The following is a 66,583-nucleotide window of genomic DNA, read 5'->3' as shown; positions in this document are numbered from 1 at the left end:
ATATGTCATATTGATTTGGATTACTAGTATAGCATTAGAACATAACCGTTTCAATGATTTGCTTTATTATTAGACTTGAGTCTAAGTATTTGTTAGTTAATACAAACCCGTGATAATTATTAGTCGAAAACAGTTTTAATGAAAATAGTTTTTGGGTCACAGTTTCGACTTTTCATTAGCCATGCAACAGGTTACAAAAAATTTAACCGGTTAAATTGTTATTGTAACCGGTTATTAACGGGTTAACTGAACAACCTAGAAATGTTTAAGTATTTTAAAAATGTCATATTGGTCTTACAATAACTCTCTTTAAAAATGCAAGTAATTTAAGATCGTTTTCGTTGATTACAGAAGCGGCCATATAAGTGTTTGTTAAAAAAACGTTTTCTAAAAAATATATATCGCAATAGATCTGTGTATGTATGTTTGATTTTGTATTTATTTATCCTGCGTAAAAGCTTGTAGGTGAGAAGTTTTAAAGAACTAAACAAATTAAATTACAATGTATTTTATGAAATAAAGTATTCAAGCCTTGACAAAAAGAGCGCTCTACCTTGCAGGGATGACGGCGTAGCAGCACGAACCCTTTCACGCGCAGGGTCGTCGCCTTGACTGGATACGTCAAAGAGGCCCCGGAATCGGTGACGTCATCATCATTCTCAGATGGCGTCATGCGTGCCTTAACAGGACATCAATATATAAACACAACACCAGACTTTACCCATGGGCCTTTAAACACGGTGGCACCAATTGATCTGATTATCAAAATCAGGGGTTGCGCATTGCCTGAATTTTCAAATAAGGAACACCCCTGTACCTAAATTAATTTCCAATTATTATATATTTGTGCATGTTCAGCACAGAGTGGGAGGGGTATGTAGACATTAAAATAATGTAGACATTAAAGTAAAGAACCCATCAAATTTAGAACAATAATCGAACAAATTGCCATGTGTGGGTATATGCCCCTGTACCTTAACGAAATTCCAGAGAAAGGCCTGCAGTACTTGTATATTATAATATAGACTTTCTTCATACATGTACTTTTAAAATAGGGAACACATAATGCATGGAAATAAATTATGAATGAATTTTTACGGTAATGACAAAAATAAAATTTACATGTATAAAAAACAGCTTCCAATTCTTTTTATTGAAATCTTAAAAAAACACAATATTTTAAGTGTTTTTTTTTTCGATGAAATATTTCATACACTATTTAAGATATATTTCGAAAATAATGTTACTTTCTATGTCAAATACATTTCCGTTCTTCTACTTGCAACTTACTAGTCTATTGGTGAAGTTCTTTGCAGCGCGTAGATCCTTTGCCATTCTGCTAACATAAAACTAACAAATATGCCAAAAATAGTTCACGTTTATATTCACACAGGACGTTAATATGTTGTGCAATGCTATCGTACATTCGTTCAATTTATACGCGCTTGGGTTTTTAAAAATACCCGTACATAACATTGTTACAGCGTTGTTGTGCAATACTTGTAGTACTATATCGTTTTGTTCAGGGGAGACTATCGCGTCCGTTTAACAGAAGTTCTTAACACGAGTTATCTTTCTTAAATACACAACGTTTTACATTGCATAGTTGATGATCGGCGGTAAACTTGCTTACGAGTGTATGCCACGTCTGAATAGCTTTCGTTTTGAAAACCACCAATACATACCGATAGATAAAAGGCCATGGGGGTTATATCTCAATTCTAACATGATACGCGCATATCTTTATAATGAAACGAACACGAATTTCGTTGTAAAACTACCCAAATACGGACGAATTCCTTCTCTAATGAAGCATAGTAAAAGATAGTTAAGACTTTCTTTGAAGAAACATTGTTCATATATGCGAGTACAATTTAAGCAATGTTCACGATATCGTTCCTTATCGGTTTATGAACAAGACGTGAGCCTCTTTCTGTGAAAACTGGGCTTAATGCGTGTGCATATGACCGCACTTACTAATCAGTGACGACACGTTCTGCTTATATGGAATTTTTCGTTATATGGACGTATCTTCTAAACGGACTGCCCAGGCTAATAATCCATGTTGACACTGAACACATTAAGCCAAGCGATCCCAGAACGGAGCTCAACTCTTTGCCTTTGTGATGAGTGGCCACTTAAATCTCCTGCGCTCGTCCTTGTGATGAATTTCGTATGCCTTTGGGCATGTCTTATAAAACATCGTACGACCAATTTAAGTTACGATAAATTTTGTATTAGGGTATTTCAATCGTTTTCAAGAGACGATACATTTTTGGATTTTACAGGAAGGGAAATTAAATATACATATAAAATACAAGTATAACAAGCAAAGTAGTTGAATCATATCCCCCGCCAAATTAATATTGCTTCAGGATTAGTGTAAATCCCTTGATATACGGTGTACTCATAAAACATGAATAAGAGTACGGTTATTGTGTTTAATATGCATTGCAATTCTCCTTACTGATATCTATACACGCATGAAGTTTCATGTTGAATCTTGTAACGTATCTGAGTTATAGCTTTGAAAAGTAGCATCATACACAAACAACAAAGAGAAATAACTCATAGTACAGAAAATGAAGGGGTATGGTTCTTAAACATGGCTCTTCTTCCTACACATGAAGCCTTTTGCGGGAGATAATAATGCATGAAACACGCTTATCACGGACGAATATTACCGCATTTATGATATTTTTCATTTTAAAGTATCTTTTTAGCAAGAAACCTGGGGACGATTGAACTTTACGGGTAAGCAACACTTAACATCAAACAGCGTACCCTAACCCTTAACACCTTACACATAACAACTAACGCAACACCTTATATTCTTTTTTATTCTATATATTTCCTAAGTATCGGGGGCTACCGCCCCCAAACCCCCGCTTTGTCGATAGTGGTAAACAACTGCGTACCGGTAAAGTTCAATCTAGCTGAAACCTGTTTAAGCGGGAAATGTCCTCCCTGAATAGCTTGTGCGGACTGCACACGCTAATCAGGGACGACAGTTTACGCACATGCATTACCACCTGACTGCGCGCGGCTGATATGGTTTATTATTAAGAACTTGTTCAGAAAAAACAACCCTCCCCGACCAGATTGAGGTTAAATGAGTTATTTTTATCCTTGACAAGTTTTAGTGATGCGTTGACGCATGGCCTGTACCGGTAAATGAAAATAAACAATGATATGCGAATATTACCGCGTTTTCTTGTCTACCTTCGTCATCATGGAAAGCGAGTACCGGAAGTATAGTGGTCAAATGTTCGCAGCACTAGTTAACTTAGCATTTCACGTAACAGCTGGTGTAGTCACGTAAAGATGGCGACGTCCATGCCGAGACAGGTGTTTTTCGCCCATCAGCAAGAAAGTAATTAGCGTACTCACGGAGTGTATATTGACAGGAGATGAATCGAATATTTGACCCTTACTGTAGTAAATTCAATCTTATGCAAAAACTATTCATCCGATTTTATTGGTTTATACGTTATCTTGTTGCTTAGTAATTCCTCTTTCAAAAAAATATAACTTTTAGTATATTCCCGTTGTTATTAATAGATTTATAGCGAGTTAAACACAAGAAATACACATTTTATGTTTTACCACCGCGCGTTTTAACGTGTTGTGGCTATCGATCTTTTACGATTAGCGTACAGCGAAGTGCCGAGATTATACATTTTGATGTACCCACTCACGTCTTTTGTTAAATTATAGTTTCATTTCTCGGCCGATTTTGACAAATTATATATCATTAGAAAGCTTACGTTACGTGGTAAACAGATATATCAATATACATTAAGTTTTTCTTCTGATTTCGACAGCCCGGCGAGTTATAACTTAAACTTTTGCAAATATCATACCGTTTTGGAGTTTTAGAATCTAGATTTACGGTTGACATGTTCGTACTTAATACCAATTTGTAGCGTTTATATTTGGAGTTCAGTTTTAAAAATTACATCTTGCTTAGGAGAATAGAATTCTGTATACGATAGAAAAAAAAATTGTTTAAAAACGAAAGTAATTAAGGAATGAAGGCGGGAAAATGTAGCGCGCGTTCCTAACGCACTGAACTGATGCTACGGTCTTGGCGATAATGCTTTTGTTTAGAAACCGGCCATTTAATTTCTTTTGCCATCTTTTTATATTTTTTTAAGGAATATATTGTAGTATTTTGTTCACGAAAGATATCAATAAAGCTTATTATAAATGAATCTTAATAAATTAACGATTTCAGCTCTTGTTTATAACACAGAAAGGGTGTAAAATTTATGATGAAACAGCGTATATAGCGGACCCTCTCGATATTATTCGGCTTTGCATGCATACTTGAAATAAAATGGGTGTCAAAAACATTCATCGTTTGCTGTTTATTATCAACAAGGTAATTATGTATAATTATTTGAAATGTTATTTACCTTAAATTATCAATTTATTAAAGATTCTTGAAAATCACGGTCCGTGTTACGCGGGTCATTTCGTATTTTGACATGTCCGACTATTGAAAATCAGATTTTTTTCACCGGGACGATGACGGCTTGGATTTAGACAGGCAGACAGATAGTTTATTCAGACTTAAACAACAGTACATCGTCTTCAACTCAAATATATAAATTATTTTAAGACGAATTGTTAGGTGATTACACATATAGCAGTGATGATTCTGAGAATGTTGCCATGTTTTTTATCCGTGTAATCTAGAGTCCATGGTTTGAGCATTTTTATCGCGGTGTTCAATAAAAGATATCTCAATAATCTTGTTTATTGATAGATCTGTGGTTTTATTGCCCCTGTGTTCAGCACAAGCCAATTATCTCGTTATGATCAGATACTGTGCTGACCAATACTAAATAACACTATGGTGTCATACGCCACAGCAGGGACCTATACTTGTATATTGGTCCCTAACCACAGGTGGCAATGTCTGGTCAGTTTACACTTTTTATGATACCTCCATGTCTTCTCGTGGTATTAGTGGTCATTTCTTGGAGTAATGTAACGCCAAATACTCAATTTTGCGTTTATAAGATATGTAGCGTATTGAAAACATTTATAGTCATCTGCCCATACAGATTGCCATAAACTAAATACTGTATAGATGTCAGCCAGCTAAATCACAATAATTATAAGTGCTTCATACCTATACATGTACATTTTAAACATTTAAAAAATCTAATACTTATCATTTAACGTATTTAGCGGGTACCGGTAAAAAAACTCCGTCATTTCGTAGTCCGTTAAAGAGTGTATGGTAGTGTACGGAACAACATAATTAAAAACAGCATTCTCATTTGACCACAACGGGGTTAAATAATCTTTCCGAAAAATACAAATAATACAGAGTTTTAATTTAGAATTCTATATATTTATAACTCTGTTAACTTATAGATATTTCAATATACATGCATAGACAGTTGACCGTGATTTTCAAGAATTTTTAAATAATTTTAATTAATTGATAATTTATGGTTAATAACCTTTCATATAATTTTACATAATTACCGTTTTGATAATAAACAACAAACGATGAATGTTTTGACACCCATTATATTTGAAGTATGCAAAGCCGAAAAATATCAAGAGGGTCCGCTATACATTTGTATACGCTGTTTCATCATAAAATTAACACCCTTTCCGTGTTATAATCAAGAGATAAAATCGTAAATTTATTAAGCTTCATTAATACTTAGCTTTATGGATATGTCTCTAGAACAAAATATTTCAATATATTTCATAAAAAATATAATAATCATGGCAAAGGAAATTCAATGGCCGGTATCTAAACAAAAGCATAATCGCCAAGACCGTAGCATCAGTTCAGTGCGTTAGGAACGCGCGCTACATTTTCCCGCCTTCATTCCTTAATTACTTTCGTTTTTAAACAATTTTTTTTCTATCGTATACAGAATTCTATTCTCCTAAGCAAGATGTTATTTTTAAAACTGAACTCCAAATATAAACGCTACAATTATGTATAAAGTACGAACATGTCAACCGTAAATCTAGATTCTAAAACTCCAAAACGGTATGTTATTTGCAAAAGTTAAAGTTATAACTCGCCGGGCTGCCGAAATCAGAAGAAAAACTTAATATATATTTATATATCTGAAAACTACGTTACGTAAGCTTTGTAATGATATATAATTTGTCAAAATCGGCCTAGAAATGAAACTATAATTTAACAAAATACGTGAGTGGGTACATCAAATTTATAACCTCGGCGCTTCGATAGAAGATCGATAGTTACGACACGGTCACGTGACTTAGACACAACAAGATATTTGGCGTAACGGTCCCGTTTCATATCCGTGTAATCTAGAGTCCGTGGCGTACTTAATGTTTATATATGCTTTTTATTTTATGCTTTCCGGTGGTTTATAGAGAAATATCAGTGAAATAAAAGTGGTATTTCACTGTTTCAAACAGTGAAACATAACAGTGAAAAATATCGTTATTTTTCACTGTTTCAGTTAGATACTGGAACTACTTCCCCAATAACCCCATGGTGAGCCTCAATTGCAATTTTCATTCAAGGGAGACTAGTCTACTTGAACCTGAAACACACATTTACCTCCCTTAAACATAATTATTTCGTCTGCTGCTTAACTCTTTAACAACAATGGATGAATTGGAAAACAATGAAATAAATCTTCTTTTCTCAAATATCTTTGACTTTGATGACTTTTTTAATGAAATGAATGAACAAGATGATGACAGCGCTTCAAAATCACAAGAAATAACATCAGCAGCACCAACAGCAGGAGCAGCAACATCAGCCCCACATCCACTGGTAACAGCATCAACACAGGAAGAAAAAGAACAAAACCCAACATCAACACCAACATGGAATTTCAGATCTGTAAGTGTGGATAGCTTTCTGCTTGAAAACGAAAATTTAAATACAAAAAAGAAAACCGACAATGACATCAGACTTTTCAAAACTTTCCTAAAAAGTCACAAAAATGAGGCAAGAAATATTGAAAATATACCTCCTCATGAATTGAACCCTCTGGTCTGCGAGTTTTTGTTGGGTGTGACTAAAAAAGATGGATCAGAGTATGAACCCACATCTTTGAGGGCATTTTTAAGCTCAATCGACAGGCATTTAAGGCACATGAACTACAAGCACTCTTTGATAAATGACCCTGAATTTGCCAAAGTGAGGGAAGTATTAAAAAGTAAACAAAAAGCTCTGAAAAAAGAAGGTTATGGAAATAAACCGCATCAAGCCCAGGCATTAACAAATGAACATATTGAAGCTATGTACGCAGCTAAAACTCTGGGAGAAGCCCAAGAGCTCTATTACACTCACTGTGGCTTATATGTACAACCCATTTTGGGATGAGAACCGGCAAGGAAATTCACACCCTATGCTGGGGTGATGTCAGCCTTGGAATCGATTTTGAAACTGGTGAAGAATTCATCACCTTCGACACTGAGCGTCAGACAAAAACCCGTACTGGTGAAAATCCTAGGGATATAAGGTGATTTTCCTACTTTAATATATTTGTACACAAATCTGAATTGATAATTTTTTATTTATATAAAAACTGGTACTGTTTATAAAATATTTAAATGGAATTTTTCTTTAGTAAAAATAATACAAACATGGAGGATATGTGTTGGTTAAGGTAGAATATCGATTTTATTTCACGATTGATCATAGAAATTATTATTTTTACGAGTGGCGAAGCCACAATTGAAAATATATATTTTCTATTATCACAAGTGAATTTATAGACCTTTTTTTACAATATAATTCTTATTTGTATTATTAATATACAGTAGACTTCACTTTTGTTGGAATAGTATTTAATTTAAACAAAACATTTAATGCAACACACATTTTAACTATTCATAGGAAAGTCTAGTTCTGGCTTCCATAACTTTAAATGTCGCTTTTTATGATTTTTTACTGGCGCGACTTTCTGTCAATACTATATAAACTGTACGCTGAAGTTTCTTTAGCTAAGGAAAGTCAAGCCACGGGCATATGCAGTTCCCGAACAACCTGACAGAGATCCGGTGCATCTCTACAAGCTATATGCCGACAAACGCCCTGTTGACATGATGACAGAAGACAGCCCCTTCTTCTTAACTCCTGGCAACAAGACACAGCAATGCTGGTTCAGGAAGTCTGCCATGGGAATAAACAAGCTATACAGCATAATGACCGAGATGAAAACAGATGCTGGTATTCAAGAGCCAAGAATCACCCCATACAGGTCAAAACCCCATATTATATACACTACTTTCATAACAAGACTAAAATATATAATAAAAATCACTTACCTCCCATTTATTAAGTAGGTGTTGTTTGTCCAATTTACATGCTACAACACTCAAAATTTTAATTCATAAAATCTCCTGTACTCGACTAGTACTATTCCTCTACTTTCCGGTTCCATTACATCCAGTACTTGACAGACCACCATGTATTTATTGAAGTGTTTCAAGAGCACACAAAACAATTACAACTTATATCTTATGTAATATGTCATGTGTACCGTTGAATATCGATTTTATTTTTACCATAGAAATAAACTTTTTTCAGTGCAAGAAAGCACTTGATTCAGAAGCTGAATGACGAGAATGTTCCTGCTCATCAAATAATACAGATTTCAGGGCACAGAAATATTAACAGCTTAAATAATTACAGCAGTTTGAACAAGGAACAGTCAAAAAATATTTCAAAAATACTTTCTCATTCAAACCAGTCAGTTGAAAAGCACAACCGCACAGCCACTGCCACTGCGTCAGCCACACCTGCATCAAGTGATTTTCCGATGGCCCGAGGATTTTTTGTCAACTCACATTTCCAGGGCAATGTAACATTTAATTTTCACAACTCTGAATCTTACATGGGCCTTTCCCAGACACAGAACGTAGTCAATCACCAGAGGCAATCTCCATCCCGTACACCGGCGGTAACCGCAGATTCCCCTGTACAGCGACACTACAAGCGAATCCGTCTTATTGCAGAGAGTGACAGTGATTGGTATCGAAACCATTTAGCACAAAAACACTGTTGAAATATGTTTGCGTTCCTAGTTTAATCCAGTTATGTGTTATTAATCCAGCAAGTCGTAAAAGTGTTGTTCAACATGGCGAGCACTTTCGTAACTTTGAGATCAGTTGAATACACAAATTACTACGCCAGTATATGCAACACTATTAATTTCATAATAATTTAAATTAAACTATTGTTTGTAATAATATTGAATGTATAAAGTATGAAAAAGATATATGTTGAATAAAACATTGATTTTAATAGTAATACACTTTTTACAGATGTGAACTATTTTCTTGTGTAGTAAGTTCTTTGTGCGTTCTAAAAATTGAGGCACCCCACGGGGAAACTTAATGAGGCAAATTCGGAAAATTAACAAAACTACAAAAATAAGCATAAAATAAAAAAAAAATTTGTTGGTTTCGGTAGCATATCGAATTTAATTCACGAGTGATCATAGAAAAAAATATTTTCACTCGTGGCTACGCCACTCGTGAAAATATAAATTTCTATGATCACTCGTGAATTAAATTCGATATGCTACCGAAACCAACAAATATCCTCTATTTATTTTATGCTTTCCGGTGGTTTATAGAGAAATATCAGTGAAATAAAAGTGGTATTTCACTGTTTCAAACAGTGAAACATAACAGTGAAAAATATCGTTATTTTTCACTGTTTCAGTTAGATACTGGAACTACTTCCCCAATAACCCCATGGTGAGCCTCAATTGCAATTTTCATTCAAGGGAGACTAGTCTACTTGAACCTGAAACACACATTTACCTCCCTTAAACATAATTATTTCGTCTGCTGCTTAACTCTTTAACAACAATGGATGAATTGGAAAACAATGAAATAAATCTTCTTTTCTCAAATATCTTTGACTTTGATGACTTTTTTAATGAAATGAATGAACAAGATGATGACAGCGCTTCAAAATCACAAGAAATAACATCAGCAGCACCAACAGCAGGAGCAGCAACATCAGCCCCACATCCACTGGTAACAGCATCAACACAGGAAGAAAAAGAACAAAACCCAACATCAACACCAACATGGAATTTCAGATCTGTAAGTGTGGATAGCTTTCTGCTTGAAAACGAAAATTTAAATACAAAAAAGAAAACCGACAATGACATCAGACTTTTCAAAACTTTCCTAAAAAGTCACAAAAATGAGGCAAGAAATATTGAAAATATACCTCCTCATGAATTGAACCCTCTGGTCTGCGAGTTTTTGTTGGGTGTGACTAAAAAAGATGGATCAGAGTATGAACCCACATCTTTGAGGGCATTTTTAAGCTCAATCGACAGGCATTTAAGGCACATGAACTACAAGCACTCTTTGATAAATGACCCTGAATTTGCCAAAGTGAGGGAAGTATTAAAAAGTAAACAAAAAGCTCTGAAAAAAGAAGGTTATGGAAATAAACCGCATCAAGCCCAGGCATTAACAAATGAACATATTGAAGCTATGTACGCAGCTAAAACTCTGGGAGAAGCCCAAGAGCTCTATTACACTCACTGTGGCTTATATGTACAACCCATTTTGGGATGAGAACCGGCAAGGAAATTCACACCCTATGCTGGGGTGATGTCAGCCTTGGAATCGATTTTGAAACTGGTGAAGAATTCATCACCTTCGACACTGAGCGTCAGACAAAAACCCGTACTGGTGAAAATCCTAGGGATATAAGGTGATTTTCCTACTTTAATATATTTGTACACAAATCTGAATTGATAATTTTTTATTTATATAAAAACTGGTACTGTTTATAAAATATTTAAATGGAATTTTTCTTTAGTAAAAATAATACAAACATGGAGGATATGTGTTGGTTAAGGTAGAATATCGATTTTATTTCACGATTGATCATAGAAATTATTATTTTTACGAGTGGCGAAGCCACAATTGAAAATATATATTTTCTATTATCACAAGTGAATTTATAGACCTTTTTTTACAATATAATTCTTATTTGTATTATTAATATACAGTAGACTTCACTTTTGTTGGAATAGTATTTAATTTAAACAAAACATTTAATGCAACACACATTTTAACTATTCATAGGAAAGTCTAGTTCTGGCTTCCATAACTTTAAATGTCGCTTTTTATGATTTTTTACTGGCGCGACTTTCTGTCAATACTATATAAACTGTACGCTGAAGTTTCTTTAGCTAAGGAAAGTCAAGCCACGGGCATATGCAGTTCCCGAACAACCTGACAGAGATCCGGTGCATCTCTACAAGCTATATGCCGACAAACGCCCTGTTGACATGATGACAGAAGACAGCCCCTTCTTCTTAACTCCTGGCAACAAGACACAGCAATGCTGGTTCAGGAAGTCTGCCATGGGAATAAACAAGCTATACAGCATAATGACCGAGATGAAAACAGATGCTGGTATTCAAGAGCCAAGAATCACCCCATACAGGTCAAAACCCCATATTATATACACTACTTTCATAACAAGACTAAAATATATAATAAAAATCACTTACCTCCCATTTATTAAGTAGGTGTTGTTTGTCCAATTTACATGCTACAACACTCAAAATTTTAATTCATAAAATCTCCTGTACTCGACTAGTACTATTCCTCTACTTTCCGGTTCCATTACATCCAGTACTTGACAGACCACCATGTATTTATTGAAGTGTTTCAAGAGCACACAAAACAATTACAACTTATATCTTATGTAATATGTCATGTGTACCGTTGAATATCGATTTTATTTTTACCATAGAAATAAACTTTTTTCAGTGCAAGAAAGCACTTGATTCAGAAGCTGAATGACGAGAATGTTCCTGCTCATCAAATAATACAGATTTCAGGGCACAGAAATATTAACAGCTTAAATAATTACAGCAGTTTGAACAAGGAACAGTCAAAAAATATTTCAAAAATACTTTCTCATTCAAACCAGTCAGTTGAAAAGCACAACCGCACAGCCACTGCCACTGCGTCAGCCACACCTGCATCAAGTGATTTTCCGATGGCCCGAGGATTTTTTGTCAACTCACATTTCCAGGGCAATGTAACATTTAATTTTCACAACTCTGAATCTTACATGGGCCTTTCCCAGACACAGAACGTAGTCAATCACCAGAGGCAATCTCCATCCCGTACACCGGCGGTAACCGCAGATTCCCCTGTACAGCGACACTACAAGCGAATCCGTCTTATTGCAGAGAGTGACAGTGATTGGTATCGAAACCATTTAGCACAAAAACACTGTTGAAATATGTTTGCGTTCCTAGTTTAATCCAGTTATGTGTTATTAATCCAGCAAGTCGTAAAAGTGTTGTTCAACATGGCGAGCACTTTCGTAACTTTGAGATCAGTTGAATACACAAATTACTACGCCAGTATATGCAACACTATTAATTTCATAATAATTTAAATTAAACTATTGTTTGTAATAATATTGAATGTATAAAGTATGAAAAAGATATATGTTGAATAAAACATTGATTTTAATAGTAATACACTTTTTACAGATGTGAACTATTTTCTTGTGTAGTAAGTTCTTTGTGCGTTCTAAAAATTGAGGCACCCCACGGGGAAACTTAATGAGGCAAATTCGGAAAATTAACAAAACTACAAAAATAAGCATAAAATAAAAAAAAAATTTGTTGGTTTCGGTAGCATATCGAATTTAATTCACGAGTGATCATAGAAAAAAATATTTTCACTCGTGGCTACGCCACTCGTGAAAATATAAATTTCTATGATCACTCGTGAATTAAATTCGATATGCTACCGAAACCAACAAATATCCTCTATTTATTTTATGCTTTCCGGTGGTTTATAGAGAAATATCAGTGAAATAAAAGTGGTATTTCACTGTTTCAAACAGTGAAACATAACAGTGAAAAATATCGTTATTTTTCACTGTTTCAGTTAGATACTGGAACTACTTCCCCAATAACCCCATGGTGAGCCTCAATTGCAATTTTCATTCAAGGGAGACTAGTCTACTTGAACCTGAAACACACATTTACCTCCCTTAAACATAATTATTTCGTCTGCTGCTTAACTCTTTAACAACAATGGATGAATTGGAAAACAATGAAATAAATCTTCTTTTCTCAAATATCTTTGACTTTGATGACTTTTTTAATGAAATGAATGAACAAGATGATGACAGCGCTTCAAAATCACAAGAAATAACATCAGCAGCACCAACAGCAGGAGCAGCAACATCAGCCCCACATCCACTGGTAACAGCATCAACACAGGAAGAAAAAGAACAAAACCCAACATCAACACCAACATGGAATTTCAGATCTGTAAGTGTGGATAGCTTTCTGCTTGAAAACGAAAATTTAAATACAAAAAAGAAAACCGACAATGACATCAGACTTTTCAAAACTTTCCTAAAAAGTCACAAAAATGAGGCAAGAAATATTGAAAATATACCTCCTCATGAATTGAACCCTCTGGTCTGCGAGTTTTTGTTGGGTGTGACTAAAAAAGATGGATCAGAGTATGAACCCACATCTTTGAGGGCATTTTTAAGCTCAATCGACAGGCATTTAAGGCACATGAACTACAAGCACTCTTTGATAAATGACCCTGAATTTGCCAAAGTGAGGGAAGTATTAAAAAGTAAACAAAAAGCTCTGAAAAAAGAAGGTTATGGAAATAAACCGCATCAAGCCCAGGCATTAACAAATGAACATATTGAAGCTATGTACGCAGCTAAAACTCTGGGAGAAGCCCAAGAGCTCTATTACACTCACTGTGGCTTATATGTACAACCCATTTTGGGATGAGAACCGGCAAGGAAATTCACACCCTATGCTGGGGTGATGTCAGCCTTGGAATCGATTTTGAAACTGGTGAAGAATTCATCACCTTCGACACTGAGCGTCAGACAAAAACCCGTACTGGTGAAAATCCTAGGGATATAAGGTGATTTTCCTACTTTAATATATTTGTACACAAATCTGAATTGATAATTTTTTATTTATATAAAAACTGGTACTGTTTATAAAATATTTAAATGGAATTTTTCTTTAGTAAAAATAATACAAACATGGAGGATATGTGTTGGTTAAGGTAGAATATCGATTTTATTTCACGATTGATCATAGAAATTATTATTTTTACGAGTGGCGAAGCCACAATTGAAAATATATATTTTCTATTATCACAAGTGAATTTATAGACCTTTTTTTACAATATAATTCTTATTTGTATTATTAATATACAGTAGACTTCACTTTTGTTGGAATAGTATTTAATTTAAACAAAACATTTAATGCAACACACATTTTAACTATTCATAGGAAAGTCTAGTTCTGGCTTCCATAACTTTAAATGTCGCTTTTTATGATTTTTTACTGGCGCGACTTTCTGTCAATACTATATAAACTGTACGCTGAAGTTTCTTTAGCTAAGGAAAGTCAAGCCACGGGCATATGCAGTTCCCGAACAACCTGACAGAGATCCGGTGCATCTCTACAAGCTATATGCCGACAAACGCCCTGTTGACATGATGACAGAAGACAGCCCCTTCTTCTTAACTCCTGGCAACAAGACACAGCAATGCTGGTTCAGGAAGTCTGCCATGGGAATAAACAAGCTATACAGCATAATGACCGAGATGAAAACAGATGCTGGTATTCAAGAGCCAAGAATCACCCCATACAGGTCAAAACCCCATATTATATACACTACTTTCATAACAAGACTAAAATATATAATAAAAATCACTTACCTCCCATTTATTAAGTAGGTGTTGTTTGTCCAATTTACATGCTACAACACTCAAAATTTTAATTCATAAAATCTCCTGTACTCGACTAGTACTATTCCTCTACTTTCCGGTTCCATTACATCCAGTACTTGACAGACCACCATGTATTTATTGAAGTGTTTCAAGAGCACACAAAACAATTACAACTTATATCTTATGTAATATGTCATGTGTACCGTTGAATATCGATTTTATTTTTACCATAGAAATAAACTTTTTTCAGTGCAAGAAAGCACTTGATTCAGAAGCTGAATGACGAGAATGTTCCTGCTCATCAAATAATACAGATTTCAGGGCACAGAAATATTAACAGCTTAAATAATTACAGCAGTTTGAACAAGGAACAGTCAAAAAATATTTCAAAAATACTTTCTCATTCAAACCAGTCAGTTGAAAAGCACAACCGCACAGCCACTGCCACTGCGTCAGCCACACCTGCATCAAGTGATTTTCCGATGGCCCGAGGATTTTTTGTCAACTCACATTTCCAGGGCAATGTAACATTTAATTTTCACAACTCTGAATCTTACATGGGCCTTTCCCAGACACAGAACGTAGTCAATCACCAGAGGCAATCTCCATCCCGTACACCGGCGGTAACCGCAGATTCCCCTGTACAGCGACACTACAAGCGAATCCGTCTTATTGCAGAGAGTGACAGTGATTGGTATCGAAACCATTTAGCACAAAAACACTGTTGAAATATGTTTGCGTTCCTAGTTTAATCCAGTTATGTGTTATTAATCCAGCAAGTCGTAAAAGTGTTGTTCAACATGGCGAGCACTTTCGTAACTTTGAGATCAGTTGAATACACAAATTACTACGCCAGTATATGCAACACTATTAATTTCATAATAATTTAAATTAAACTATTGTTTGTAATAATATTGAATGTATAAAGTATGAAAAAGATATATGTTGAATAAAACATTGATTTTAATAGTAATACACTTTTTACAGATGTGAACTATTTTCTTGTGTAGTAAGTTCTTTGTGCGTTCTAAAAATTGAGGCACCCCACGGGGAAACTTAATGAGGCAAATTCGGAAAATTAACAAAACTACAAAAATAAGCATAAAATAAAAAGAAAATTTGTTGGTTTCGGTAGCATATCGAATTTAATTCACGAGTGATCATAGAAAAAAATATTTTCACTCGTGGCTACGCCACTCGTGAAAATATAAATTTCTATGATCACTCGTGAATTAAATTCGATATGCTACCGAAACCAACAAATATCCTCTATATATTTAGACTTTACTCAATACAATAAGTTTGTGACCCGCTAAAGAATTTCGTATCGAGGATGTTGTCCGATTATGTTTTTCAATAACAATTGTTTTTATCTTTAACTTTATGAACATTGTCTTCTTCGTAACTATGTACATTTACATATAACCATATTCAAAATCCGCAACAATGATCGATGCAAATCTGTTCATAGCCCGCAGTCGTATCCCTTGCTGTAGAGATGAGTTTCATATAATTAATCATGATATAGAACAAGCATTAATGTATAGTACAGGAGATATACAGTTAATAATGTAAACAAGGCCATTAGCATTAATATACGCCCGTCATGGACCCCGTGAGATGTCATATTTTGGCTGGTTATCAAACTTGACTGTTATAGGCACAAACATATTAGGAAAGTTATGTGAAGAATCGATAAGAAGTGAACGAGTTACGAGAGCAGAACTAGCATTTTTTCGTGTTTTAGTATTTAAACAAGAAACCGTCGGAAACGGGTGATGCTCACCAAAGGTTGTTTTGTCACAATATTGCACTAAATATTCAGATAAAAGGAAACTTCTTGAGGGGCATAACTTTGGACAAAATAATACGATGGATGGTTAAGAAACTTAAAAATTTCAAAGGGCCATAACTCTCTAAATAAATCATCTAACCAGAACCCACAAATAACATGCGCATCTCCTCAAGGTAGTTAAGATTCCCATAATGCTTCATTGATTTCCAGTCAGTAGTTGGGGGGACAAGAATTGCACTATATGTACAGTTAATGGAAAATTTCAATGAGCCATAACTCTGTGAAAAATCATCCGACCAGAACCCGCTGATAATTTGCACATCTCCTCTTGGTAGTGAAGCTTCCCATAAAGTTTTATTTAATTCCGTTCACTAGTTGCTGAGAAATAGCCCGGACAAAAAATGTGCACTGACGGACGCACAGACAGACGAAGTGGCGACTATATGCTCCCCCAAAAAATTTTGGGGGAGCATAAAAAGGTCAATAAATCTGAATTGCCAATTTGCAGTTTAACTGGGTCTCAATTTTCAAAAAGCCGTGCGAAGAATTTATGAAGGGTGTGGGTAAGAAAGCGCTTACAATATGTATTTAAAGGAAACAAAAAGCAATTACTTTACTATTAGTGCCCGGTGCATATTGGTTTGTTATCGTACTATAACATCAAATAACAACACAATGCCCCTAATGCGCCGCTTTGAAGCCATATATTTGACCTTGAAGGATGACCTTGACATTAACCTTTCACCACTCAAAACGTGCAGCTCCATGAGATACACATGCATGCCAAATATCAAGTTACTATTTTCAATAATGCATAAGTTATGACAAAGGTTAAAGTTTTGGAATACAATGACAGAGTGACGAATTACTGACAGACAGGCCAAAAACAATATACCCCAGATCATTTAATCCAGTGCATAACAAGAAACATATGTAAAGATTGGTGAAAATTCGATGAAAATGGATTGACATAAGCGAGCGAAAACCCGCCAGCTAATACTGCAAGGGTATTCCCCCAAGTTCCGTATAGAAACGGGCGTATTAAGACGTAGAAACATACAAGTAAGTATATCAGTTATGTTCCAGTATTTGAACCGGCGGTGTTTGCTTAAAAGCCGAAATGATTCGTAGTTAAACCACTTGGCATAGTTTACATGTCATAAATAGCTTATAAGTCACCATTGTCCAGTCAAGAATTCTTATAGTGATTAAAACGACAAAAATACTTCAATGGCCATTGAAATTATAACATTACACACTCAAAAACAGTTACGAAAACATAGCCTATACGAATGTGCAGTTGACTTTTCTTTCACGTTATTCACCCGCTAGTATTGTAATATGACAAAACAAAGGGCCAAAATTGTCACAAAACCAGATTTTCAATTTTAAAAAAGTCTGATAAAGGGAGACGATTCAAAATGTGCATTGTTACCCCCTTGTTTCGAATTAAATATATTTTTACTCGTGGCCACCTTGATTTCAATTTGAAATAAGTCTGATAAAGGGAGACAACTCAAAATGTGCATTGTTGCTGATTGTTCATCATAGTTACCCACCTTGTTTCAAAATCAATCTATTTTAAGTCGTGGCTACCTTGACCTTGGAGGTATTGACGTTATTATTTCGCGCAACACAGCTTTTAATGATGGTGAACAAATGTGCCAAATGATTTTAAAATCTGACAATGAATGACATAATAATGGCCTGGACAAGCTCATTTACAGCCATTTTTGACCTTTGAACTCAAAGTGTGACCTTGACCTTGGAGATATCGACTTAATTCTTGCGCGCGGCACACCAACCAATGATAGTGAACAAATGTGCCAAATATTAAAATCTGACAATGAACGACATAGTTAAGGCCCGGACAAGCTTTTATGCGACTGCTTGATGCGGCCTTTATACTGACACAAACATGTTCTCTTAATGATGCAGATGTGTTAGAATTTATAAGAAAGCATTTCAATGAAAACCTACATTAAAATAAGTGAACGCATGTGAGGACGCTTGCCATTTCCTTGACATTGCATGATCTATTTTAAGACGACAGTTACCATGATACAATAATACCATCATCATTAAAAGAAAGGCTCTTGGTCTAGGCGAAGTTTTAAATTTAAAACAATATCCTCAATTTGTATAACTTGATTTATTCCATAATAATTAATCATATATATTGTCTAGTCTTGTATGCAATTCCTATTAATTAAACAGTATTTATTCCGTAATCCTCTCATACTTTTAATTAAAATAAAATGTGAAATTCTATTATCAATTCAAATTAATTTATAGAATATAAAAAAAGAGGTCTACCTTTGAGGGAACGATTTACAAGAAACAAACAATAATTTTAAGCAATGTAACATCATACAACACTTCACTTCATAAACAACTTTTTCCAGTGTCTCCATCCTTCAAACAAATAATTTGAAAAAAAAATGGGCACAATCACAAAATGTTTGCATAAACCAATTTTTCCATCTTGCAACATATCCATTCGAAACAAAAGACTATACAATCAGCAAAATATGAACTGAGCAGATTAACAGGACGAGGGGACAATAATTGTAAACTGAGAATATTATACAGAAATGTTCTATACATTTATGGTCATATATGTATTTTACCAGATTATACAATTCATCTCCGATACATTTTAATAGCACATTTTAAGTAGTATCTTTCTTAAGGTTCCATGAATCTATTATGTACACTTTGAAGAAGAAGCACTTCAACAATAATCAATAATACCCTCGTCAGAACACATTGAATAGCAAAATATAACTAACCACACACCACCTATTTTTCCCTCAGTATGTCAATAATGAACAGACTAAAGAACAGGACCCTAACGAACTGCTATAATTATGATAATTGACCAACTCAGAAGGAACATTTCCATTTAGATGAAATGTCAACACATTAACAAATCTAATTATTATTGACGATACAAAAACTTTCAAGACACTATTTTAAATCAAATATTATGGTAAAAGGTTTGAAATTTTAACAGATTCATGATTGACTGTCATTCAAATTTATATTCACCTGCACTTTAAGACATCTTTAATTGATTTTATAACACCATCTTCAATAAAACATGCCTTGATTTTTAGGCAGTTCTCCCAAAATGTCATCAACACACACATACAATCAAGTTCACATGAAACAAGACAAAAATAGTTAAGAATGTAAAGCACTTTTAATCAACATTTGTCAAATATCAACACTTTCGACACCCAGTTTAAGGGATTGGGGCATCACAATAAATTACGCAATAATGTATTACATAGTTTATTCACATACAAAGAGTTGTTGATATTTCCACACTGTTCATACAATGTTCTCTTTTGCTTTCATCAGTTTCAAAGAAGACCAGGTCACCAAAAACCATTCATTCAATCCTAGAAGACTGTCTTCTAAATAATCATAGTAAATGCCCAACCATTAAAAAAAAAATAAAAAAATTACATAGCCTTTTAACAGCCATTATAAGTCATCAACATGGAGTTATCTTAAATGATACTAATCAACAGTCATAAAAAAATGTTTTCTTCGGTTAAAACGTTTCAAACTACTTTGAAACTTATTCAACATGTAAAATATATGTTCATAATATTGCATCTTGTCTCTGGGTTACACAGACCCCCGTCTTTCACAAGTTCGATGTTCGTGTCAGCAAAGAAGTGGTTCACTAAACTGTCGTGCCATTGAAATGGTAAATTGGTTTCTTAGTTGCATTGAAAACTGTCAGTTGGTAGCAGCCTTGTAAGCAATTATGGCCTCCTGGTCCATAGCCTTTAGTACGGTAATCTGAAACATAGAGCAGTGGTATTTCAAACACAGAGCAACGGTATATGACACACAGAGCAAAACAATTTTGGACTTAAAAGTTCAGTAATGTGAAACCAGTGTTTTTTTTCATTCAAATTAGGGGCATGTAGGGGGACCCATTCCCTGATTGAAAAAATCACATATTTTTTCTTAATGGGACCTAAATATTGAAGGTTTGAAAAACAAATAATAATATAAAAAAAATCTCAAAATTCAGTTCATCTCCAATTTAGCTCTATAAATTATACCTTAATTTATAACAAGGGCACTGCATAATGGGTGCCAACTCTCAGCTGCGGGTGCAGTTTTGAATAAATGAAAGCTTGTCAGACGATTTTTTTAAAGAGGTCACAGTGACAATAACCTTTGGCCTAGTGATCCAAAAATGGGTAATGCGAGTAGAACTCATCAAGGTGCAGCTACATAATGAAGTTTCAAAAGTGTAGGTGGAAGCACTTCAATTTTAGAGCACATGTTAAGGTTTAAGCACAACGCTGACAGCAGAAAGACAGGACATGCTAGCTATGACAATACCCCTGGCTTTCTCGGAAAACAGCCGAGCTAAAAATCATTTTTGTTCTCAATTTTATAAAGTATTTGTCACCAACACTAATTTCCCAATTTCAGCGAAAAAAATAAATAAATTCCCAATCAAAAGGGACCCAGCCACTTTTCCAAGACATTGAAAAAAAACACTGGCAACAACCGTGTCAGTTGGTGGCAGCCTTGTAAGAAATGATCATCTCCTGGTCCATAGCCTTTAGTACGGAAATCTGAAACAGGGAGCAGGAGTATACAGTCATGAAGCAGGGGTATATGAAACACACGGCAGGCAATAACAAACACGGAGCAGAAACTTTTTAAACACAACAGTGAAATACTGTGAAACCGAGCAGTGGTACATCAAACAGCAGGGTATAAACAAGAGGGCCTAGATGGCCCTAGTTCGCTCACCTGAGAGGAGTCGGTTCATTTAATCTTTACCAAATGTCAAACTTGACCTAGATATTGTCCAGACAAACATCCTGGTCAAGTTTCATCATTATTTCATCTGCGAGTCATGATCAATGTACCTATGAAGTTTCATGATCCTAGGTGTAAGCATTCTTGAGTTATCATCCGGAAACCATTTTTCTAAGCTGAGTCACCGTGACCTTGACAGCCATTGTGTGAATACGTTTTCTGGCACTGTTAACTTGACCTTTGACCTAGTGACCTGATAATCAATAGGGGTCATCTGTGAGTCATGATCAATATACCTATGAAGTTTCATGAACGCATTAGCGTTCTTAAGTAATCATCCAGAAACCATTTTACTATTTCAGGTCACCGTGACCTTGACCTTTGACCAAGTGACCTGAAAATCAATAGGGGTCATCTTCGAGTCATGATCAATGTACCTATGAAGTTTCATGATCCTAGGCATAAGCGTTCTTGAGTTATCATCTGGAAACCATTTTACTATTTCGGGTCACCGTGACCTTGACTTTTGACCTAGTGACCTGAAAATCAATGAGTCATCTACGAGTCATGAGCAATGTACCTATGAAGTTTCATGATCCTAGGCATAAGCGTTCTTGAGTTATCATCCGGAAACCATTTTACTATTTTGGGTTATCGTGACCTTGACCTTTGACCTAGTGACCTGAAAATCTATAGGGGTCATCTGCGAGTCATGATCAATGTATCTATGAAGTTTCATGATCCTTGGCATAAGCGCTCTTGAGTAATCATCAGGAAACCATCTGGTGGACAGACGGACCGACATGAGCAAAACAATATACCCCCTCTTCTTCGAAAGGGGGGGGGGGGGGGGGCATAATGAGACAAGAGCACCGCCTTGCAGGTGCTGACCGCTCATCTATTTTCTTTTTAAAGGTGTAGGGACTGTCATTTTCAATCACAAAGGAGGGAGGGGTGGAGTGAAGAGGGGTGCATTGTGTGGGGGTGTGGACATTTATTACATTATCTTCCAAAAATGCGAAAAAAAGGAAAAAAAAAATCAGGGGGGGGTGGGGGGGGGGTGGGGAGGGGTTGAGGTGGGGATTCTTGGGTTCGATGGTTGGACGGTATTTCAAACATAAAATAATAAAAATAAATATTTGTGTTTTTTAACCGTTTCAAAAAATAAATGGGGGGGGGGGTGAGGTGGGGGGGGTAAAGTGTGAGGGTGTGGTGGTAATTTGTCAAATGATCTTAAAAAAAAAAAAAAAAAAAAAATAGCGGGGGGGGGGGGGGGGGGGTTGCACGGGCGATGGTTTGGGTGGAGTCTGTTGTGGTATGTCAGGTAAGAGTAGTTTTGTCAAAGTATCAATCAAATCTAATCATAAATAAAGAAGTTATGGCAATTTTAGCAAAATTTAATAATTTGACCTTGAGAGTAAAGGTCATTCAAAGGTCAAGGTAAAATTCAACTTGTCAGGTACAGTAACCTCATGATAGCATGAAAGTATTTGAAGTTTGAAAGCAATAGCCTTGATACTTAAGAAGTAAAGTGGATCGAAACACAAAATTTAACCATATATTCAAAGTTACTAAGTTAAAAAAAGGGCCATAATTCCGTAAAAATGACATCCAGAGTTATGCAACTTGTCCTTTTACTGTAACCTTATGATAGTTTGCGAGTGTTCCAAGTATGAAAGCAATATCTATGATACTTTAGGGGTAAAGTGGACCAAAACACAAAACTTAACCAAACTTTCAATTTTCTAAGTATAAAAGGCCCATAATTCTGTCCAAATGCCAGTCAGAGTTACATAATTTTGCCTGCACAGTCCCCTTACCATAGTTAATAAGTGTTGCAAGTATGAAAGCAATAGCTTTGATACTGTAGGAATAAAGTGGACCTAAACACAAAACATAACCAAATTTTCAATTTTTTAAGTATAAAAAGGGCACATAATTCTGTAAAAATGCCAGTCAGAGTTACATTACTTTGCCTGCACAGTCCCCTTATGATAGTTAGTAAGTGTTGCAAGTATGAAAGCAATAGCTTTGATACTTAAGGAATAAAATGGACCTAAACACAAAACTTAACCAAAATTTTCAATTTTCTAAGTATAAAAAGGGCACATAATTCTGTCAAAATGCACACCAGAGTTAACTAACTTTGCCTGCCCAGTCCCCTCATGATAGTAAGTAAGTGTACCAAGTTTGAATGCAATAGCATTGATACTTTCTGAAAAAAGTGGACCTAAACGCAAAACTTAACCAAAATTTTCAATTTTCTAAGTATAAAAAGGGCACATAATTCAGTCAAAATGCATGCAAGAGTTATCTAACTTTGCCTGCCCAGTCCCCTCATGATAGTAAGTAAGTGTACCAAGTTTGAATGCAATAGCATTGATACTTTCTGAGAAAAGTGGACCTAAACGCAAAACTTAACCTGACGCCAACGCCAAGGTGATGACAATAGCTCATAATTTTTTTTCAAAAAATAGATGAGCTAAAAACTGCCCCACTCCCAGCAGCCATGTTATTCAACTGACCGGAACCATTTTTGAACTCAACTCTCGTATCAAGGAAACAAATGTTCTGAGCAAAATTCATGAAAATTGGGTCAAAAATGCGACTTCTACTGTGTTCACATGTTTTCACTATATACATATAGAGAAAAAAATGCCCCACCCACTGGCGGCCATGTTTTTTCACCGATCCCGACCATTTTCAAACTCTTCCGAGATATCAATAAAACCAATGTTTCGACCAACTTTCATGATGATTGGGCAAAAATTGTGACTTCTAGAGTCATGGTTCAAACAGAATTCTCAAACCTAAATTCAAGCACTTTTCAAGGACTTTTCAAGGCCAAATTTTCATTTTCAAGGCCGAGAACCGTAGGTTAGTTTCCTTAAAAAAGTGCATTTTCAAGCAAGTTTAACACAGTAAATATCATTTATTTGCTCAAACAAATTTAACTTATTCCACAATAACTCATACATGTTATTTCTAGTTATTACATACATGTTATCCATCCTTAACTCAATGAGTCTCACATACAGTTTGTCAACCAGTTCCCGATAATCAGCAGTTCCGATTAATTTGTATTTAATTTTCCATAATGCCCCAATAAAAACAAAATGATAAGTGTCTAAGGTATACATTAGGTAAAGGAATAAATTAACAAAGTTTTAGCAAGAAATCTTTTGTAAATAGCTTACAGGATGGAAAAATGCAGCAAAAAGTTAACCGGAACTGATTGAATGAGTTATGTTTTGAAATGTGCATATGGATATAGAAGGCTTTATTATTTTCAAATAAGTTTTTTGCTGATTGAAAACAAATGCTATGACAATGTTTTGAAATACTAATTCTGTAAGCTGAATGATTTTTAATTATTTTCCTAAGGTTGAACTTTAATTGGCTATTTATGACAAAAAACTGCATATGCCGTCTGACCTAACCTGTTATCATACAAAATAAATATTACCCTTAATTTTTACATCTTCTCACATTGACACTAAATCCCGAAAAAATTATTGTGGTAAAAAGAATAAACGTTTTTGCCGGGCGATTCTAAACTGGTGTACTGACTGTATGTATTTACTTTTTAAAGTTATTACAAACAAACACATTGCTTCTCAATTTCATGTTTTCTTTGTGGGTTTCCCCTTTCTCGTGGCTTTTCAAAGCGCTTTCCCCCATCCCCTGACATCAACGGTCTTCATACAGACCCGACAATGTGCTTTTTGAATGTCATTTGTTTTCTGTACCCAGGAATATTAAGTTAACCACCCTGGTTTGAAATGACACATCCCCATTGCTGCGTTTTCACTCGCGAAAATTGATCACAATGGAGAGCCTCTGACGTATACACATAATCTGTGACGTGTACACATAACGTTTCGTACTCAATAGTGTACGAAACTTATATATTTCGTACTCAACTTTTTGCGCGAAGGAATTTATGATAATTTTCGTAATATTTCCCTTAACCCATTTCATTCGGCATTCGAATCGATTTGTACGCACCCATTTCATTCGGGATACGAATTGACCAGTATGTATTACTGACAGTAGGGGAACCCTGTGTAAACGTTGGAAAAACATCGTAAAACGTCATCAAAACATGTGGAAAAATACCCAGAAACGACTTCCTTTGAGCATGCGCAGATGAATCAAAACACTGCGCCAATTTTGAATAACAAGGAAGTGAATTTTGCAGAGTATTTCTGAAGCGATTTTGACAGTTTTTTTTTCATTTTCGTCATGGCGGATAGCACGGACATTGAGAGCGATGGAAGCAATATTGAGGTGGAATTAAATAATGATTTGGACACGAATACGAGTGATTTGAATGAGCCTGGCTATATATGTGAACAAAGGAATGATGGCGAATGGTTTCGTGTTTTTTTTTAATCCGTTGGCGAAAGTGATGACGACTTTGAAGGATTCCATGCAGAATGGAAGACTGCAAACTTCGACGGCAGAAATGAACGAAATTATAGCGAAATTGGTGGTGCATAAGCTTTTAGATCAGTTCATTGCCTTTTAGAAAATGTATGCTTTGCTGTAGTTTACATGAAAAATGAACATAACATCAATAATTCTGTACCATACTTTGTTGGTATTTTTCATTATCAATGAGACCAAATTAAGTAAGTTTCCCCTTGTATAGTATAATAATCACAACTTCGGTGTTTGTAGGAATATTTTAATAATTTTTTCTTTCCTATAAAGTGTATAAAATTTGGAATAATTGGTACATTGACACCAACACATTTTATATATTAGATCATCTTGATTTATCTTGTTGAAAATGTTGCCACTATTGTTTTTTTTATAATTTTAGTTTTATTTACCGGGTTTACAGCCTATTATTTCGTTTAATTCTGAACATAATAAAATAAAAAATATATGACTGGATTCAGAATTTTGTCTTCTTTCTAAAAATGTATACATATATAAACTTCAATTACATGATAAATGTGGTACTAATCTTTATCTGACCAGACCCTCAAATGTCTGGCATGGCTTATCAGTTATTGCTCAGGTCTCAGATCTTGGGGTAATCTTATCTGGAAGGGGGGGGGGCAGAATGAAATGGGTTAAGAACGATTAAAGATTATAATTAAAGCGATGATACATGTAATTTTGAGCAGAAATAAACATTTTCAAGGCTTTTTTTTACATGGAATAAGCACTTTTTAAGCACTTTTTCAAGGCCAACCTTTGTTCAAGGGCTTTTCAAGCCTAGGACTCGTTTTCAAGCACTTTTCAAGCCTTGTGCGAACCCTGAGAGTGTTAACAAGGTTTCTCTATAGCCAAATAGGGAAAACTGCCACTATATACATATAGAGAAAAATGCCCCACCCACTGGCGGCCATGTTTTTTCACCGATCCCGACCATTTTCAAACTCGTCCGAGATATCAATAAAACCAATGTTTCGACCAACTTTCATGATGATTGGGCAAAAAAATTGTGACTTCTAGAGTGTTAACAAGGTTTCTCTATAGCCAAATAGGGAAAACTGCCACTATATACATATAGAGAAAAATGCCCCGCCCACTGGCGGTAGAGCTGCAACGATTCGATCCGATTCATCGAAAATCGATTCGAAATGCTTCGATTCGATTACGATACCAAACCTACCAAATTCGATTCGATTCTTTAACATATATACATATATATATATACATAGATACGTAAAGCACGCTGTATTCTGACTATTGATACGGGAAGGTGAAGGTTTTATGTTTACCTGTAATTACGACCCGCGCGATTGGTTGCTTATTACTTTAGTCATCCAACCAATAAGCGCGTTACGGTCTACTTTCGGAAAAAAGCGTCAAAATGGCTCAAAAAGTTGTTGCCGACAAATTGAAATTATCAGATGCGCCTTAGAAGCTAAAATCATAAGTGTGGCAGTATTTTGGGTTTCGGGATGGTAGCCCTACCGATAAAGCAAAGTGTAAACTGTGCTTCACGGATGTGGCGTACGCAAAGTCCGACTCAACCACTAACCTAATTCAACATGTCAAACGCAATCATAACGTTGATTTAGCAAGACTAGGAGGTTGCACAAGTGCAACTACTGAAGTCGCGAGCCAGAAAAGTAGTTCTATTTCTGTTGGAATTTTGTTAAGTTTATTAGAGAATGTGATTTGCCCTACAGGTAACAGGTGATGCTGTCATGTCACGATGGTAGACATGCGTATTGCGGTTTTGGGTAAAAGTATTATGTGATAGCACTACCATTCAACTGATTCCAGATACGTTCTTATGATTTTTTATTGATTTTTTATATAATTGTGTAATCAACACAATCTTCTAGTCAGAAGTTTTTATATGAAAATTCCAAATTTGCTTTTCTTTTTTATGTGTTTTATTGAAATCACATTTGAACAGAAATGTTAATTTTGAGGCATAAGAGTGAATATATGATAAAACTAGGTTTGAAGATGAATCGAATCGAAAAAATCGGTATCGGAGTGTCTGAAATCGAAATCGAATCGAATCGAGCTGTTGGTGAATCGTTGCAGCTCTAACTGGCGGCCATGTTTTTTCACCGATCTCAATCATTTTCGAACTCGTCCGAGACGTCAATTGAGCCAATGTTTTGACCAACTTTCATGATGATTGGGCAAATAATGTGACTTCTACAGTGTTTACAAGGTTTCTCTATAGCCAAAAAAGGAAAACTGCCCTGCCCACTGGCGGCCATGTTTTTCAACGGACCGGAACCACTTTTGAACTCAACCAAGATATCATTAAGACAAACATTTCGACAAAGTTACATGAAGATTGGGCATGAAATGTGACTCCTAGTCTACAGTGTTTACAAGGTTTTTTGTTTTTTTGACCTAGTGACCTAGTTTTTGACCCAGCACAACCCAGTTTCGAACTCGGCCGAGATTTTATTGGGACAAAGCTTCTGACCAAGTTTCATGAAGATGGGGCAAGAAATGTGGCCTCTAGAGTGTTTACGAGCAAATGCTTATGTACGGTCGGATGGACGGACATACGATGGACAATGACCGGTCACAAAAGCTCACCTGAACAATCAGGTGAGCTAAACAACAAAAGATGTGTTTGTCAGAAACACAATGCCCCCTAATGCGCCGCTTTTTGTTTTTGACCTTGAAGGATGACCTTGACCTTTCACCACTCAAAATGTGCAGCTCCATTAGATACACATGCATGCCAAATATCAAGTTGCTATGTTCAATACTTCAAAAGTTACGGCGAAACTTTAACCAAGGTTAAAGTTTTGGGACAGAATGACACAGAAAGACAGGCCAAAAACAATATGCCCCTGATCATTCGATCTGGGGGCATAGAAAGTTGCGCATGTTTAAATTAGGGAATTCCCCCCATGAGCACTACATCCGTCTTAAATTGTCTACTAGTATCACAAATTTATACAATTTAATGACTATATCTCATCTTTTTTCTTTAAAGTGTCCTTTGTTACCTGGACCTGGAAGCAACTGACCATGGTTGTTTCATGCAACACATTCATCAAATATAATTATTTCTGCCAATTTATTTTGACATCCAATCATGAAAATTGAAGCAAGCAACATGTGGTAGCAGCAGACACATTGTCTTACTTAATGAAGCAAAATCTCCATACAATCAACTTCACATTAAGGCCATTCAAGTGTTTACATTTGACAGAGGTCCACTCATCAATAAAGAGGACATGCAAACAAAATATTAGGACAATAAATTACATCAATTAACAAGGGACAAAATTGTCAAAAGACCAGGTTTTCAATAATACAAGAGGGCCATGATGGCCCTGAATCGCTCACCTGAATAACCAATTACAATCCCAACCAAGATTTCATCAAGATAAACATTCTGATCAAATTTTATAAAGATTGGATGAAAACTGTGACCTCTATTGTCTACACAAGGTTTTTCTATTATTTGACCTAGTGACCTAGTTGTTGACCCCAGATGACCCAAATACAATCCCAACCCGGATTTCATCAAGGAAAACATTCTGACCAAATTTCATAAAGATTGGATGAAAACTGACATCTACTGTCTACACAAGGTTTTTCTATTATTTGACCTAGTGACGTAGTTTTGACCCCAGATGACCCAAATACAATCCCAACCCAGATTTCATCAAGATAAACATTCTGACCAAATTTCATAAAGATTGGATGAAAACTGCGACCTCTATTGTTTACACAAGGTTTTTCTATTATTTGACCTATTATGTGACCTAGTTTTTGACCTAGTGACCTAGTTTTTGACCCCAGATGACCCAAATACAAACCCAACCCAGATTTCATCAAGATAAATATTCTGACCAAATTTCATAAAGATTGGATGAAAACTGTGATCTCTACTGTCTACACAAACCAATTGTTGACAGACGCACGCACACACGCACATACAGACGCCGGACATCACACGGTCACATAAGCTCACCATTTCACTTCGTGCATTGCTACTGATTGTTCATCACATTATCCCCCTTGTTACAAAATCAATATAATTATATTTAGTTTTGGCGACCTTGACCTTAGAGATATCTAAGTAATTCTTCCGCGCGACACACCGGCCAATGATGGTGAACAAATGTGCCAAATGATTTTAAAATCTGACAATGAACGACATAGTTGTTGCCCGGACAAGCATGTTCCACCCCCTCCCCCTTATGAAGGAGCACAAAAATGGCCTTGGAAATGCCCTTATATAAGGCAGTTATCACAAGCAGGTTCGCATCTTTTTCGAATTAATTGACAAAATATGCCTACTTCAGAGTGTTTGTAAGTTCAATAATGACTTTGGAAAGGCCCTGGGATGATGAGGTACTTACAAGCAGGCTCTCATCCTTTTCAAACTTGGCCTTTATCTCATTTCCGATGTCTCCGTCCGGCAGACTGAGGTCCTCACGTACGTCACCATCGTCCGTCATCAGGGAGCAGAAACCATCATGGGAAATGTCAGACAGCTGAAATCAGGAGCAGAAACCATCGTGGGAAATGACAAGACAGCTGACAGGCCTTTTCCGACCTATGCCACGGGTCCGAATATCGGCCCCATTCCCAATGCAAATCTGTTTTTTTTCCCCCAATTGAAAAAAACCTTTTTAAACCTTTAAATATATATGGTAACCTGATCCAGTGTAGAAAATAGAAAAATATTGCGCTATTAAATTATCTGTTGCATTAAAGTTGTTTTTCAAAACCGTAAAATATGTTTTATTGATTATTTAAGACTTTCCTTATTTTCCCCAAAATCTGACGTCTCGTGCGATTTTTTCTCCTAAAAAAAGGCCAGGCCCTTTCCCCAGAATCAGGTAAAACAAGAGGGCCAAGATGGCCCTAGTTCGCTCACCTGAGAGGAGTGTCCGAGTCGGTTCCTTTAAATCTTTACCAAACGTCAAACTTGACCTAGATATTGTCCAGACAAACATCCTGGTCAAGTTTCATCATTATTGAACCAAAACTCTGGCGTATGGAGTGTTTGTTTTTGTAAGATTTTACCTGGTGACTATATTTTGAGTTGACCCCCCTTACCAACCATCAAACTTTGCTTGCACAAATAAATATTTTGACCAAGATTCATAAAATCTGAAACAAAATTGTGACCTCTAGAGTGTTCACAAGGATTTTGTATAATATAATGAAAATTTGGACAATCTAAGGGCAATAATTATGGCATTAATTATGTGATTTCAGGGTTCGCCAAAACTTGAAAAATCTGTCAGTCATTCGGACTGACAGACTTGAAATTTTTGTCAGTCCGAATCAGTTTCTGTCAGTCCCACTGTCCGACTAAACTATAACAGCAAAACACAACAAAAGAGAGTACCTTTTTGATGTCTATTGGTTTTGATCACATTAAAATACAATAAAAACATGTCCAAAATCGAAATAATTAAACAATTATTATATTAATAATAAGCCACAGATAAACCAAAGGTATTCTTTTTAGACTTCTTTTTGTCAAACTGTTTTTGAGCCTGCACAGCTCTACAAATCCGTGTTCTTGAAATGTGAGGGTGACATCCAATCAAGTTTGACTTAATTGCACACACCCATTCACACTACTTTGGATGACTTCAATTTCTGTTTATTAGCCGATTTCACAAGTTCTAAAAGTAAAACAACACCTATTGTTAAAATATTTTCTCTTAGCTGAGGTGGTTGATTTCCAGGTTCAATTAAATGAATGTCTTTCACACCTATTTCTTGATAGAAAGGCCCATGATAATTACCACCATCCATTCCTGTTGTCTGAAATAACACAAAACATATTGCTACAAACTATCAACAACAAATCAAAACATAACAAGGGACAAAATTGTCACAAAACCAGGTTTTCATTGTGAAAAAAAATCTGATAAAGGGAGAAAACTCAAACTGAACTTTTGAAATGAACAAACAAAATTAACCCCCTTTGTAAGTTTGTTTAAAAAAAAAAATCTATTATTAGTCGTGGCGACCTTGACATTGGAGATATTGACGCGATTCTTTCGTGCGACACACCGTACCATGATGGTGAACAAATGTGCCAAATGATTTTAAAATCTCACAATGAATGACATAGTTATGGCCAGGACAAGCTCATTTATGGCCATTTTTGACCTTTGAACTCAAAGTGTGACCTTGACCTTGGAGATATCGACGTAATTATTTCGCGCGACACACCGTCCAATGATGGTGAACAAATGTGCCAAATGATTTTTAAATCTGACAATGAACGACATAGTTATGGCCCGGACAAGCTTGTTCCGCCAGCCCGCCAGCCAGCCAGCCAGCCCGCCCGCATTCGCCAATCTAATAACCAGTTTTTTCCTTCGGAAAACCTGGTTAAATATCCCTATGTCCGAATTTTAAAATATCCGAAATATAGTACATCGGTAGAAAAATCTAATTTTGATTTCAGAAATTGTTGGTGTGTAAATTAAAATATATCCTTCCCAAAGCAATATAATAATTTAACTATTTAACAGAAGTGCTCACAAATGCCTGTTGAAACAAGTTTTCATGCGGTTTTTGTTGTGGAGAAATTAAATGGAACAAATAAAATGGCGGACGCACTCGGTTGCTTTTTTAACAAAGACCGTTGATTTTCAACTCGCATGTGATAGTCAATTCTAATCCAACTTTAAACATCAAAATGAAGGTAAGAAAAAAAGGATTTTGACAGAAGTTGAACAAAAGCATTTACCTTCTATTAATCCAAAAGCATATTATACACTTTGAGTGATCTTTTTGAAACCATTTTTCATCCGATTGTGTCGGTCAGTCGGACCGATTATCTTATATCACTTGTCGGTCCTTAGAAAAATTTGCCGGTCAGGACCGGCGGACCGACGGTTTTGGCGAACCCTGTGATTTTGCTCATTATCAAACTTGACTTAGATCTTTCAGCAACTTTCATAAAGAATGTTTGAGAAGTGTGAATGCTAGAGTGTTTACAAACCAAATGTGGACGAACGGATGTTGGACAAAGACCAATTCGAAAACCTCACCTGAACAATCAGGTGAGCTAAAAAGTGTGTTTTACCGATCTGAGCCATTTTCCAACTTGTCCGAGAAATCAATAAAACCAATGTTTTGACCAAGTTTCATGATGATTATGCAAAAAATGAGACCTCTATAGTGTTTGATCACAAAGGTCTCTCTAGTCACATAAGGAAAACTGCCCCCACCCCCCCTGGCGGCCATGTTTTTTGACCGATCGGGACCATTTGCGAACTCGTCTGAGATATATATATAACCAATCATTTCACCAAGTTTCATGATGATTGGGCAAAAAAATGTTACTTTAGAGTGTTCACAAGCTTTTTTTACTAGATAAATATAAGAAAACTGCCCCCCCCCCCCCCGGCAGCCATGTTATTCAACTGACCGAAACCATTTTTTAACTCAACTCTCGTATTAAGGAAACAAATGTTCTGACTAAATTTCATGAAAATTGGGCCAAAAGTGACTTCAAGAGTGTTCACATGTTTTCACTATATAGATATAGAAAAAAATGCCCCACCCACTGGCGGCCATGTTTTTCACCGTCTGAACCATTTTCAAACTTGTCCGAGATATCAATAAAACCAATGTTTTGTCCAACTTTCATGATGATAGGGCAAAAATTGTGACTTCTAGTGTGTCAACAGGGCCCTCAATCTATTTAATCTGCCGCCAAATTCGGCGGCAGTCCCCCACCTGAAAAGTATACTTGTTGCCCCTTTTGGGGGGGGGGAAAATTCCCCCTAAAAAAAAAAAAAAAAAAAGTTTGTTTTTTTTGTTGTTTTTTTTAATAGAAAGATGTGTCTCATGATTAATATATCTCAATTCTATTTCAATTTAATCTTTGCAAACATACTTAATTATGAAATATGCAATGAATATAGTGCAAACATGTACAAATGTAATAATGAGAGAGTAAGTAACAAAATCCCCCAAAAAGGGACACGCCGCAAAAATTCCCCCTACTAAGGGCTACGGACCCCTTCCCCAAAAGAAGTGTGAGGGCGCTGGTTTACAAGGTTTCTCTATAGCTTAAAAAAAAGGAAAACTTCCCCGTCCACTGGCGGCCATGTTTTTCAACAGACCGGAACCACTTTTAAGCTCAACCAACATATCATTAAGACAAACTTTTTGACAAAGTTACATGAAGATTGGGCATGAAATGTGACTTCTACAGTGTTTACAAGTTTTTTCCTTTTTTTGACCTGGTGACCTAGTTTTTGACCCGGCACGACCCAGTTTCGAACTGGACCGAGATTTCATTGGGACGAAGCTTCTGACCAAGTTTCATGAAGATCGGACAATAAATGTGGCTCCTAGAGTGTTTACGAACAAATGTGGCAGACAGACGACGGACAAAGACCGGTCACAAAAGCTCACCTGAGAAATCAGGTGAGCTAAAAACCTGCACTTATCACACATGTTCATAATATTTAGTGAAATTTTAATAATATGTTATCAAAATAGTCGTTATGTATCAGTTAACGGCTTCTTTAAAATACAAGAAACAATATTTACATGTGATTTTTATTCATAATTGAGCCAGTTTTGCGATAACTTTTTTCCCCCAAAAATGGGGGTTTTCACGACACGAAATTCTCAAAATTCCAGTTTGGCGTTTTCCCAAAATGGAGCAGAAAAGGCCAGCTAAGAAAAAATTCCATTGCGTAGCCTGAAGGGGCTAGTGGTTTCAAAAGTGAAATTTGCACACTGGAAAACATCTCAGTCATCAGACTGAGATTTTCAGGTACGTCACTATCATCAATAATCGAGGAGCAGAAACCATCATGGGAAATATCAGACAGCTGTTATTAAGACTTACTGCCACTTTGATATTATTTACATTAATCAAAAGCCCAGCACTGAAACCTATTTGCTTAACCCTTTGCATACTGGAAATTTGTCATCTGCTAAAATGTCGTCTGCTGAATTTCTAAAATTAGCATTTTCTTTCATTTTTTTTCAAAGAATACTATCAGAATAGCAAACAGTTTGGATCCTGATGAGACGCCATTTTCTGTGGCTTCTCATCTGGATCCAAACTGTTTGCAGAGACCTTTTAAATTCGGTTCCAGCACTCAAAGGGTTAATGTAGATTTTCAGTTTCATACAGGCGTGAAACGTTTTTTTGGTCTTAAAGTGTTCTGTTTTGTTTTGTTGAATTCCTTGTTCTATAATGTTTTGTTTAATCACTTATGTCCATGACTAGCATAACATGAACAGCAGTTTTAAACTGTTCTCCAAAAGCACCGGCAGCCGGCAATTTCACCGATTACATTCAATCAAGATGCTGGCTACTTTCGCAAAAATATCAATGGAAAAAGTGCAAATACACCCGTTTAATTGCTAAGTTGCCAGCTTCTTTAAAAATATAACTGGCTTTTCAAATATTTCTGGAAAACACAGTGAACAGGGACAGAAATTTGAGGTTGCCCATTAGCCTGGGGCAAGTAGAATTCTACCTGGGAAACTCAGTTTCACACATATAAGGTCTGGCTAGGAAGCTAGGTTTTTTTTAAGCTTTGAACAATTTCTTGCAATTCATCATTAAATTAAAATTGACGACTGTGAAACAACAAATTTGATATTATAAACTTATTAAGGCCAAAGTAATTAGTCAATTCAGGTTCATTATAGGACATTATATATTGAAAGTTCCCGTTGTGGGCAATGTTTTGTCCTATTCATTTTATTTGATTTAAAGAAATAAAACATGCATGCCGCCCATATGGGCTGTCAGTTGTAGTGGAATCCATTGTGTAAATATGTTTTTGTCACTGTGACCTTGACCTTTGACCTAGTGACCTGAAAATCAATAGGGGTCATCTGCCAGTCATGATCAATGTACCTATGAAGTTTCATGATCCTAGGCGTAAGCATTCTTGAGTTATCATCCAGAAACTATTTTACTGTTTCAAGTCACTGTGACCTTGACCTTTGACCTAGTGACCTGACAATTGATACAGGTCATCTGCCAGTCATGATCAATGTACCAAATAAGTTTCATGATTCTAGGCGTAAGCATGTTGAGTTATCATCCGGAAACAATTTAACTGTTTCGGGCACTCAATCTATCAAATCTGCCGCCGAATTTCGGCAGCAGTCCCCCACCTGAAAAGTATATTTTTTTCCTAAAAAAAACTGATCTTTTCCCCCTCAGAAAAAAATATAAATAAAACAAGGGCTGTTTGTAAAACAAGCATGCCCCCCATTAGGCTCTCCGTTGTAGTGACAGCCATTGTGTGAATATGTTTTTTGTCACTGTGACCTTGACCTTTGACCTAGTGACCTGAAAATCAATAGGGGTCATCTGCGAGTCATGATCAATCTACCTATCAAGTTTCATGATCCTAGGCATAAGCCTTCTTCAGTTATCATCCAGAAACCATGTTACTATTTCGAGTCACTGTGACCTTGACCTTAGACCTAGTGACCTGAAAATCAATAGGGGTCATCTGCCAGTCATGATCAATGTACCTATTCAGTTTCATGATTCTAGGCATAAGCATTCTTGAGTTATCATCCGGAAACCATTTTACTATTTCGAGTCACTGTGACCTTGACCTTTGACCTAGTGACCTGAAAATCAATAGGGGTCATCTGCCAGTCATGATCAATGTACCTATGAAGTTTCATGATCCTTGGCAAAAGCGTTCTTAAGTTATCCAGGGCTTGAATTACTTTTTTTTTTCAACTCGCAAAAAATTGCTAGTTGTTAATATTTCAACTCGCATTTTTTATTTCCAACTCGCAATACAAGTTTTCATAATAATGCATCCTTTGGTTGATAAAAAGTGATTGGCGATGTTCACTAAGCACTGAAAGGATGGACCTATGTTTATTTTAACTAAAAACTTCAAAGCAACATTGTAACACAATTGAGTGTAAAGAGTATTTTTTTTTATATCAGTTATATCATCCAAAGTTAATGCCTCGGTCCATATGGGGCGACATCTGGCCTTTTGCTACTGTTGCCACTGATCCACCACCTATTCACAGCTCTGCGTGGCTGGAACCCCTCATTATCTCTGATAGAGATTCGCATTAATTGGTCCATCCTTTCAGTGCTTAGTGAACATCGCCAATCACTTTTTATCCTTTTCATAACAGAAAAGCATCTTTCACACTCAGCATTGCTGAGGGGGTAGAGACCAATCAGATGAATCGCAGAACATCTTACACACATTGCCGTCTTGGTCTCTCTCCGTGTTCAAAGTTATTTTTAGCTCGTCTTCCCATTTCTTAACTGTTTTGGCATTTCTTTTTATCTGGTTCGGCCTCGGCTTTTTTGTCTTCCACAGAGGAGACGGAGGAATTCGCCACAAAAAAGCTAGTTATTTTTTTAGTAGACGACATTTTTGAGTTTTTAAATCGTCTGCTAAACGTGTTCCGTCTATTTATAAGAATGAGGAATTAACGAAATGAGCTTCGTTTTAAAAAAAACTTCATACTGAATAACTATCGCCAATTTTCACTTAAGAAGGGAATAACATACTTTCAATTGCAATAATATAATTTTCAATGTTCTTTACTAACTATATCGGCAGAAAGATACAGTGCAGAGCGTAAATATATTTTAAAAAATATTTCGTAAAATTATTTCTGCTAGAACGGAAGTAACCGCTGAAATACATTATGCAAATTAGGGTAATTCCAATTTTCAGATCTATTTTTAGATCGAAACTAGACGGGGTTTAATTATTTTCGTACTTGGTCGGAAGACTTTCGATCGGCGAACAAATCTTGTATTTAATCCAAGATCTTTAAGCACCTTGTTTGTTTTTTCCCCAACTCGCAAAAAATGGCGAGTATCTAAATGTTGCACTCGCATTTTAGACGTGTTTTTTAAAATGTACTCGCAAATGGCCTGTTTGCGAGTGCTTAATTCGAGCCCTGTTATCATCCGGAAACCATCTGGTGGACGGACCAACAGACCGACCGACATACCGACATAAGCAAAACAATATACCCCCTCTTCTTCAAAGGGGGGCATACACCTAGTGACCTGAAATCAATAGGGGTCATTTGCTAGTCATGATTAATGTTCCTATGAAGTTTCATGATCCTAGGTGTAAGCATTCTCGAGTTATCATCTGGAAACCATTTTACTGTTTTGAGTCACTGTGACCTTTGACCTAGTGACCTGAAAATCAATAGGGGTCATCTGCCAGTCATGATCAATGTACCTCTCAAGTTTCATGATCCTAGGCATAAGCGTTCTTGAGTTATCATCCGGAAACCATTTTACTACTTCGGGTCACCGTGACCTTGACCTTTGATCTAGTGACCTGAAAATCAATAAGGGTCATCTGCGAGTCATGATCAATGTACCTATTAAGTTTCATGATCCTAGGCATAAGCGTTCTTGAGTTATCATCCAGAAACCATTTTACTTTTTCGGGTCACCGTGACCTTGACCTTTGACCTAGTGACCTGAAAATCAATAGGGGTCCTCTGCTAGTCATGATCAATCTACCTATCAAGTTTCATGATCCTAGGCATAAGCGTTCTTGAATTATCATCCGGAAACCATTTTACTATTTCGGGTAACCGTGACCTTGACCTTTGACCTGAAAATCAATAGGGGTCATCCGCTAGTCATGATCAATGTACCTATCAAGTTTCATGATCCTAGGCATAAGCGTTCTTGAATTATCATCCGGAAACCATTTTACTATTTCAGGTCAAAGTGACCTTGACCTTTGACCTAGTGACCTCAAAATCAATTGGGGTCATCTGCGAGTCATGATCAATGTACCTATGAAGTTTCATGATCCTAGGCCTAAGTGTTCTTGAGTTATCATCCGGAAACCACCTGGTGGACGGACCGACCAACCGACATGCAAAGCAATATGCCCCCTCTTCTTCGAAGGGGGGCCTAATAATTCTTAACACACTTGTATCCACAATTTTGAAGCATTTGTTAGCAAAATAACAACAACACTAATTTCCCAATTTTAGTCAAAATGCAGCGAATTTTCCCTATTCAAAGGCAGGGGTTTTTATCCCCACGCTTTTTGAAAAAAAGGTGGGGATATTGTGGTTATCTCCGCCGTCCGTCTGTCTGTCCGTCCGTCCTGGCCACTATCTCCTCCTACACTAAAAGCACTAGAACCTTGAAACTTACACACATGGTAGCTATGAGCATATGTGCGACCCTGCACTATTTGGAATTTTGATCTGACCCCTGGGTCAAAAGTTATAGCGGTTGGGGTGGGGCCGCGTCAGAAATTATCACTCATTTTTTTAGGTTATTTTACATTTACTTCTTTATTTCTACACCGATTCACTTCAAATTGATACTGGACCTCTCTTATGACAATACGGTCAATCTCAACCATGCATGGCCCCATTCCCAACCCTGGGGCGCCCCGCCCACATAGGCCACACCCACCAAAAATTTCCATTTACTATAATTTTTTCATTTCTACACGGATTCACTTCAAATTGATATTGAACTTTTGTTATGACATTAGGGTCAATCTCAACTATGCATTGCCCCAATCCTAACTCTGGGGCGCCCCCCCACATAGGCCACACCCACCAAAAAATTCCATTTACTATAATTTTTTCATTTCTACACGGATTCACTTCAAATTGATACTGAACTTCTCTTATGACATTAGGGTCAATCTCAACTATGCATGGCCCCATAACCAACCCTGGGGCCCCGCCCACATAGACCACACCCACCCAAAATTGCCTTTACTATAATTTCTTCATTTCTACACCGATTCACTTCAAATTGATATTGAACTTCTCTTATGACAATACAGTCAATCTCAACTATGCATGGCCCCATTACCAACCCTGGGGCGCCCCGCCCACATAGACCACACCCACCCAAAATTGCCTTTTACTATAATTTCTTCATTTCTACACCGATTCACTTCAAATTGATACTGAACCTCTCTTATGACAATACGGTCAATCTCAACTATGCATGGCCCCATTACCAACCCTGGGGCCCCGCCCACATAGACCACACCCGCCCAAAATTGCCTTTTACTATAATTTCTTCATTTCTACACCGATTCACTTCAAATTGATACTGAACTTCTCTTATGACAATACGGTCAATCTCAACTATGCATGGCACAATTACCAACCCTGGGGCGCCCTGCCCACATATGTCACACCCACCCAAAATTGCCTTTTACTATAACTTCTTCATTTCTACACCAATTCACTTCTAATTGATGATGAACTTCTCTTATGACAATACGGTCAATCTCAGCTATGCATGGCCCCATTACCAACCCTGGGGCACATCTAGGTCAAACATTCGGCGTGGGGATACGCGTCGGCCTCTGCCGCGCCATTTCTAGTTCTGCCTACTTTGGGAAAAGGAGTCTGACCAAATTGGGAATTTTTTATCGACAAAATTGCCCATTTTGGGAATTTTTGTTTCGTGAAACAGCTCATTTTGGAAAAAAATTGAATTAATCATGCTTTAATAAGTCTGTGGATTAACAATTTTCTTTATATAAACACATGCAAAACAAAGACTGCCCAAACACAAGTTACAGCAACATTTTTGGCCGAGCTAAAATAGACCCATGGGTATTTCATTTCATACTTTAATGTATTAAATGACGATTGAACTACAACTTTCTTACAAGGCTCTGAGCATTCAGTTGCCGATTTTGTGATTGACGGCCCTGGCATTACTTCTGTTGCTGTTACATTTTGCAACGTATCGTCCGAGCCTGTCTGTTCAGGGTTACTCCCGGCAGTAATTTCGGAAGATTCTGAGCGTTTCGAAAACATCGATGATATCGTTACACATTCTTTAGCGTCTATTTTTTGTGTTTTTTAATGTAATATTTACTATTGTGTGAAGCCATGATTGAAAATAAGCGTCTACAGATATGGTATAGAATGTGTATTGTGTGGCTCTATATACTCTTGTATAATGCAGAACAGTTCGAACGTCATCGCTGAGAGTAAATGCATCCGGCAAATACACCAAAAATCTGTGTCACTAAAGGCTTTATTACGTCGCGAATGAAGGGAAGTCACTCTTTCGATAAAAATTATGTTTACTTTTTACGATTTTGGAAGATTTTATTTTTTGGAATTGGGAAAAATGCAATCAAATTTCGATTGGGAACGGGTCCGTTTGCTTTGGGAATGCCTCCGTTTCCGGGAGGCGCAGACATTGCTCAAAAACCCCTGAAAGGGACCTGGCCCCATTCCCAAAATGGTGAAAAAAACACTGGCAGACGTACATATGTACGGACAGTGCTACTGCTAAATGCTATCCTAAGAGGGGCATAAAAAACCCAGCTGTTTATGGCAAAATTTGACAAACTTTTGCTATCTGAATCACCAATTGTCAGTCAAGAAATAGAACATATTTGAGCCAAAATTGGTTCCAAATATCCTGTAACAAAACAAATACAGATCAACTCCTGAAGACTTGCTTACGGTAAGAACACATAAAATTACTTGCATAATAGCAAACTTACCGTATATTCTTTGCGGCTGACATTTGGTACATCCATATTGTGTGTGGATGGACATATGTCTTCGTATTTCTTTTGTGTGAAAATATCAATTCCTACCAGATGGACCTGAAACATATATATGAGCCTTATATTATCTGGGCGCAGGTGTATAAAGTCTTGTCCCAGATGTTGTCTGTGTAGTTGCAAAGGCTAATCAGGGACAAAACTTTCCGCTTAAACTAATTTTTCGCAAAGCCTTAAAAGGAGGATTTATACAGGGTTGTTCGATAAATTATTAAAAGAATGCTAGCAGGGCCCTCAATCCATTTTAGGGGAAGCGGGTCGCTACCCATAGCAGGGGGAATTTTCGCAGCGTTTCCCTTTTTTTTTTTACCGTACATTCGCGGCCATAAGTCTACCTCGGCCATATGTCGAGGGGTATAATGTGGCTAGAAAAACTTGGTTTTTTGCCTTGACTCTGCCATAAGTCGGGGGGTAAATTTCTTCAATATCTCGGACATGTTTAAGTGACGTTTTAGTCATGGTTCTGAGGGCTTTTGTACCGGCAGTTGACATTTTTTGGGATATTAATAATAAAAATATATTTAAAATGAAACATTCAACGTTTCAATTATTTATTATCACGAAAAATATATTGTATTGTTCAAAATCATAATAACATATCATTCATTATTTCGAACTTAATATATACTTCACAAATCAAAATTATTATCCCATTTAACGTAATAACTTTCAGCGTTTATATTATGAGCATATATTTTTGTATTCAAATGTTAGTGCTATTGATGTGAAAATTCGGTAAAATCTTGAACGCAGAAATTCATTATATGGTCAAAATAATTGTAACTTGCTCTCAAATAATCAACAACGCTTTCGCCATTATGCGTGAAACACGTGAATTTACCAACACTCGCATCGCTCGCTATTCGACTGTTACATATTCGTAAATCACGAGATACCCGAGGAATATTTTCTGCATACTGGAAAAACGTCTTTTCTAATAATACTTAGCAGATAATCGAAAGTAATTGTGTATTTTATATGTCCAATTACACTTTTTAATAATCCAGGGTGAGTGCGTAATATTATTATAATCAAACAATGAATGAAATCTTCACTCAGATAAGATCTATATATTTACGAAACGATTATGCATTAATTGTGGGACAGTTGTGAATAAATCAACGAAACCACACCTTCATCCAATCAAAAAATATACAATGTGAAGTTGAACAATAGCGATTGGTTAAAGGCGTATCCAACAATCGAGTAATTATTTTTGATTGGTCAGAAGTAGTTTGCAGCAGAACCGTTGTGCATATCATTAACGGATAACTATTTTAGGCGTTACGCAATTATAGACACATGATCGAAAGGATGCCAACACTACACTTTACACTTTGATCTTAGTCAAAAGGCCGAGAAGCGATAATTGGTGGCATAAAGACATCTGCACCTGTTGACAGTTTGTATTTACACGGATTAACTTTAAATGGGTACAAGTGTCAGCAGTCGATTTTCTATTGTTCTTAGAAGACAACGGACGATGTATCGATAGACAAATTGCTATTTTTATTTTTCGCCACTTTACAGTATTTCACAAATGTTTAATATTTTCGAAGTTATTTTTACATGTTTTTATTTGGACTTATTACGAAGATTATTGCATTAAAAACCAATGTAAACATGAGTATTTTATTATCGGCGGACATTTAAGTAAAAGACGAGTCGGCCTTACCGTAAACAGTCATTATTCTTCCGCTTTGGAGATTTATAACTTTAAAAAAAAGGCACAAAAATATGTTTATTTTTTATTTTTATTTAGTACCTCATCCATAAGTCGAGTTGACTTTTAAAGTCAATTTTGGGAGCGTTTTTAGGTCGACTTATGGCCGCAAATTTACGGTACTTACTCTCTAATTATTACATTTGTACATGTTTGCACTATATTCATTGCTTTTTTCATAATTAAGTATGTTTGACAAGATTAAATTAAAATCGAACTTAGATATAATAATCATGAGACACATCTATCTATTAAAAAAACAAAAAAACATTTTTTTATGGGGGAATTTTTCCCCAAAAAAAGGGGAAAAAAGTATACTTTTCAGGTGGGGGAATGCGGCCGAATTTCGGCCATGAATTTGACAGATTGAGGGCCCTGGCTAGGCTCAATTATCTAATTCTTCTCAAACAATATTCAGTGCCAGGGTTTTTTTTTACTAAGAAAGTGACGCCCATATTCGGCGTCTTCCCCTACCAGAAATTTTCCCCTAAAAATACCATTTCCCCTCCAAAAATATAATTTTTCAACAAAATATACCCTCAAAAGAAATGTTTTTTTTTCTTTTGGGAAGCCGACACTTATCCAATTTGTACCATGTACTACGATCTCGCTCTCTCTCTCCCGACGAACACTCAAATCTGGGAATCCCAGTGATTCTATATATAGCTCTAAATTACGTCATGGAAACCGGGCAACTAATCGTATTTATCATGTGACTATTTTACTGGATTCTGGTCTTTCGCGAGAAGGGTGTTTCGTCAATTAATTACCCGAAACCAGTTGGATTTTCATCCGGGTTATGTGAAAGCCAAGATATAAACGTTAAAACAGAAAAAGTCTCAAAATTGGCGTTCATACACGAACAAAATAAAACGTTTGGACTCGGAAAATATTAATTGCGTTGACGCATTTTTTAAGAATGAATCATCAAAAACCGTTGAAACCCAGCAGGATTCGGAGGTACATGTAATCAACATCGATTAATACTGTCGGATTATTGTAAAAGTGAAAGTAGACAATCGGCAGCTGCCGCACCTTTCCCTTCCAATAGTGTAGCAGATCTAGATCTTCAACCCATTCATCTTGAAATTGAAATCATAATATTGACATCATTCCCCGGCCCATGTTGACATTATTAGATCTACACCTGCAACTTTATTTAGGACTTTGACTTTAATATCATACTTGTTCATGTGTTTAAGAACAAAAAGGTCAGAGACATGCCTCTTTTTCAAAAAAAATACCTGAAGTCTGTAGGTGAGTTATAGGCATTGAAATGAACAGTTTTTATTTTTTCCCCAAATATGTCTCTTTCGCGCTCAATTTTCCCCTTTTACCCTGCAGCGTCCAGCGTCTTCCCCTTTTTCTAAAAAAAAAACCCTGAGTGCATTGATTACAAGATTGCAATTTATTCCCAGTGGGGAAAGTAACCAGTTACGTATGTTAGGAAAAATTAGCGTAAAAAACTGAAATAGGGGAAAAACAATATCTTCAGAATGGGATTTATGGGTCTTTAAAATTGCTTGGTATAAATTGCATAAACCAATTATATTATTATTTTACATGCATTTTGGCTTTAAAACGCTCAGTTTCAGGGCTTATTTCATTTGTTCACTTGCAGATGATGCACTTTTGGACAAAATTTTACTATTTGTTTCTGGCAATTATGTAGTTTTTTCTAAATCAGACAATGATTTTTTACAGGTCAGGGCTCGACATTAACCGTAGTCCGACTGTCCGCGACAACCCAATTGTTAGGACAAGTAAATAAAGAATTTGCTAGTCTGACTGGACAAGTGGTCATTATAATTTAATTACTTAGAAAGAATGCCCTCAAATTCGTTATTTCTGTGGAGTAACCACAAAACTTTTTCAATTATATTTTGTTTATGTTTAAACAAAGCGCGAGATATTCCAATAGTTCTGTGACACTACACCATACTGTTCACAAGGGAAGCAACCCTTAACATTTTTCTTCGCCAACTTAGATAACACGAATATTCTCCCATGTAAAGAATATGCATTTTACGACACCGGTACACACCGATCTTACAGACAATTAACGAAGTGACGTCATCTCTATGTATAGAATGATTTTACAACATCATTCCCATTTGTGGTTTGTTTATCGTTAGTAAAATGTTATCTGCTTAAAAATGTCCAATCCACTTTCCTTTGGTTTTTCGTCTTCAAAATCAAAAAGTTTTTGTCAGGTATTATGGCTTTGTATAATGTTTAAAAATCAATAATCTTGAGTTTTCCTGTTATTCTCGTCAGTTCTTTTTGTAAATGAAATTGCCTACAATTATGTTAACATGTATTTTGAACGATTAGTCTTCATGATTTGAGCAATTTGTATAATTTCATTATTTTGCAAAGTTACTGAGCAGAATAAGATATAATGCAGGGGTGGCGAAATCTAAAAAAACTATACTAGTCCACGGACAACCATTTTTAGGAAATTTAACTTGTCCGTTGCTGAACTACACTTGTCCGTTAATGTTTATATAAATTATAAACGCATTTATTGATTAATGTAAAACAATGTGGAATATACCAAAATGAGTGTGATTTGCTAGTTTTGTTTATAGTTGTATTTCAATAGTACATTAATTAAAGCAGTATATTATCGGCTAAAACACGGTCCTGGTGCTCATAAGGGAATTTTCATGTTATATGCATGAAAAAGAAAAAGTAAACACGATAAGAACCAATATTAAAGATTGGTAAGCCAGGCATATACCTCTCTTACTTTCCTGAAAATTTCAAGAGATTTGTGTAACCCATTCTTGAGATATGCATAAAAACAAGCTCTAAAAATGGCCATTTTTGAGCGTTATGCAGTCTCACTCGAAAAAAGCTTGAATATAAAATAGAGAATTCTCGAAATATCATACTGAAATTGTGCATTTATTGGTCTGGTTTTATTCAGAATTCTATCCTGCAAATGTTGCTTCTTGAATTAAAGAAATCGGTAAAATATTATGGATTTCATAAGCAAAATACCATCAGTAGAAGTTTTGTTTCAACACTGAAATTTAAACACTAATCTGTTGTTATATGCCAACATTGCGAACAAAATGACATTAATTATAACTTTTATTGACATCTAGAACTCGACTGTATATTATAATAAGTAGTTAAACCATTTAAATCACATTTCTAGCAAAGATATTCGAATGAGAGCTTGTTCTTTGTCAAACTTTCCAGTTCTAAATTTTGTAGTGTCTGTAACCTTTACAAGTTTATATGGCAATACTTTTGTTGTTTCATTATGGAAAAGTATAAATCCTACATTGACTCATGTGTATCCATGTGATGTCCAAGTTGGCCAAAATTGGTGGTGCTGTATTGTACCATTAAAAAACAGCAACTCAATAAAAAAGTTACAGACACTACAAAAATGTGTAAAAATTGAAGGACAAAAATCCCTGTTCTATTTCTCATAAATATTTTGCTTTACTCATGAGAAACTTCCATCTTTTATGTTGGAATGTTACATCATACATTGTGCAATAGATTCATGTGCAAAAAAAGGTAAAGCAAGACCTCTTGGGATGAAATATTGTAAGCATTCTTGTGGAATTATTTTATGAACAATTTATTTAGGAACAATATAACCTGATTTTCTTTTTCTAAAATGATTTATCTAAATATGTCTGTGTTCTTTACGATAATACAACCCTTTAATATGGAGAGAAGACAAGAGCAAACCTCTTGTAATGACTCAGGTATGTATCTACCATTTTGATTATGCTACGCTAAAATTCGTAGTGTCTGTAACCACTAACTTCCTTCTGTAAGCCTTAAACCTTTTTTGTTATATGTGAGTAAAATGAAACAAAATTGTATTTTGTATTACATTGCTGATGTCTAAGGTGCATTATTTAGACATTTTCTGTCTGAAATTTGAAATATTTATCATAATAATGTAATTTAATTTTCTTCATAGTGTAGCTTTCTATAAACTGGCATTTTTTCAATTATCTCCAAGAATATGCAATTGGAAACATAGTTTTTTGCATTAAATATCATGAGAACAGTAAATCCAAACAAAACCATTTGAGTATTTACTGAGATCAGACACAATATCAAACAGTTTGTTTTGATGGTCATATGGTTATAGACTATACAATGCCTACACATTTAACTTATTATTGTTCATGCTATCAAAGAGCATATGAAATCATTTTTTAAGCTCAAGTGATGAGTTTTAACCATATCTGAAGTAACTTCTGTTTTTTACTTTGATCCAAATGGCTGCATTTAATCATTTCCTTTGCTTATGAATGGATCAATGAAGACATGCGCACTGTATGCTTTACACTACATGTATATAAATTTACATTCTTATACTTTAATTAGTAGCAGAAACTTTGAAGAAAGGAAAATGAATTTTGTTTCTGTTCTTGTTTCAGGAAGCAAAGATAAATCAAGCAATAAAGAAAAGATATAGAGGATATAATTTTCACTGTTTGAAACAGTGAAATGATCAGTTTTAATTCACTGATATTTCTCTATAAACCACCGGAAAGCATAAAATAAAAAATAAGACTAGGTTTGGCTGCATGAAGGTTAAGCATTGGGAGAACAAACGAAAATTTGGCTGCATGAAGGTTAAGCATTGGGAGAACAAACGAAAATATGAGAAGCTAAAATACAACTATGATGCCTTCATAGCTGCTAGGCTAGAGCAAAAGAATGGAATCAAAGTACATTTTAGTGTTTGCTTTGGAACAGAAATCAGATTGAAATACATTTATTTTGAAAGTTAAGCAAATTTTGCCTGGAAGAGATGACTGTTTACAGGAATCAATAGATGTCATCTTGTTTATAGCGCACAAGATCCAGAGATATTATTGAAAGTGGACTTCGCAAATTCAAATTCAGTGCAAACATTACTTAAAGCTTAAACTTCTCTGTGATTATCTTGATAGCTAGAGTAACAAAGGGTTGTAAATACATCACTGATCTGCTGCTTGCAAAATTACATTTTTTTTTACACTGAAATGTTTGGAAAGTTTTCCGCACATTATTTGGTAATGCTTATTGCTGCATAATGAAATTCTAGATTAATTAATTTGAAACTCTATACAGGTGTGCCAATTCATATGAGATGCCAAACTCATAATGTCAGATTAGTCTTCTTTGACTTGTATGTGCCCAGCACTGAGAATTGTCAAGCTACACGTCTCCTGGACAGCTATTGTTACCCCATGTGTAGTGTCTGTAACCAACTCAGATCATGTACACAAAAAATGTGTTTTGACTAAAATTCTAACAGATCAAAAATCATTTGATATAATGTTCAAGTCACTGTTTTTATGTAAACTTGCTTTTATAGTGCATTTTTTAATGCTTTATGCCATTCTGCAACTGTTTTTGGAATCATATATTTTGGTAGTGTCTGTAACCAAACTTATGAGCATGCAATTCTACCTTTTATGAAAACTTATGCTTTTTCAAACCAATTGTTTCGATTTATTTTGTTTGAATATACTTCCTGGTTTCAGACAAATGCCTAATTAGCTATCTTGTGGGTCTATAATAAAAGTTATAGAAAAGTTTCTTGCTTGGTTCTCTTTTGGTCTGATACCTGATTAATTAATGCTTTGATTTTTTTTGTTAAGATAGTAATCACTTTTGGTTTTTTGCTTTATTTCAACAGTTTATAACCCGTAGTTGATGTTAAAGTGAAAATATCTGAAGTTTTGAAGTTCTGCTATGTTTTTCTTGCATATTATATGACTAGTGTAGTGTCTGTAACTTGTATTATACCATAGGATGAAAATGTTAGATAAAAATGAATGCATGCATGATCAAATAAAATTCAACTTGATTTGAGTAGGGGATACCTTGAGCTTTAAAAATAACACCAAGGAAATGCTGTATCTACAATTTCAATTTTTTAGGCGAGTGAGACTACTATGAGCACCAATACCGGGTTTTTAGCCGTATAAACAATATAAAGACTTTCTAAAACTTTAAATCTTGAAAAGCTAGTGTTAAAAAAACATGTGTTGAACATAAGTACATAGTAATCTTAACAAATTAAACTAATCCAATATGTCGACCTCATCAGACTGAGGCTCTGCGCCGCTACTGGTAGCAATTTGATTATCATCAACTGGTAACCATTGAAAATCTGTGAGTCAAGTTTCTTAAAAAGTTCTGGTGCGTATACTTAGATCATATTTTTTATCATAATCTTTCTTAGTTTTTTTGGGAAGTGGACTGCTCAAAGCTTCGGGTTTCTGCTCCGTTGTTGAAGATTAAAAAAAAACTAAATGTTCCATTTTTACCATTAAAGTCGTCTTAAATAACAAGGTAGACCGTGTTTTGATTATCTTACTTTGATACTTTTTATTTCCGTCTGATTGTAAAAATAAAGAAACCAGTCTGAACACTGTCTAACAGTAGGGCAGAATGTTTAAAATGCGGCATTCTCCTGATCTCTTATAGAATAAGGGAGATCACTGCGCAGGAGAGTGCCCGTATTTTAGCTTGATTGCTCCGCAAATAGCACTGACATTGTAATCGCATGTCAACATCCGGTTTTGGAAAACTTAATTACGGCTTTAATACAATGTATTTTTTGTATACCTGGACCCGACTTTTAACAAACTTGTTGTCCACGGACAACTTAATTGAAAAAAATAAGTTGCCCAGACAAGCAAATGTACGACTCGGGCAACTCGGACATTTGATTTCGCCACCCCTGTAATGGTCAGGACAAGTGAAATTTTGGTCTGCTTGTCCCACCAGACAAGTGGCTTCAAAAGTTAATGTCGAGGCAAGCACTGCAGGTACTTTATAAAGCAAAAGATGGCTGTTGCAGCAATGTTTAATGCATCACAATATATTGCAATATGGGTCTTTCCATATAGATTCACACCTTTTTGCTACTAGTGTCTTTTTTCACCCTTTGGATAAGTTCAGCATAACGATTGCAAAAAAATTGGGTTGTTTTGGCAACAAAAAATGGTCCCTTTCAGTTTGAATTGGGAAAATGTGCGGTGTTATGACTAAAAATTTGTTTGTGTAAGAACGCCAATTGTGAGACATTTTTTTCTGTTTTCACGTTTATATCTCGGCTTGCACATAGTCCGGATGAAAATTCGACTGGTTTCCGGTAAATAATTGACGAAACATTCTTCTCGCGCAAGACTGGTATTCAGTAAAATAGTCACATGATTATTACTATTAAGTTGCCCAGTTTACATGACGTAATTTAAGAGCTATATTTAGAATAACTGGGATTCCCAGATTTTGTGTGTTCGTCTGGAGAGAGAGAGCGAGATCGTTGTTCATGGTGCAAATTGGATAATTGTCGAATGCCCCAAGGAAAAATAAACATTTCTTTGAAAGAAAATATTATATTTTGGTGAAAAATGATATTTTTGGTGGGGAAATTGTATTTTGAGGGGAAAAATTCTGGTAGGGGAAGACGCCGAAGATCGGCGTCACTTTCTTAGTAAAAAACCCCCTGAATATATACCCTTTTCCTTTGGGAATGGGGCCGATTATCGGGGCCGATTTTTAATGAAAAAAAAAACACTGTTCACATCATATCCCCACCTTGGCATGTCCGTGTTTGCCAGTCTTGGATGTTGACATCTCAACTATCTTGCATGGGCGCCCCTTGATGCACACGAATCCGTTCTTACGCAGAGCTGAGCACTGTTTCGGGTAGGTCGTGGATGACCCGGCATCGGCCTGCTCAAAGTCCTCCCCGATATCTCCCATTTCGGCCATTTTGCAACTCTAAATAGAAATGAAAAGCAACACTCTGAGAAAACAGGGCTTAATGCAATTGCTAAGTGTCGTCCCAGACTAGCTCTTGCATTTTGCAAAAGCAGTCTAAGCGAAGTGTTGTCTCTAAATAGGCTCAACTGGGAAAACACTTTAGGCACATGCATTTTAAGCCTATTAGCCCGTTCCCATTCAGAAGCAAAGTGAAAATGGCTATGTGCAACCAGCATAAAACCAGAACAGCCTGCAAGTCAATCGTATGTTCAGGTTTTATGCTGTTTGCTGCTGACCAGTATAAAAGGGTTGAAAATGTAGCCTTAACAACTTTAATCTAGTAAGAAAAGTCTTAAATTAAATGTAACTTTCTTACTTTCTAAGGGACTACATATGCGTCAAAAAATGTATCTAAGTAAAATCAAGAGTGAGGCATAGCACTGTTTCGGGTAGATCGGAGAGGATTAGGCATCTTCAGTTCAAAGTCCTCCTTGATATCTCCCATTTCAGCCATTTTGCAACAATTGGGTAGGTATACAGATCTAAGCTAAATAAAAGTGTCTAATACAGAGGTGTTTATTTGTTTCTCAAGCAAAGCAGTACACTCGACAAGTCTCAGTCTTATGGTCATGAGTAAATATAAATGTTTGTTTACCTCATTTAATAATTTAAATCTGCTTTCAACGATTAACTACAGTTCACCATTTGTATAACTATTCTTAAATTAGCCACATGGAAAATTCAAGTAAAATTCAAAGTGTTTCTATATTTTGGAAAAATCCCTAGTTTTAACAAAAATTACGAAATAAGTGTTTTTGTTTTCCTGTAAAATAACCTTCAAGATTGACAATAAAAGTACATTCATATCACATTCATTCAAATTCAGGGCCAGTATACAGCCTCATTCCTAATGGAAAACAATTTTTTATCTTATTTGAAGGTTTCAACATTTTTTTATTTTTTTTGTAGGTCTCAAATTAGACTCAATACAAGCTCCATCAAGCTCCACAAGTTGAGCCAAAGTAAATATAATATTGACAACACCTTGTTCTCAATTTTGGATAATTTGTTTACAAAAGGACAACATTAATTTCCGAATTTAGAATCAGTTTATATTGAGACTTTAAAAAAAAATTGTTTTATTGAAAACTTCAATTGAGAATTTTAAGGTACTTAACTATGTAAACACTCTGTGTTTTTTCACCATTTTGGGAATAGGTCCAGGTCCCTTTGGTCTTTGGATTGGAAAAATCGTGGTGTTTGTGATTGTGAAATTAGTGTTGTTGTTCTTTGGCAAATAATTGCTTCAAAAATGAGAATTTAAGTGTTTTAAACATAATAAATAGTAACTTGTAGAGCTGGATGGAAAATCAAATAAATGTTGATCTAAAAAAGCCTGGTCAATTTTGGGCCGAATAACTTAAGCTTGGCACCTGAATTTTAAGACTGGGTCTTAAAAGCTTGGGTCAAATAAAGCCTGCTCCCAATTAGAATACATGTTTTTCAGAGAAAGCTGTGTTGCCTTCCTCCATCCATATGTGTGTGTTGCTTAGTTCTGACTATTAAATCGAATGCCTTTGGTATCAATGAACCAAACTGCTTTAAACTGGTTCTAAAAGTTTGATTGATGACACCAGTAATGTTTTCAACACCGGCCCTGAACGAGACACAAAGAACACGGATAAATATTGGATAGGTTGTAAATGACATCAACAGCACTACTGTAATGTTTACATGTATCAATAAACACACGGAGTTGTTAGGAAATACCAAAATGGCGGTAGAAAGTTTGTGCAATACTAAAGTTGTTTTTAAATACTTAAGCTATGTCACGTATATTTTTTAGACGTTTTGAAGAAAACATATTGTTATCGTCTTAGAAAGCATTACAAACCTAAACATTATTTTGAAAATAACAGTTATTTTGTGGAAAGAAACACCCGGTTTAACACTCACGTGTTCCGATTTCGCAGCTGCTAGGAAAGAACGCTTATACGCATGCGCTCCACGTACGGTAGATGGCGCTTCATGACAACACCGAAGTGGGCGAAATGGGGCTATTGTCGATAAACGAATAATTACAAACGCCTTTATCAATGACCTTATAGCATTAAGTCGGAAATCTGTTATTGTAGTCCGCGTGAATCCGTTCTTTTTTAGGCATTTTTTTTTTCGTTTGATGTTCACACATATATATCATATTCAAAAGCCAATCTAATTAAAATCATCTTCTGTCCGAAAGTTCTCTAATATCCGCTGACATGCTCTATTGAAAAGCACGGGTTCGGAAGAAGGTTACCACGCACCGGAATTCTATGTGCGACTAAAGACAAAGAAATATAAGTTTTCTGTCATTTTTCAAATAAAAAGGTAAAACAAGAATTGCAAATTAATCGAGATTGTATGACATTTGCTTGTTGTAACTGACTTCCTATAGGAAAGTCACTTGACACAAACTTTAGCACAAACCTTAAAAGATGAATGGGACGGAGAAATCTATCTCAGTGGACAACATACTAATAAACTAGGCATTGCCTTTCTGATAAAAAGTAACATAGGGATCACAGTTGATAACCTTAACGAAATAATAATTGGCAGACTAGCAAGTATAGATATAAAAATACATGAAACACAACTAACAATAATCAACGTTTACGGTCCTAACATAGATGACTCCACATTTTACGAAACATTACAATCCATTATAATTAATAACCAAGATAAAAATATTATAATCGGTGGTGATTTCAATACTGTCCTGAACCCAGTATTAGATAAAAAGAATGGAAACCTTTATACTCATCCTAAAAATAGAAATATTTTAAATAACATAATTGAAAACTACAATATGATAGATATCTGGCGTACAGTACACCCAAACGAAAGCAAATTCACCTGGCACTCAAACACAAAACCAACAATATTTTGTAGACTAGACTATTTTTTAATATCTGAATCTCTTTGCAACATTATTGACACATGTAACATAAAACCAGGATTTATGACTGATCACTCTCTAGTTGAACTTAAACTGCATAATATACAACCTGAAAGAGGCCCAGGATACTTTAAAATTAACAACAGCATCTTATTGGATACACAATATCAAACACAAATAAAACAGGAAATATTATATACAGTTCAAAATAATAAAGATGCAAACCCAAACACCTTATGGGAAGTAATTAAAGGAAATATACGTAACACAACAATTAGATACACATCATTTAAACAAAAAGAAACACACAAACTTGAAACTGAAACCATCAAAACCATTGAAACACTTGAAAAACAATTGCATCAAACAAACACAAATGATACCACCGACATTGAAAATGAAATAACATTTAAAAAACAAATATTAGATAGATATTATTAAAATAAATATTAGATGGAATCTATCATACACGTCTCAATGGAATAATACTAAGAGCGCGTGCACAGCATGTTGAACACAATGAAAAAAATACAAAATACTTCGCAAACATTGAAAAACGTAGAAGTGAACAAAAAACTATACACAAATTAGTAGTCAATGGCAAAGATATAACAAACATGACTCAAATACTAGAAGAACAACGTTTATTTTTCGAAACCCTCTATAAACGAAAACATGTTGAAAATAACACCCTTTTTAAAAATACACATCATGCTTTAAACGAAGAGGAAAAACAACTGTGCGACGGATTGCTTAATGAATATGAATGTGGATTAGCCCTAAAAGATATGCAAAATAACAAAAGCCCAGGATCTGATGGCATCACAATCGAATTTTATAAAATATTCTGGACTGATATAAAAACACATCTTATTAATTCACTAAACTATTCATTTAACAACGAAAACTTAACTACGCTACAAAAACAAGGTATTATATCACTTATTCCAAAACCTGGAAAAAACTTAGAATCCTTATCAAACTGGCGTCCGATTAGTTTACTAAACAATGATTATAAAATTGCAACTAAAAGTATAGCAAACAGAATAAAAAAAGTATTACCAGCAATCATTTCAAGATCTCAATCTGGTTTCATAAAGGGACGTTACATTGGTGAAAACGTTCGTCTTATCCAAGAATGCATAAACTATTTCAACAATTCAAATAATCCTGGTCTAATATTCTTTGCAGACTTCGAAAAGGCATTCGATTCGCTTGATCATTTATTTATGTTCTCTTGCTTAGAAAATATGAACTTTGGTGAAAGTCTCATTCAATGGGTCAAACTATTCTATACCGATATTAACAGTTTAATCATTAACAATGGCTTCTTTTCAAACAGTTTTAACATCGAACGAGGGGTTCGACAAGGATGTCCACTCTCATCATCGCTATTTATTATCTGCATCGAGTATCTATCACATCACATCCAATCAAATAAACACATAAAAGGCATATCACTAGAACCTGACGAAGAAATCAAACAGTCCCTATTTGCTGACGATGCAACTTATTTTTTAAACGACAATTACGATTCTTTCCATAACCTAATAGAATCGCTAACCCTTTACGGAATGACATCGGGTCTGAAACTAAACAAAAGTAAATGTACTGTGCTACGAGCAGGTAAATTAAAACAAAGTAATGTCCTATATAAAAAAGAAATGAAATTTAATTGGACATCCGATGAAGCCACAACGTTAGGAATTACTTTCACAAATAATGAAAAAGATACAGTTCTTAAAAATATACTACCTAAATTACAGAATTTTAAAAACTGCTTAAAATCATGGCATCACCGTAAACTTACACTTATCGGAAAAAACACAGTATTGAAAACGTTTGCACTTCCTAAATTAATTTATGTATTAACAGTCCTCCCAAATCCACCATATGATATTATTAACGATATAAAATCAGCAATATTTAATTTCATATGGGACGGTAAGCCTGATAAAATAAAACGAACTCAGTTAATTCAATCTGTAGAAAATGGAGGTATCCAATTAACGAACATTGACTCATTCTTGAATGCAATCAAATGCAGCTGGGTTAAAAGATACCTAGACAATGCCAATACAAGTAAATGGAAATTATTCTATCAGAAAATCCTAAAAAAATATGGTGACTCCTTACTCTTTGAATGTAACATCAGCAAATCTATCTTACATGAAATTGCAAACGAAAACATATTTCTGTCTGATGTTCTATCAGCATGGTGTGATGTCACGCATAACCTAGAAACCCAAACAAGCAGTAAAACTATTCTATGGAACAATAAAGACATAACTTCAAACAATAAGACGTTTTTCTATAAAGATTGGTTTGAACGAAGCATTAAATATGTCGACCAATTATATGACTACAGAATTAAGGATTTCTACTCTTTTAATGATATATGCTACATATACGGAATACCTTCAAATAATTTTCTGAAGTACTACACATTAATCAAAAGCATACCCATACATATTAAATCTGAAATCAATACAAATAATACACCATGTACTCAAACAACATTCGTAGAAAATATACTTGGAAGAAAAAACAAAACAAATAAAATATTTTACACACTACAAATTAAAAACCCAACAGTAAACTCAAAAACTCAAAATAAATGGCAAGTCCTTTTCGGAGTACATGAACTTAATTGGAAACACATATTTACCATGCCATATAAAGCAACTATTGAAAGCACTCTGAGAAATTTTCAATATAAATACATACATAGAATTATAGCTACAAATAAATACCTCTTTAAATGCAAATTATCTAACTCAAATCTGTGTGACTTCTGCAGTGAAAACATCGAAACTATAGAACACCTGTTTTGGGAGTGCAAACACATCCAGCCTATTTGGAATCATTTAACATCTTTTCTTGAACAACAGCAACTAAACGTTAAATTATCTTTCTTAAATGTAAGTTTCGGAATTTACTCATTGAAATCAAAAGATTGTAATAATATTGTGAATTTTATTCTTATAATGATGAAATTGTTCATCTTTAACATGAAGTTCAAAAAACAAGTACCAAATTTTAATTGTTTTATCCATAGTCTTAAACTTAAAGTCCAGATTGAGAAAGAAATAGCCCTCAGTAATGACACATTACAAAACTTTGAACAAAAATGGAATCGGATTAAATTCTCATGATGCTTGTCCACTTATATACATTTCACTCTAATGTAAGTTATCTTTCTAAAATATTTTTGTATGTTTTTTTTTCAATCTTATAAGATCATTTTGAATATACAACGAAACACACAAGTCCAGTATGCTTTCTTCCGACTTTATACAACTCATCATTTTTCATAACAATTCTTCTATTATTTTTTTCTTTTCTCTTTAAAAAAAAAATACATATTAGCATATCTTGTATAACATGTCTGAACTTTATTGCTTTGTACAATCACTATGTTGTATATATTCATGTATACATTGTATGTATTATATTGAATAAAAAAAAAAAAAAAAAAAAAAAAAAAAATGACTTCCTATTCCGTAAAGTATAATTTGCGATATCAAAACTCACAAAAGAGTTAATACAAACGCATTCATTTTTGTGAATTTATGACTGTAAGAACTTTTTAATAAGTTTTCCAATGCAGGGTTTTCAACATATAAAATGTTAAACAACTTTCAATGGGTAAACTGTGATAACAAAAGTGTGCTATACGTTGAAATGTATTAATGTTATTCAGTGCGCCACGCATACATACACTTAAAAAAAATGAATTACACGTAAAGCATATTTTTAAACTTAACTTAATATGTATGCATTTCTCGGATATGAAAAATACCATTTTTATTTACCCAAGAACAAATTGGTTACAGTGTTTATTTATCAAATTTGCATGACAATTTATTGCAGTAACAGGGGATAGATAGTACGCAAGTAACGGGTGAGGCATAAGTGAGAACACGTTAACTGATGTTCAAAATTGCGGATAACATCTGATTTTTCGATGTTTTCGTCCGAACTCATGACAGGTATGTACATTTACCATACTTATTCGACAATAATAAATAGACACATTTTACTAACGAGTCATAGCGTGCTATTTATAGGCTATTTTCACCGATGAATATATAGGTGGTAACTTGGAATATTTGCGATCGCATGCATTATAATCCTACATTTTGATAGGAAATATGTGGATATAACTCAGTAAGTGAAGCATGTAAGTATGAATTTCAATCACGCTATTTCTGTCTATTGATTTGTTGTTTTAAACCTTCTTAGAAAAAGTACCAAGCATCACTTTAATGAATGAGTTGCGCTTTCTGCCCCCCCCCATCCCCCTAATTTCTTAACCAATATGATTGTCACTTTATATACTTAAGTTATAACAGATTTATTGCATGAGCTATTTTTAAATAGATTATTGGTTATGGTGTCTGAGTAATTCAGTATTTGAGATTTCCAGTTTAAACAGAGCAAAAACTTCAGTGATCCGAGAGAACATAAAACCGACCATCCTTGTCCGGCAGTTGTATATTAATTAACGACAAAATGCCCTCAATATTGATATGAATACTAATCTAGACGTTAGTTGTCTTTTTATGTAAGACCTTTCGTTATTGCATTTGTTTTACACATAGCTATCAGGAAACGAGGATAACGTGTCAATATATTTTATAATTGACGTAAGTTTATTTCGTTGAGAAACCATGACTGATCACTATTTATGACGTTTCTCTTACATCCCTATATTGATAAATCTTCATGTCAGAAATCCATAGAGCGTTTGCTTTGGAAAAACAACTTTGTTCCTTTACTGTGTTACATAAAAATACTAATAATCAATTGACCATAATGTATCCTGTGAACTAAGATAGAAATGCACATATTTAATTGAATATTTGTGTAGAATTTGAAACAAACAAGAAATATCTTTAAAAAATATATACGGTGTTGATTGTGGTCGGTGTTTATGAACGATCAAAAGTTATATATATGAGATCAAAAATAGAGAATGCATTTTTCTGCGCAGTTCTTAGCGTCATCACACGCAAATCAATTACGGGGTGTTGCGCCAAATTTCGTGGCTTATTTCGCTTTATTAGATATTACTACTCAGATATCTATATACACATAATTTACATATTTACATAATAGAAAAGCACAAAAAGCATGAACATAAATGAAAGCATATAGGTCAGCCGGCAACACTCCAATCTTATTTGATTCCATTATTAATAGTATCATGAATCATCGTGCTCATGCTTAATAAATTGGTCTAAATGGATAAATGTTTCTAATTAAATTAATCAAAATTGATCTTTACATGCAATTGTTGAAAACACATTCAAAATCTATGATTGACATACCATAATTATATTGCCGAATATCTTTATTTAGTATCTTTCTGATCAAAATAAACTTCAAGTGCACATTGTTTACGCGATAGCGTTTATATAACGATTTTTGTAACTGACCGTTAACTTACCTTGATACCTTGCGCGTTGGAATGCAATGCATTAAAGTGAGATAACAATTCCACTGCTGGAACGACGGCTTGTTTAAAGCTTTAAACATTTACGTGTTAAACGGGGAAGTTAGAAAACAATTTTAAATATTTTCGTCAAAGCGTATATCAGATTACTGAACAACAATACTTATATGATCTAAAATTTATGAGTGCACATAATGCAATATCGTAGTAATTACCAAATATGAGAACACATGCAGCCTTTAAGTACAAACGCTCTGGCGCTGACATTCTTCTAAATAAAAAGGGGCACGCACTATGTATTCATGTCGAGAATTGATTGTGAAACTGCTCTATCTCTCAAAACTTATCACAAGAGAAACAATTGTTTCATGCTGAATACACAGTTAACATCGTTGCTAAACGAACTGTAGTATCTCTTTTCATACCCTATATTTCCCCCAAAATAGAAAGTCGATGAAATAACATACATGAATAAATGTTAATATGAAATCTGTTTGTAGATAGCACGTTTTCTACTGCGAAAAGTTTCAGGCCTACCTACGGCGGGAAATTTTATATTCAAATTCATTGGTCGCTTACAAGGTCAGGCTAAGGTGAAAAGCTGGCGTATACAGCTATGCCGAAAAATACCTTAAGCAAGGACTCTGTTTGCGTCACACATCGCTTTTTCTCGGGGGATTGGAGGGGGTGGGGTGGCGGTCAATAATAGAAGTGTTAAACTAGGCCTTTAAACGTATAAAGAAACAACGGGACCGGAGCATCTGTTCGGGTTTCTGAAGTTTCCTGTTTATAGAGAGTTCGGTTTTGAGGGATTGCACTTTACTACCATAGTGTTTAAATATTTTGCTCCAAATATTATGACTACCGGTATGTTCATGTCATCACACCGATCAACGCTCAAATGCATTAATTACCATTTGAGTCGCCACAGTGTGATATGAACATTCATTATGTGCGTATATTCTCAATGCACGCGAATGCAAGCATGAATTTCAGTAACCAGATGCTTCCTAAAAAGTAAACGATCACATACCAATTTGATGTCATAGCTTTTGACTTTCGACCGATTTATTCTGCCATTTGCAAGTGTTTAGTGCAATGCTATTACATATTTAATTTAATATTGCAATTACATAATTTCAATAGCATAATGCCACTGACAAATAACCCTTATCTCTACTATCTGTGATAAAACTTCTCTTGTCACGACCCACTGTCACTCTGGGTCGAATCACGGAACAACGATGTTGAAGGGAGTGTTGATACTCGCGTGGTGTTTAGGATGCTTTTACACCTCAGCAAATCCACTTGTTAAGCGTACGTATAATAAACATTTTTTAGTTCTCGTTCCGGAAATAAGTCATTTACGTTGTATTTATGAGTTTGTTACTATGGTAATAAAAAGCGCTTGCGGACGAGTACCGTTATAATTGTATTTACTTTCATTTTCACTTTGGTTAGACGCTGAATGGATGCATATGACATGTTTTGCTACCTTTTATTGGAAGGGATGTTCTCCATAAATTCTGTTTAATTTGAAAAGGAAATTTTGGATTTAATCCGGCTAAAACAATGTTTACACACTTAATTGCTATTTATTAACATTTCCTAGTTGATGGCCCCCGTTTTAATATTTGTAGTTGCTTTATGTTTTTGTTGTGGTGCCTTGTGTTTAGTCCTGTAATCTGTATGCCATTGGTCATTTTTTTAAGAAGGACTTTCTGAGGTTACAGAAAGTGTCTCTTCTTGGAATTTATCTGGGATTTCAATATATTATATGTTATAATAATTACCGTTCTAGATCTTTGCAACTCTGATGAGATTCGGCTGCAATTCAAAGTGTGTTGTTCTGAATGCATCATTGTTTTCTTAAAAAATCAAATCAGCTACAGTTTGTGATCAAGTACATTGTAATTGAAAGGCAAAGATACTAGAAAACCTGATTGCAAGACATGTATAAGGAGAATACATTTTAAAGGGAACACAGAAATAAAAATAACTATGAAAGCTCGGTTTTAAACAAGAACTGTCATTAAATAGGACATTCTGTGTTGATATTAATATTGAATTGATGTCATTTTGTCGAAATTATGGAAGCGGACAGTTATGCATACAACCTACATGTTAATAAGTAAGGCAAAAATACGTCATTTTTATATTTGGTAAGTAGATTTTAAAGTATTGTGATGTCCTGACGAAAGGTAGATTTCTATGTCATATATTGCATAAGGTGTACTAGAAAAGATATTTTAACGATTACACTCAACGGTTGTAAGTAGGAAATTATGCATTTTTATTTACACAGCGGCGCGATAATTTTTGAAAGAACTTTTTTTAACTATTATTAACTTGCGTATGTTCACGCAGGGTTGGGAGGTCAGTTACAAACTTTTGTTAACACTATGATAATAGGTATCTCTGTCGAACATGTTTTCGGTCGCGTCATATTAATATTGTAGTTAATTCAAACTAAAACTATTAAATTGACCGATTAATTATTTGAAATATTCGTGTTTATGCACGCTCAATATTAAAAGAAAGCATGTAAGTATTTGTTTTGTTATGGGCTCAACAGTGGCTTCCCTGGAACATGTCAAGCTTTTTTTCGAACACCAACATGTCATACTTCACTCTTGAGCAGCTTAAACCATGTACTATTCACTTTTTATAAACTGATTTGATATTGAAAAAATGTCATTAATTGAAAAAAAGTATTATAATAAGTATTTTTTTTAGATTACAATAAGCTGCGATGATATAGCGGTTGTTGTAAACTTTCAACGAATGTTATGATCATCTTACCACATGACCGTTAATTAACTTATGATCATCTTACCACATGACCGTCAATTAACTTGCATGAATTGTTTAACTGCAAGCTGTTTAAAATAATGTTAATTAGTTTTACATAATTGGTTTATGTTATATATTAATGTTATACGCAATGCCGCATACTGTTATAAAGTCAATTAATACATTTCTCATAAATACGTTCATATTCGCCTTATTATTTTGCCTAAGACAGTCGTATTTACGGCATGGTGGATAAGGTAAATACTGCAATCTTTAGGCAAATGAAAATAACGATATAAACTGAACTTAATAATAACCCCTTAGTGTTAGGGACGCTGTTAAGTAACACCAAGTAATACGTTCTCAGTTAAGGAAAAAGTTAATTTGTGTAGACAAAATGATTTTTAATAATATCATGTGTATAAATGAAGAGATATTTAATCATCCCCAGACATTAAGTTGCTGATTAAAGCAACAACACGTTGAGTTTTAGTTTTCTTTTTAAATACCCTTAAAGATGTTTACCTAGATCGATGATGTAAGTTTTTCTGAGTCACAACTCTCTTCTGAGTGCTTTTACTGATCTTCAAAAGCAGATGCACCAAACACATATTGCATAGTGTTTCATGACGGTAGTAGCCTCACTATAATTGTTTTTAATATGAACATTGACTAGTATACAGTAAATAACATATTTTAATAAATGACCTATTAACGATAGAAAACAGTTATTCGTGTTCATCATAAATCGCTCAAATCTTTTAACATATGCTTGTTTTTATTATGATGGGATAGGATATAAAATTCATAAAATTTGATTATTAGTTATTAAATAATGGGTGTAATTATGGTAAGGTAACCACGATTAAGTACCTGCACGTGAATATGCGCAAATTTCGATTATAATATTTAGGTTAAACCTATTTATATTAGCTCGATTGCATAGACATCCTAAGGCTTATTTGAAACGCTCTCGAGTCCGTTTCCTGGGACTAGAACCAGTATTTGGTGTCTATGGGAGAAATCTAAAGAACGCTTCCACAGTGGGGATCAAACCCGTGACCTCCTGATCGCTAGGCGGACACCATATCCACTACACCACTGCGATGGCAATATTGCATAGAATGTCGCAAACGGAACAATACTGTAACAACGATGATCAAGAATTACTTTGTCAGACGTAAATGACGTTTTTTCAAGAACTAGTAATTCGACTGAACCCAAAAATAATTCTCGTAGTTCACCGTTTGTGTTGTACGAGCGCTTAACAATTGAATTGGAAGATTTTTTTTTGATTCACTGCTACGCTCATTGACGCATTAAACAATTCGAAGTTGTTACGCTGTGTAAAAGGTTTTTGAAATAAAAAACTCACAATTATTTTCTAGCTTGCCATTTATTATTTAGTCCTAGAACAGGTGGATGAATCCCATTTCTAGATCTTGACCATGGCAACCACAAGACAACATTCCGTCTACTGATTAGTTTTACTATTTTACTGCATGCATTTTGCTAGACTGATGGTCAGTGTGAATCATTAAAGCCTTAGTCCGTATACAACAAACTCGGGCGTTTCAGAGTTTGGTTAGAGCCACCATATTATATAAATGTCGATTTATCTTATGGCACAATCAGCAATTGAATTGTATGATCAAAAATAGTTATTATTTTACTGATCTCAATGCGTTTTCTTGTATTGTTTTTGTTGTCATGCCCATCAAAAACAATATCTGCTTTGTGTTTAATTCTTAAAAATATGTATTGAAAAAGGCTTTATAGACAGAGCATCCATACATTTCACGTGTTGCAGTCCATAGCCCAAAAATAACCCATTTATGCCTAGCGTCTAGAAAAAAGGCCTTGGCAAACAGCGGAGACCCAGATGAGACGCCGCATGATGTGGCGTCTCATCAGGGTCTGCGCTGTTTGCTTAAACGAATTTCTGTAAGAAATATTATAAATATAGAAATAAATATACTAGACATCCCTAAATTTGGAAATAAATTGATCCAATTTAGAAGGATGGGAGAGTCCACTAGGCATAAATGGGTTAAAAGGTTATTTTTTCTACAGGACAAGACATATCTAATTCCGATGTGTGCCACACCATTTATCACGGCAAATGTATCAACACCAGGGAGTTCCAGTGCAATGGAATAGCCATACCAGGGCTGTGTGGCAACGCAACTCACTTCAGGTGAGCACTTAAAACAGTTGATGCAAGTTTTATTAACCCATTCATGCCTAGCGTCTAGAAAAAAGGCATTGGCAAACAGCGTAGACCCAGATGAGACGCCGCATGATGCGGCGTCTTATCAGGGTCTGCGCTGTTTGCTTAAAAGAATGTCTGTAAGAAATATTCTAAATATAGAAATAAATATACTAGACATCCCTAATTTTGGAAATAAATTGATCTAATTTACAAGGAGGGGAGAGTCCACTAGGCATAAATGGGTTAAAATCCGTCTTAAGAACAAGGTGATTTGTTTGGAGCGAAACATTTAACCTCTATGCTCGACCCTGACATTGAACCGGCATTAAATACTCATGCTTTATGCACACTGTGTGATTGAAACCTCTTTTGAAAACCGAACCGCCTCTGCCAACGGACAGAGAATCATTCGAGGGGTATTTGAGGCACGACAGCGACCGTTTGTGTTTAGTTTTGCTCAAGTTCTACGTTTGAAAACATTTGCAAAAATCAATAATGTTTACGTTAGCGTTTAACGTTAAGATAATTGCATTGCATGTGCATGCTTTCTTAAATAAATACCACACAACAGGGTTGTAATTGTTAGCTTTTATGTTTGCTTCATTTCTTTTGTATTTCGAAACCGGTTGAAGGTTCTTATAAATGCTGCGTTTTGCAATGAACGGTTTTACATCTTCAGACATATTTTAATAATTGATTTCAATGTATAGATTAAATTTAATTTACTGAAATAGTTCAGTTGCTTCGATTGTATAGATTTGTTGATTTATTTTCAAGGTGAAAAGGTATATGCATGACCGTTCGCAGAATGTTTATTAGATTTTTAAAACATGTTAAGCAAGCGACTTTTTTAATTCTCATAAAAACGTTCCTAAACTCACAAAAAACTAATTGCAAACATGGCATTTTGTGCCACCAAAATGATGTTTGGTTGGTCATCTATCAATTTGGTCCAACGTGTGTGTGTGTGTGTGAAAATATTGTAATATGGCTATTATGAATAAGTAATTTGCATTTGTTGATTTTTTTTATATTTGTGTAGATAATGCTGTTGTTGTTTCAGCTTCACTGATTCCGATTTGACTGTTATGCAGTGTTGCAATGGTTGGAGCATACAGGCGATAGGACCAGGATAATATGATCGGAATAGGATCAGATATCGCTGGCTAGAACTTTCAATGTAAGGTAATATTAGGATTGAGATAGGATCTGATATCGTTGGTTAAAACATTCAAGGTCAGGTAATATTAGGGTTGGGATATGGTCTGATATCGCTGGCTAGAACTTTCAAGGTAAGGTAATATTAGGATTGGGAAAGGGTCTGATATCGTTGGTTAAAACACTCAAGGTCAGGTAATATAAGGATTGGGAGAGAATCTGATATCGCTGGCCAAACCATTCACGGTAAGGTAATATTGGGATTGGGATAGGATTTGATATCGTTGGCTAAAACAATAAAGGTGATATAATATTATGATTGGGGTAGGGTCTAATATCATTGCTAAAACATCCAAGGTAAGGAAATATTGGGATTGGGACAGGGTGTGGTATCGTTGGCTAAAACATTCACGGTTAGGTAATATTTGGACCGGGATAGGATCCAATATCGTTTGCTTAAACACCCAGGGTAAGGTTATTTAAGGATTGGGCTAGGATCTTATGTCATTGGCTAAACATTCAAGGTCAGGTAATATAAGCACGGGATAAGCTCTGATATCGATGGCTAAAACATTCAAGATAATGCCGGCATTTGGACCGGCATTTGATATGTTATCGTTGGCAAAACCATTTAAGTTCATGCATTGGTATGTTAAGTTTTTTTGTTTGTATCTTTTTAAATGTGTGGTTGTACACAATATACTTATATACGCATATAGGAACATTTTCATTCATCTTGCTATATTACGAAATATAGTGAATAAACTTGAAATTGTTAGCACACGAGTAGGTTTAAGGACACCAACCAGAAGGAAATACATGTTAACCCTTTGCATGCTGGGAAATATGTCGTCTGCTAAAATGTCGTCTGCTAAATTTCTAAAATTAGCATTTTCTTCGATTTTTTTCCAAAGAATACTATCAGAATAGCAAACAGTTTGGATCCAGATGAGACGCCACGTTCTGTGGCGTCTCATCTGGATCCAAACTGTTTGCAAAGGCCTTCACAACTCGGTTCCCGCACTGTAAGGGTTAAACTATTTGGTTTCTTGTGTGTTCTTTTCAAAAACCGTAACACACAACACATATTTCAAAAGTAATTTGCCATCGACTTGCTTACCCAGTATTTTAAATGTTTACAAGACTGTTTGCCTTTTTCAATTAAGTAATAATTAAACTATTAACTTCGAGACTAATTT

At 35.2% G+C, this 66,583-nt stretch overlaps 4 protein-coding genes and 1 long non-coding RNA gene across 9 annotated transcripts in view; 3 read left to right on the top strand and 2 right to left on the bottom strand.

The window, feature by feature from the left end:
• Positions 1–1,450, bottom strand: part of LOC127871628 (eukaryotic translation initiation factor 5A-1-like) — a 7,294-nt gene extending 5,844 nt beyond the window's left edge. For both annotated transcript variants that reach the window (XM_052414747.1, XM_052414746.1), the window contains exons 1-2: positions 1,291–1,450; positions 554–679 (exon numbers count right to left, since the gene is read on the bottom strand). In XM_052414747.1, coding sequence (XP_052270707.1) covers positions 554–679; positions 1,291–1,335 — 171 coding nt within the window. In that variant the 5' untranslated portion in view covers positions 1,336–1,450. The remainder of the gene's footprint in view (positions 1–553; positions 680–1,290) is intronic.
• Positions 1,451–6,348: 4,898 nt separating this feature from the next.
• LOC127871624 (uncharacterized) lies at positions 6,349–9,277 on the top strand. The gene is made up of 3 exons (XM_052414741.1): positions 6,349–7,484; positions 7,974–8,225; positions 8,555–9,277. The coding sequence occupies exons 1-3, from the start codon at positions 7,342–7,344 to the stop codon at positions 9,030–9,032; spliced, it is 873 nt and encodes a 290-aa protein (XP_052270701.1). The 5' UTR covers positions 6,349–7,341; the 3' UTR covers positions 9,033–9,277.
• Positions 9,278–9,574: 297 nt separating this feature from the next.
• Positions 9,575–15,725, top strand: LOC127871625 (uncharacterized). 3 transcript variants are annotated; one of them, XM_052414743.1, is made up of 3 exons: positions 9,575–10,708; positions 11,198–11,449; positions 11,779–12,501. In XM_052414743.1, the coding sequence occupies exons 1-3, from the start codon at positions 10,566–10,568 to the stop codon at positions 12,254–12,256; spliced, it is 873 nt and encodes a 290-aa protein (XP_052270703.1). In that variant the 5' UTR covers positions 9,575–10,565; the 3' UTR covers positions 12,257–12,501. The 3 variants fall into 3 exon arrangements, with proteins under 3 accessions (XP_052270703.1, XP_052270704.1, XP_052270702.1); XM_052414744.1 differs by lacking the exons at positions 11,198–11,449; positions 11,779–12,501 and adding exons at positions 14,422–14,673; positions 15,003–15,725 and having other exon boundaries at positions 9,578–10,708; XM_052414742.1 differs by lacking the exons at positions 9,575–10,708; positions 11,198–11,449; positions 11,779–12,501 and adding exons at positions 12,807–13,932; positions 14,422–14,673; positions 15,003–15,725.
• A 2,959-nt stretch (positions 15,726–18,684) lies between these two features.
• Positions 18,685–52,919, bottom strand: LOC127871629 (eukaryotic translation initiation factor 5A-1-like). Of its 2 annotated transcripts, XM_052414749.1 has the most exons (6): positions 52,782–52,919; positions 50,658–50,843; positions 41,294–41,398; positions 30,164–30,298; positions 21,091–21,157; positions 18,685–20,363 (listed from the first exon to the last, which is right to left on the bottom strand). In XM_052414749.1, exons 2-5 carry the CDS (start codon positions 50,832–50,834, stop codon positions 21,095–21,097), a joined length of 480 nt encoding a protein of 159 aa, XP_052270709.1. In that variant the 5' UTR covers positions 50,835–50,843; positions 52,782–52,919; the 3' UTR covers positions 18,685–20,363; positions 21,091–21,094. The 2 variants fall into 2 exon arrangements, with proteins under 2 accessions (XP_052270709.1, XP_052270710.1); XM_052414750.1 differs by lacking the exon at positions 21,091–21,157.
• Positions 52,920–60,370: 7,451 nt separating this feature from the next.
• LOC127873801 (uncharacterized) overlaps positions 60,371–66,583 on the top strand; it is a 6,502-nt gene continuing 289 nt past the window's right edge. The window contains exons 1-3 of the long non-coding RNA XR_008046394.1: positions 60,371–60,538; positions 64,088–64,211; positions 65,290–65,411. This is a non-coding gene — a long non-coding RNA (uncharacterized LOC127873801). The remainder of the gene's footprint in view (positions 60,539–64,087; positions 64,212–65,289; positions 65,412–66,583) is intronic.

The sequence above is a fragment of the Dreissena polymorpha genome, chromosome 3 (assembly GCF_020536995.1).
Source record: "Dreissena polymorpha isolate Duluth1 chromosome 3, UMN_Dpol_1.0, whole genome shotgun sequence".
NCBI lineage: Eukaryota > Metazoa > Mollusca > Bivalvia > Myida > Dreissenidae > Dreissena > Dreissena polymorpha.
The sequence above is the reverse complement of the archived record's forward strand: the minus strand, read 5'-3'. Positions and strand labels throughout refer to the sequence as shown.

What these genes read in the sequence shown, in the direction of transcription:
- LOC127871624 (XM_052414741.1), top strand. Translation starts at nt 7,342, where the DNA reads ATGAGAACCGGCAAGGAAATTCACACCCTATGCTGGGGTGATGTCAGC. An exon ending in GAAAATCCTAGGGATATAAG is followed by an intron (nt 7,485 to 7,973) that starts GTGATTTTCCTA and finishes TCTTTAGCTAAG; the next exon opens with GAAAGTCAAGCCACGGGCAT. An exon ending in CCAAGAATCACCCCATACAG is followed by an intron (nt 8,226 to 8,554) that starts GTCAAAACCCCA and finishes AACTTTTTTCAG; the next exon opens with TGCAAGAAAGCACTTGATTC.
- LOC127871625 (XM_052414744.1), top strand. Translation starts at nt 10,566, where the DNA reads ATGAGAACCGGCAAGGAAATTCACACCCTATGCTGGGGTGATGTCAGC. An exon ending in GAAAATCCTAGGGATATAAG is followed by an intron (nt 10,709 to 14,421) that starts GTGATTTTCCTA and finishes TCTTTAGCTAAG; the next exon opens with GAAAGTCAAGCCACGGGCAT. An exon ending in CCAAGAATCACCCCATACAG is followed by an intron (nt 14,674 to 15,002) that starts GTCAAAACCCCA and finishes AACTTTTTTCAG; the next exon opens with TGCAAGAAAGCACTTGATTC.
- LOC127871629 (XM_052414749.1), bottom strand. Translation starts at nt 50,834, where the DNA reads ATGGCCGAAATGGGAGATATCGGGGAGGACTTTGAGCAGGCCGATGCC. An exon ending in TCAGCCGCAAAGAATATACG is followed by an intron (nt 30,299 to 41,293) that starts GTAAGTTTGCTA and finishes TCCTGATTTCAG; the next exon opens with CTGTCTGACATTTCCCATGA. An exon ending in AAAAGGATGAGAGCCTGCTT is followed by an intron (nt 21,158 to 30,163) that starts GTAAGTACCTCA and finishes TCCCTGTTTCAG; the next exon opens with ATTTCCGTACTAAAGGCTAT.